This window comes from Octopus bimaculoides, chromosome 11 (genome assembly GCF_046866305.1).
Source record: "Octopus bimaculoides isolate indiv1 chromosome 11, ASM4686630v1, whole genome shotgun sequence".
NCBI classification, from domain to species: domain Eukaryota; kingdom Metazoa; phylum Mollusca; class Cephalopoda; order Octopoda; family Octopodidae; genus Octopus; species Octopus bimaculoides.
Genome location: NC_142938.1, coordinates 67,757,698 through 67,829,786, shown reverse-complemented (window position 1 = coordinate 67,829,786; position 72,089 = coordinate 67,757,698). Strand labels below are relative to the sequence as shown.

General features: G+C 36.5%; 1 protein-coding gene across 4 annotated transcripts; it reads left to right on the top strand.

Annotated features, from left to right (window-relative positions):
• Positions 1-13,317: 13,317 nt before the first annotated feature.
• LOC106870965 (uncharacterized) lies at positions 13,318-68,866 on the top strand. Of its 4 annotated transcripts, XR_016243703.1 has the most exons (4): positions 13,318-15,130; positions 51,098-51,147; positions 62,846-62,962; positions 68,255-68,866. XR_016243703.1 is itself a non-coding variant. In XM_052971902.2 (3 exons), exons 1-2 carry the CDS (start codon positions 14,537-14,539, stop codon positions 62,954-62,956), a joined length of 705 nt encoding a protein of 234 aa, XP_052827862.1. In that variant the 5' UTR covers positions 13,318-14,536; the 3' UTR covers positions 62,957-62,962; positions 68,255-68,866. The 4 variants fall into 4 exon arrangements, 3 of the variants coding, with proteins under 3 accessions (XP_052827862.1, XP_052827861.1, XP_052827863.1); XM_052971902.2 differs by lacking the exon at positions 51,098-51,147; XM_052971903.2 differs by lacking the exon at positions 62,846-62,962 and having other exon boundaries at positions 13,486-15,130.
• The last annotated feature ends 3,223 nt before the right edge of the window (positions 68,867-72,089 follow it).

Genomic DNA, 72,089 nt, shown 5'->3' with positions numbered 1-72,089 from the left:
AGGCTCTGTTTACTCAATACAGGATATATTGCATGATATTGCACAGTATTTCTAGATAGCTGGAAGCTGAATAAGAGGTCCAGTACTGTATAGATTTGTCAGGTTTGTTCGCTTGTTTTAAATCAAATATAAAGTTGTGAATGCCAAACATTTTTGACCGAATTCAACTAAAAAACTTACTGGGGTTAAAGTTTAAAGATTTTGCAATGTAAGTGGTTTGCAGATGACTAATATTAGTCAAGTTCATTTTGAGATGAAGATTGGAAACCAGCAAGCCATACAGCTAAGGAATTTGGACAAAAGCCAAAATAATATGAACAAAGGAAATTCTGTAAAATTGAATTTTAGAAGAGAATAAGGAGAAAATAATTTTTTATTAATTCCTTGAAGAAATATGTTTTCATTCCTGTGGGATAATATATATATATATATATATATATACACACATATATATATATATGTATATATATATATAATGTGTATATATATATATATATATATATATATATATATATATATATATACACACATACATATACACTTACACACACAGTAGGGTCTCATTTTCGTTAATATAGAGAGATTATCTATGTAATTAATAGACAAAATCTTCCTTTCAGTGAGAGGGTGGAGTATTAAAATTTGAAAGTAAAAAAAAGACAAATAATAATAATAATAATAATAATAATAATAATAATAATGAAATTATTATAGTAATGATAACCACTATTGAAATTTTTAGGAAATATAGAAAGTATAGGTATTCATACATAACACATACACATACAAATAATTGCATACACACACACACACACATGCATTCATATACACACAGACACATAATTTTCATACTTTGGACTACCCCTTAGATTTTCTAATTCTCTATTAAAAAAACTTTCATTAGTCATAACAACAGTATACAGCAGTAGTGAAACAATGTAAACGACACTGTTTATTCTATGTAAAATATTTGTTGTAACAAAGCTCTAAGGTGAACCATGTCATACTGTGATAATATTGTATTTTATTGACAATTTTCAAATGAAGATTTTGTTTTGATATTAAAATTTTTTCCATTCTTTTTACTTTTCTTGTAGTTGTTTTTATTTTATTACTCATCATCATCATCATCATTGTCGTTTAACGTCCGCTTTCCATGCTAGCATGGGTTGGACGATTTGACTGAGGACTGGTGAAACCAGATGGCTACACCAGGCTCTAATCTGATTTGGCAGAGTTTCTACAGCTGGATGCCCTTCCTAACGCCAACCACTCCGAGAGTGTTGTGGGTGCTTTTATGTGCCACCGGCATGAAGGCCAGTCAGGCGGTACTGGCATTAAAAAAAATTTTTTTCCTGCTCTGAAATTTTGAAATTTCATCATCATCATCTTCGTCATCATCATAATCATCACCACCATCCTAACCATCATCAACACCATCATCAACACCATCCTCATCACCACCACCATCATCATCATCACCGTCATCACCATCATCATCATTTACCATCACATCATGCCCAGTTTTATATTCTTGTAAAATATGTAAATTAATTAAGCAGAATGACTGGTAGAATAAAGTGTGACAAAGCAAACTATTGGATGTTTGAGTAGTAGTTCAATAATGATTGATGACAAAGCAGTTGTTTGGTAAGAAATTTAGAAGACCTACTTTGAAAAACATGCCAGAATTATATTCCACATCACTCTTGGAGTATCCAGCAGTAAAACTCCCAGCAATTTCAATCAACTCTGGTTATACCATTCTACAGGGTGGCCCAAAAGTAAGTTTACAGTTATCACGTAGGCACTTTAAATTTCTTTTAAAACATTTTATTACATTTAAATTTCTATCTAACAATTAACTAAATCAGCATAGAATAATGGTTTCATATTTTTTAATAATTAAGATCTAAACTGTTAATATATGAATGCGAAAGAGATAATTGAATAACTGTAAACCTACTTTTGGGCCACCCTGTATATTTGTTTTAGATCAATCAACTCTAAAATACCACCAATTCGAAATTGCTGAACATCAGATATGCAATTCTTTTACTTTTTTCAGTCATCTGTGGCCATGCTGGGGCACTACTTTGAAGAATTTTTGAATGAATTGACCTCAGTATTTATTTCTTTTCTTTAAACCGGGTACTTATTCTATCAGTCTCTTGTGCTGAACTGCAGGGGTAGGGGACATCACCCCCTCCACACACACACACACACATACATATATATATATATATATATATATGACTGGCTTCTTTCAGAGACTATGATAGAAGGTACTTGTCCAAGGTGACACACAATGGGTCTGAACCCATAGCCATGTGGTTGGACAGCAAGATTCTTACCATACAGCCATATCTGCAATACTTGGAAAAAAAAAAAAAAAGGAAAAAAATACCAGGAGTAGCTGTGTGGTAAGTAGCTTGCTTACCAACCACATGCTTCTGGGTTCAGTCCCACTGCATGGCACCTTGGGCAAGTGTTTTCTACTTTAGCCTCAGGCCGACCAAAGCTTTGTGAGTGGATTTGGTAGACAGAAACTGAAAGAAGCCCATTGTACATATATGTATATATACGTGTGTGTGTGTATATGTTTGTGTGTCTGTGTTTGTCCCCCCCCCCCCACCACCACCACCACCACCACCACCACCTCCATCGCTTGACAACCAATGCTGGTGTGTTTACATCCCTGTAACTTAGCGGTCCGGCAAAAGAGACCCAACAGAATAAGTACTAGGCTTACAAAGAATAAGTCCTGGGGTCGATTTGTTCGACTAATGGCAGTGCTCCAGGATGGCCACAGTCAAATGACTGAAAGAAAAGAGTAAAAGAGTATATGTGTACAAGCATGGAATGACATAAAAAAGACTGATAAACAGCCAACAAAAAGGAATGTTCTCTAATTTTTTACAACTATTCTCCAACATGTTATAAAACATATATGGTCTAACTGATTCATAGTTTTACTTATAAAGCCAGGCTACTTCAAAATCTTTTATACTGAAATAAACCGCACAGCTGTTAAGATTTATAGCCAAGCTTCATAATTACACTAATTAGCAAAAGTTGTCTCCATTCCAAAACTATAACTGCATTTTAACTACATTTAAAATCATATTTTTGATGTCGATGTCATAAGAATTTATAAATTTCAAAAGAATCTGAGATAATTCTTGTTTGAAATGGTGAATCTTGAAGTAAATAAAGCTTTGAATAATTGTTTCTACAATAGGCACAAGTCCTGAAATATTATGTATTGATACAAATGTTAAAATATATGGTCTAACTGATCCATAATTTTACTTATAAAGCCAGGCTACTTCAAAATCTTTTATACTGAAATAAACCACTCAGCTGTTAAGATTTATAAGCTATTAATCCGCTCACTATCATTGTAGCCAAGCTTCATAATTACACTAATTAGCAAAAGTTGTCACCATTCCAAAACTATAACTGCATTTTAACTACATTTAAAATCATGTTTTTGATGTCGATGTCATAAGAATTTATAAATTTCGAAAGAATCTGCAATAATTCTTGTTGAAGTAAATAAAGTTATAAATAATCGTTTCTACAATTGGCACAAGGCCTTCAATTGATTACATGTATCTGTGCTCAACTGGTACTTATTTCGTTGACCCTGAAAAGACAAATATTAGGCTATCAATCTCCTTGAACAGGTAGCTTTTGACTTTTTCTATCAAAGGGGTTTTCTAACCCCAATATTTGTGCAATATTATCTATAGCTTTATTTCCTTCAAGATCCATCTTTCCAAAAACAGAATTATTTTTGTAGTGATTTTTTTTTTTTACTAATTATGCTGGTTGTTGTTGTTGTTGTTGGCACTCCATCGCTTACGACGTCGAGGGTTCCAGTTGATCCGATCAAAGGAACAGCCTGCTCGTGAAATTAACGTGCAAGTGGCTGAGCACTCCACAGACACGTGTACCCTTAACGTAGTTCTCGGAGATATTCAGCATGACACAGTGTGTGACAAGGCTGACCCTTTGAATTACAGGCACAACAGAAACAGGAAGAAAGAGTGAGAGAAAATTATGGTGAAAGAGTACAGCAGGGTTCGCCACCATCCCTTGCCGGATGGTAATCATGTATAGCACTATTTCATTCTTTTAAGAACCGTCAGCATGATATAACTTGTAACTTATTAATTAAACATTTTATGAAGAGAGGCATTTCATTAAAGATGGAGGAAATTCATGGAAAGTGTTTGTTTTGTTTTAGTTTTTTCTTTTCTTCATAGAACATTAGAAGATTAAGAACTAAGAGAACCAAGATTCCTTAGTGTTTACATACAAAACAATAACTGTTTGCAGAGAATTTCTACCTTGTGAAAATGTCTTAAAGAAACCAATAATTTCAATTGTAGTTACAAATAACTTCATAAGCTATTTTCCAATGTTTTCTTTGAGAAGTAGACACTTGTTTCAAGCTGTTATTTTATAGTGACATTCCTATAGCTATATTCAAAATACTGCCTAGCTTACAAGAATGTAATCTAACTTGCATATTGATATTTGACTAAAATTTCTCTTTTTATTAAATTAACACAAAGTCTACAAAAAACAGTTTACCATAAAATATTTATGCTTCTAAAACAAGGAAACCATTGTTTTTATTGGCAACAAAGGAATTCTCATTCTGAATGAAGGACAGACAGTATGATGTTTGTGTAATAATCACAATACTGCATGGTAGTGAAACATGGGTCTGAATGCAGACGGTATGCTAAGGTTAGAATAGAAATGAATCAAGCATGAATTACTGGATATGTAAAGCTGAACAATGTGTGTACAAATGAGCTGAGAAATAAATGGGCAAAAGAAATATCAGAGGTAGTGTGCAAGAGAAAAGACTGCATTGATATGGACATGTGATGCATATGAAGGCTGACAGTTGGATGAAGAAGTACCAAATAATCCAAATTCAACAAGTCTACAGAAAAGGAAAACTGAAGAAGATATGGGAAAATGTGGTGGAAACTAATCTCAGTTCATGAAGGAGATGACAAAGATCTGAACAAGTGGTGAAGTGCTGTGCTAAATAAGCCCATCCGATCCATGCAAGCATGGAAAAACAGATGCAAAATGATGATTAATAATCATGGTGAGGAGAGAATCTTGGAGGTTAGTAGCATTTTCTTTGCAGCTATAAGCCATTATTTCCTGGCAAAGCAGCAGGCTTCAACACAAACTGATGAAAGCTAATAAATCTAAAATTAGTCTTTCTACTCCCTACAATATTTTGCAGGGAACTTGGGGAAATACCAAGCATTTTTGAACAAGGTTATATATTTTAAAACTTATAAGTACGTGAAAATACCCAACCATCACCACCACCACCATACACACACACACACACATTTGAGTATATATGAATACATGCATATATATGAGTGCATTTTTATGTGAGCATTGTTCAGTTAATTAAGCTTGATAAGTGGACATTCAGCTATAAAACCACTTGCTCACATGGTCAGAAAAAAAAAATCAATGTAAAATAGTCAAAATGGAAAATCTATCTTTTCTGTAATCTTGATGATAAACAAAAATCGTCACTACCAAACCACCACCACCGCCAACAACAATAACAAGGAGATTACTCTGTGGTCACTCGACATGCTAAAAATAGCAGCTAAGTCTTCTGTTGTTTTGAGAAAGGGAAAGACACATTAGGTAACGAATTCCCAGATATTGAGCAAAGTCAAGAAGGTCCTGGTTGGAACACTCTTGATCATAGGTTTGCTTGACATTAAATTTTTTGTTATGATCTTCCTTGGAGAAATCGCATATAGGCATGGCTATGTGGTAAGAAACTTGCTTCCCAACCACATGGTTCCAGGTTCAGTCTCACTACATGGCACTTTGAGCAAGTGTCTTCTTCTATAGTCCCGAGCCAACCTGGTGAGTGTATTTGGTAGACGGAAACTAAGAGAAACTCGTCGTATGTATGTGTGAGTGTGTGTTCGTGTTTGTTTCCCACCACCACTTGCCAACCAGTTTGGGAATTTTTATATTCCCCATTACTTAGTGGTTCAGTAAAACAAGACCGATAGACTTTAAAGAAAATTGAGTGTTGGTGTCGATTTGTTCGACTGACTCCTTCGAGGCGATGTCCCCAGCATGGCTGCAGTCTAACGTCTGAAACAAGTAAAAGATTCATTTAAATACGTGTGTGTAGATTCAAGATTATATTGTGAGGTACTTTGGTTCATGATTCGGTGAAAATATTCCACACCACTCGTAAGACCAAATGGTAGTCTTGAATCCAAAGGACGCCCTTTAATTGATAATGGTAGTTTTATGACAGTCATGTTTCATTTCGACCGCGTTAAAACATAAATGTTGCGGTGTAGTATATATGAACTCATTGATGATAGGTACTGGAAAAGCATCAAGAATGAATATTTATGTTGAAAGTGGTTGAGAAGTACTATATCTATTATATTTTGATAGGTAACTCACATTACGGGAATTGAAATCTCGCCTGTAACGCCATCATTTCCACAATCTCATAAAATAAATGGCTAACCAACAGCACACTTTTATTTAATACAGAATTGTGCCAATTTATGATAGACACATCTAATAAAGAATAGAAATGAAGGTTACTTGAGCGGTTGAATATATGGAATAATTTTAAATGTTTTGTAGTAATGTTCATTAGGTTCCTAAACGTTATGATTGCTAATTTCACCAGAGCTGAATTTACTGTATGCCCTTCAAGTTTAATAGAACAAATATCGATATATACTAATGACGATTCACTACTTAACTATATTCCCACCGTCCGCCTGTCGCACATAATAAATATGTGGTCTCATAACAATACGGGAAATTCATATTTATATTGCTATCTAAGCACGCTGTCATGTAACCCCGGCTCAGATCTAATTGGCCAGTCCTATAGAGAACACACAGCTGAAAGACCTAGTTGCGTCACACAGATCCGCTTTTTCATGACAACAGACAAAATGGAAAGCTGTTATGAGACAACGGTGGGTCCCATATTAAGTCGCTTGATATGCTAGCAACCAAATGCCCCCAAATCATTTATCACCGTCTTAAAATATTAGTAACACATTGGACAATATAGTCGGGGATAATCAAGAATGAAATAGGTTTATTTCAACGTGATTGACTAGGGACTAACAAGTTGACTTTCTGCAAGATGTTTTGCAAGCCGATTTTGAGCACATCCATTTCCACTACTACACTGATGTTGCTTATTAGAGGAAATGAATGAATGTTACAATATCTCATTAACTTTCCCTTTATAAAGGTGAAATTTATTTGCGTTCTAAAAGGAACAGCTATTTATTTATCTGACAAAATAAAAACCTATAGTAAAGCACTAAACGTCACAGCTGAGTGTTTCATTTATCGATTAAATCTGACTTTGTGGTATCAAGCGAAGTATCGAATTTGGAAAATTGCAGTTTTACATTTCAAATTTATATGCAAAATTAACTGTTGGTATTGCATTTAAGATACTGCCTCAGTTACAACTTCGAACAGAGTTGTTCAAAGGAGGGCATGCGAGACCCAGAGGAAGTGCATAAGGTATTGTTTTCAAGGAAAGTAATAGCATTCAAATGGTTCTAACTTTTGAGTTGATGATTTTTCTGAAACATATTTAGAATTATTTTCTTTCAAATGAAGATCTGCAAGTATATAATTAATGATTTACATTTACTTATTCTCCATCCAGATATTATGTTTATGATACTAATGTGTGATACTGATCCCAGACAATGTCTACTCTTGGATCCTTGGGTAAAGAACTTGAATGAAATATTTATGAGACTTCTCTGAATAGTTGTTCCACGTAAAGTGTGAATCAGTGCTCCACGATCAATAAGAATGAACTCATAAGTACCTAGTGTCGATAAAACCTCATCTCCACTTAAATCATTAACTGGACTAGTTTCCAATGCATGTCAACAAATGTGATTTGGTGCAGAAGTTGACTCGTCAAAAGAGAGTGTAGGTAGGTGTAGGTATGAAGAAGATTCATAGCGAAATTTTCACCACAGCTCCCCAGTGCAACAAATGCTTATCTATACAAGATTGCATTATGTTTGTCTGCAATATTTTTGTTTTTACTTAGTTATGTCTTCAATTGAGATTTCTGATAAGTGGACAAAGCAGCAGCTTATTTTTCTTGAATGGTCCTTAAAAAGCATTTAATTTTTGTCAATTTCCTTTTTCTGGAAGTTATATTGTTCTTGCCCCTTGATTCTAAAATATGAATAGAATAAACCAGATACATCACCACACAATACGGTCGAGAAATGGATTGGTCTGGTTACAGAGAAGAAGCGACCAGCAAATTTCATTTCTGCGCATTTTCTGATTTTCATTCATATCGTTTGGTACCCATTTGTCGAGCTTTTTTGATTTTCCGATCGCATGCAAATGACTGCAGGCAGTTTTCTGGCTAACTTGAAGTTCTTTTGCCAGTTCTCGAGTGGTTTTACGTGGATCTTTCTCAATGACAGTCTTTAATTAACTGTCATCGATGACGGATGGGTGTCCACTATGTTCACGATCTTCAAGGCTCAGATCTACACTGCGAAATCGTTTAAACCATTTTTGAATTGACCACTCACTGGTCATTTCCTCACCAAATGTTTCGTTGATATCGTGAGCAGTTTTTGAAGTTCAATAGCAAAATTGCTTGAATATCGAGCTTTGATATTTCCATTTCAGATTATTATAACAACTTATTTTTAAATAACCACAAGGGTCTTTCACAGAGAGGACAGCACAAGGACGAACAAAACACAAAAGTGGCGGAGGGAAACAAACTGATGAAAAAGAAATGAAAAAAATTGATGAAAGACGGAAATGGGGCGACTCGAACCCCACACTCCGAGCGACCTCATTGAACTCTTTTATAGTTTATTTTGGATGAGATAGTTCTCATTTGAACCGTTTAAACAAATCATGTGACTTTACCATATCTTTTACTCCAGTTGTGTCCACTTCTTCTTCCAAATCATAGTCTACCTTTCCAAACACCTCTCTGAGTTCTTGAATGTGCTCACTGTCAACGAGCACCCCCGCCATATGAGAGGGGTAATCCTCAGAAATGTCAATCTTTATCAGTTTGTTTATATTTTAAAGCTTTTTCACTAAGTTCTTGTTCTCTTTACTATATATCACAAAGTTTTTTTCTCTCCCACACGGATTGGGAGGTTTGTTGTTTATGTGTGCTGCTTGTTTTTTCTTTTCTTTTCTGTGTAGGGGCAGGGTCAGTGTTTATTGGGCATGTCGAAGGCTGGTGTCTGCGAGGGAAGGGCGGGTTGGGATAAAACAGGTTGGGGATCCTCATCACTAGTGTGCATTCTCTTCTGTCGCTTTCTGTTTTTCTTCCTGTTAACCGCTGTCTACTTTTCCATTATTTCCTCTTGTTCCCTCGGTTTGTGTATTCCTTCCGACTTCAACACTTCAACGGGTGGAAGTGTGGTCTCCATCGGTATAGTCATTGTAACTTTTTCAAGGGGAGGAGGGCACTCAGCTCTAATGTGGCCTTTCTAGTTACACTTGAAGCACCTAAGCTTCCTGCCCTCCACCATTTCCCTCAGTTTCTTATCACCCACCACTATGGTGCCTGTGATAGCATTTAGGTCTCCTGGGGGTAGACTGGATGACCATTTCTAGTCCTTGCTCCAGCCAGTTTCTTTCAGGTATTCTCACGGCATGGAGGATTGTTACCTTCTCCTCCAATACAATTGCCATTGCTAACCAGGCAACATCCACCTCTGGTGGTATCTCCTCCACCCTCACCTTGGAGGTCCGTCTTCCAAAGTAGGGGGGTAAGAGGATGATATTATCCGAAAACAATGAGGCTACGGAGTGTCGCCTGGCCTTTTCCTCTGATGAGAACCTCACCTCTACTGTGGAATATTTGGCACCCCTGGTCAGGTAAGTTATTTCTGGCCAGATGGGTGCCAAATACTTCTCGATTTCTTTTCTCTTCGCAATCTCTACCTATTTCTCTCTCTTTAAAAATGATTTGAAAACCACTGTTTTTCTCTCTGTTTCTTTCGTGACTTCACTGGAAGGGATCAGTACCACCTCATACCCCTCCCTTTTCATTAGGTCTTTGTACATCTTAAACTCCTACATATTAAAATTTATTCCTTCCTTCTTAACTCCGGTCACATCTGCAAAACTTTTACCACTTTTCAAATTGGTTTCCCCTCTTCTCGCCAGCTCCTTCTCTATATTAATTAAGCATCTTTCCAATTCTTCCTCCGACAAGTTCATGTCGGACGTACTGATATTATCTTATTGCCATTTTAAAGGTTAAACGTTTTCCCCTTCAAACAATGTGGACGACTACAACAGTCCCGCTCGCGCGGGAAAAACTGTGTTTTTTTAAAAAATACAACAACAGTTCAACAATATAACGCACGTGAAACAACAAACAGCTTAATAACTTTTCTGAAACACCGCGTCCAACTCAAAAGTGAGGAGAACGAGTCTCAAGTAGTTCACAATCAACACATTTCGTGCAACGTTCCCGATGATTGTAATAACCTTTTCTACTCTAGGCATAAGGCCCGAGATTTTTGGAGAGGGGTCCAGCCGATTAGATCGATCTCAGTATGCAACTGGTACTTAATTTATCGACCCCGAGAGGATGAAAGGCAAAGTCGACCTCAGCGGAACATGAACTCAGAACATAAAGACAGACGAAATACCGCTAAGCATTTCGCCCGGTGTGCTAACGTTTCTTATTTCTTTATTGCCCACAAGGGGCTACACACAGAGGGGACAAAAAGGACAGACAAACGGATTAAGTCGATTACATCGACCCCAGTGCGTAACTGGTACTTAATTTATCGACCCCGAAAGGATGAAAGGCAAAGTCGACCTCAGCGGAATTTGAACTCAGAACGTATCAGCAGACGAAATACCGCTAAGCCCGGCGTGCTAACGTTTCTGCCAGCTCGCCGCCTTAGATGAGTGTAATGACGGTGAAAAAAATATCAATGTTAATTTATTGAAGCATTTGAGCCAGTCTCTGTCTGTATTATCAGACTATTGCAAAAAATTGTTTTAAAATATTCAAAACTCTGCAAAAATCCGGTACAAATTCTTCATGGTTCAAAACGTTGCTTACTTTTTACTCAACTTTTTACCCCAAATCAAATTTAACAAGTAAATTAAACACTTAGCAGTGATGTTTCAAATCCTGTACTTTGCTATAAGTTTCTACTTGTAGTTTGTTTTTGACCTCACAAATGTACTTTACTTTTAGAGAAGCAGAGGTTCCTTTTACTGCGGAAATCAGATGTTCGTTTAACGTCCGCTTTCCATGCTAGCATAAAATTTTATTACCCTCAGCTGCGGAAAGCAGTTTTATATAACAATCTATATTTTGTTGAGGAATGTCATGTTTGAAACAATTTTTTGTTGAGATTTGTCAAGTTTATTGAGACAACATGACTTGCAGAAAATACCAATTTTAATATTTTCTTTTTTGGTAAATATTTAATATCGTTACTTGCACAGCCACGAAATTTAATTTCACAGTTAAAGGGCTGTGACATGCATTCATTTCTCAAATTAGCTGCGTAAGTGCAATAAAGGAAAGAAACGGCCTTAAGCAAGGACTGAGACCGGTTTGCAAAGGGTCATGCAGAAAACCAACTCGCTATTGTTGTTAACCCCCAGGTCAGCTATGATGAAGTAGACGTACAGGCCTTGATTATACCTGACTATATTGATCAGTGTATCCTTCTTATTTCAAGACGATAGGAGATGATTCGAGGGAATTTGGTTGCTGTTTCTGGAGTATCAAGCGACTGAACATAGGATGCCCTGTTGGCTCACAAAAGCTTGCCTTACCGTCTACGCTGTGATGAAAATGCGGATCTGTGGGGCGCAGCTAGGTCGTTCGGCTATCTGCCCGTATACTGTAAGACTGTTGGGGGTTACATAACAACGGCCACCACAACAAAACTATCAATATAAATATTTCTCATATTGTCACAAGACCACTCATATATTACGGTCGAGGGCGATGCAGTGGAGTGAATCGTCCTTAGTACATAGCGATATTTCATCGAACTTGGAGTGGTTTATAAGGCAAATACAACCGCAGTGAAATTTGAAGTCACAACATATAGTAACCTAACATTGTCATGAAGCATTTAAAACTATCCCATGTATTCGACCACTCGATTAACCTACCTCCCCTTTATTTCTGTTCATTATTAGATATGTTATATATAAAAAAAAAATATGTGTCTGTCATCAATTGCGATTTTTCGATTTGAAGACTGAGTTGGTTGTTGTTCATTTATTTTATGATGATATTAGGGAGATTTGAATCCTTGTAATGCAAAATTATCGAACACAATATAATAGGTATTGCCTATTCTTCCTATACCATCGGTGAGTGAACGAACTATTACCAGGTACCGTGGTACGTTAACGGTAACGCGGAAATAGTGGCTGGTTCCAATTCTTTGGAATCGCTTCGTTATTTACGATGTTAAAACATAAATATCACATCATCTCATTTTTCCATCTCTTCTTGATTCTTGAAGACAGCGAGCATGGCCTAGTGCAGACAGAAGATGAAAATAACACTAAAAAACAGCGTGATTATAAATAAGAAAAATAAATAAATAAAAACACAGTCTTGATATAAACAATACACGTCTGATGGTTAATATAATGCACGCTTTGCTATTCTTACATGAAAAAAAAATTGTGCTAAAAAAGGTATAGCATGTGTGTGCGTGTGCGCGCCTTAAGGCTAAATGATGAACAATTTCACGTAAACACAGACCTCTTCTCATTTATATATATCATTGCTGAAAATTATTAGCAATTTTTTAGATTCTGTCAGTAAATATACATTGTGTTCACACGCATTATAGATAGACAGACAGACAGATAGATAGATAGATAGATAGATAGATGGATGGATAGACAGACAGATAGATAGATGGACAGACAGACAGATAGATAGATAGATAGATAGACAGACATATAGATAGATAAATAGACAGACAGATAGATAAATAGATAGATAGATAGATAGATAGATAGATAGATAGATGGATAGACAGACAGATAGATAGATAGATGGACAGACAGACAGACAGATAGATAGATAGATAGATAGATAGATAGATAGATAGATAGACAGACAGATAGATAGATAGATAGAATGTGTTCACGAGTTGAGAGAATTGTATGAAAGTAAGAAGAAAGCAAAATGAATAAAAGCAGCAGAATATATAATATTTCAGTGTTCCCTTTCTTGCAGTTTCTAATAATACATAACTAACAACAGTGGTAATAATGATAAATAACAGGTCTTATTGGTGGTAGAGGTGGGGGTTGCAAATACTCACGAGTGATGTTAACAGTACACTCGGATTTATTTATCTATTTATTTATTCAGTTTTTGTCTGAACCTTGAATCTATTTAGCCGACTTTCGCGATGTGTACCTGTTGATAAACATCGGCTATGCTATAGCTCAGTATTATTATTATTATTATCATCATCATCATCATCATTATTATTATTATTATCATCATCATCATCAGTAGTAGTAGTAGTAGCAGTTGTAGTAGTATTAGTAGTAGTAGTAGTAGTAGTGGTGGTATGTGAGAGGTGGGTGTGGCTTACATGTCTAGTTAACATATGTAGCAGTGGTGTGCTGGCGGCGGCGATAGAGCTGGTACTAGCAGGACATTGCATTCTTTTCGACTACTGCCACCACACATTACATTTACTTCACTGCTTCTCATCACACATTTGTATATCTATATTTATTTGTGTTCCTATAGCAGAAAGAGATAGATATCTTACATATATGTATAATTTCTGTACATGTTTTAAGTAGAAGACATTACCAATCTACTATATTTTGATCGCTGTAAATAAGCGAAGCCTCGCCACAGACGAAAATCACGCACACAAATACACCACAAAAATATCAGTGGAAGCATTTTTACATGAAAGAAGAAAAAATAGTCAACAAAGATAGCAGTCGACTTCTTCCCCTCCCCCAACATTTAAAAAAAAAATCTTCCTTTTTCTTAAAGCACGTGGATTGTCATACTTAATGGTTTGTGTGTATTCATTGATTTTACCCTCTACGTCACACCTGTTATGTTTTGCTTATTTATTTATTTACATTAATTCATTCTTGCATTTTACCTGAAGTATATCTCTAAATGGTGTGAAGAGAAAATTGTTAATTAGACGATAAAGAGAGAACGTTATTATATTTATGGTTGTATTAATTGGTTTTTCGCTGTTGAGTCAACTGTCGGAGTTACAGGTGGATTACATGTACAGGATTTGATCTTTCACCTGTTTGTATTTACTCGGAAGACGACAGCAAAGCACGTATTTTAACAAAAAATATTTTCACTCTTTTTTGCCATTTCGAGTTCGCTGCTGACTTTTTTTTATGCTCACATCCAATAACCATTCAATGCATTGCTTAACTTGACCCTTCATATTTTATAATGTGGCATAAAATCTGGGATACAGCTGTAGGTTTCCACAAAAGATACATTAGGCCTGTTTGGAACCGTGCACCGTATAGTAAACTGAAAGAAATCTGTGATGAAAGTGAAGTAGAGATGTCAACAACAGGCGTTTACTGTGCTAGTGTTACTGATACCTCTGTCTCCAATGAACCCCCAAATGTTAACAGGTTTGAAAACAAAACACCTAATTCCTCTGTTTCCGCCATGTCCATGAGACAAGGATTTGATGAACCTGATGCTGGCTTTCATCGTTCGGACTTTCCGATGGCATATGCACCTTCCATCACACCAACAAAGAATTCTACAATTACGGACATTAAAAATGCACTTCCTTTCCCTGCAAAGAGACCGTCTTACCATCATGTCCAAGAAGAAGCGGATAAAATCGAAGTGCTAGGTCAAGACGGTTACCAAAGTGTAAACTTAGAATGTACAGCAACTTCCGAACATAAAGGAAGCTCCGACCATATCAAGCAATGCCAGACATCTCCAGATGTCGAAGTCACAGTCGAAGAAATTACTCCGTCTTCCGCCAAAATCGAAAAGAAATCGAAGTCGCGTCGAAAAAGGGTATTTTTCTTTTATTTGTTTTATACATTCGCATCAATTATTATTGCTAGCGTTTTACTTTTCTTCCTGAAGTTATTTAATTAAATAGCCCTGCATTTTTTTATAGATATTTATACCTATGAATTCCTATACACACCATCTCTCGCGCGCGCGTATGTTTGTATGTGTGTGTATGCTATGAGCACCAACCTGAGATAAAAAGCAACAAATAACGGACCCAATGAGATACCTATTGCTTGCTTGGGTTTCGAATTCCGTCAGTCAGCTTTTCATCCGTTTTCTGTCTCAAATTGGCGCTTATTATGACTAATATCTTAAATATAATAAAATCGATGTCAAAGATTTTAGCACACGCATATACATATATATATATGTTTATTTCTGTGTTCCTTTCTGTCGAAGAGCGTAGGCTCGAAACGTAAAAGCCTTCCCGAGCGTTAAACTAATACATCTGTTTGTTGTTTACACATCCGTCTTCGTCTTTTGTTTTTTTTGTAAATTCTCACTATATATGTATATATATATAATTTTGTTACTGGCTGCAGTCTAATGAAATCATTTGATAAACTGTATAAATATTAATTCTCGATGGCAGATCCTTGAGTCCTTACTTTGATATTAGTTTGTAAGCTAACACACGCGGTTTCATGAGGTATTTGACAAGTGCTTTTCCAAGAAACTCTAGGCTATTGAGGCCTTTATGTAATTCCACAGCTTATTAATTACACGCACACACACACCTACCTACCTATCTATCTATCTAGAGAGAAAGTTTTCTTAGCAAACCGCGTGGGAGTGTACTCTATGACGCTCCCTTTTAATATTTGGTACACCTGGATAGTCGATTTGTGATCGTGTGCTATTATTATATGAAATCACTATTACGAACGAATTCATTCCTCTGTTTACTTCCACTTTTATCCTGTTTTCATTGCTTGCTCGGTTGTGTGGTTCTACGAGAGAGAAACCTATGTTGAATAGGGTTTTTTTTTACACATTAAAAGCAACAGGGCAGCGTATTTGCCATTTAAGAAGCCTGTAGGTGTTAAAAATCAAAGAGATCTCAAAACCCCAGTCAAAAAACGCAAATGAAACTATCGTAACGACAGGCGTTTAGAAGAATGACCCTCTTAAATAAGATCTCGAGTCAGACAACGCATCTGAGCGAGTAAATAAAACTAGCGGCATGGAGCTAACAGAAAACTGAAATAGGAAAGGACAGAATTACAAATTTATGCGAGAAAATCAACTCCACAAGTGTGTCTGATATTGAAACTAGAGTGAGCGGTGAAGTACATAATTTCTATCCCCGGAAAGGAAGACCTTTCTCCCTCTCATATATATATATATATAATGTGAAAGTGTCAATGTTGTCTTCCATCATCACAAACAAAGTTGTATTTTACTCTAAACAATCATGTCTATGAAGTTTGTAGTTCATATTTGACAATTCCACCTTCTCTGTCACTTTTCGCTGCATCTATTCGACGTTTAAGGATTATTGTGGGACCTTGAGTAATCTATGGTTGTCGGACTACGGTTGCTTTCTTTTTTTTTGTCTGTGTCAATGGGGTCTTATTCCTTACAGGCAGGAGAGGACGTGCAGTGGTCATAGACATTTTGTAGCCAGTCTCTACTGGGATTTACACGACCATCCCAAGAGAGGGGGCCATGTACTTAGGTAGTAATTTCTGTCTAGACTACGAGTTTTTTTTGTTTAAGTTAAAATATTCAAGATGAACGTGTAGTAAAGCCGTAAACGCATTTAGCTGTGACATCCGACTGTCGACAGTTTTAATTCCCCACCCACCCTGTTCATATTCATAAATTACATACATATATACAGTGCAAGAATAAAATTTGCTGAAGCCCTAAACCATATCAGGTTTAAGGTCCTCTAGCTATAAAATTTACACCAGAAGATTTAAAAAATTAAAACCTATTCCTTTTAAATTTTAAGGCCCTTCAAACTAGGGAGCCCTAAAGTGAGGCTAGCATAGTATTCTACTGCTCCATAGATGTAAGTACAAACCAGCAAGACACCTATGCAGTGAATTTCACCAGCATAAATCTTGAAGTTATATACCAGTCGTCATTTTTACTATATATTTTACGGTACATTTAATAATGAGTTTCACAAAGTATAAGAGTACTCAATGCATTAAATAGGGCACGTATATTTATAATATAATCCTTTCAACTCTAAGCACAAGGCCTATAATTAGGGGAGGGGACTAAATGTTTACATCCACCCTAGTGCTTGTCTGGTACTTATATTGTCGACAATGAAAGGATGGAAACCAAAGTTGACCTCGGCTGCATTTGAACTCGGAGCATAAAGCAGAAGAAATGCCACTAGGCATTTTGTTTGGCATGCTAACAATTCTTCCAGGTCACCACCTTCATGTGTTTATAATATAATGACAAAAAATTACTACTGGACCATAACTTTAAGTGTTATGCTGACAAGACCCATTTTGCTTTTGGTCATTGTAATAAACTTTAAAAATATATATATATAACTGGAGTCATTTTTAACTAGATTGTAATGCCTTTCAGTTAGATGCTGTTATGGTCGACTTTGTTTTTCATTATTCTGGATTCAATAAAGTACCAAGTGAATACTGGTGTCTGTATAATGTTCACTACAAAGCATTCTAGATGTGAATGAATAATGACAAGATCTCCTTAGCAACAGATGAGAAATATATTTCATCATCATATGTCCATTTTCCATGCAAAGTGCCAAACATCTCAATCCTTAGTCAACTCCTTTGTAAGGTTCAGTGTCTTGAGATTCGCCCTCAATACTTAGTCCCATGTCTTCTTGGGTCTCCCTCTTCCACAAGTTCCATCCACTTTAAGTTATCAGCACTTCTGTGTGCAATTGTTTGCAGATGATGATGATTCTAGCCAATGAAGGAGCCTTTACATAGTTGTCCAGTCAGCTAGAAGTAGCAACCAAGTTTCCCCAAATCACAAACTCTTTATCTAAAGACCATCGCTTCCTATGGAGCATAGGCCATCAGCAACTATTTTCCGCTGTTCTCAACTGTTACTCAGAGTTTCACGTTCCTGTTCATCATATATATATAAGTGAATTTGTGTTTCAATCTATAGGTTGTGGTTTTTCACCCAGGTAGATGACATTTTGCATACAGGTGTGTCTTTTCAAGGAAAAGGTCATGCACTGTGTGACTTTTATGATATTTCCTAAAAAATTAATATTTTTAAAGCAATTTATCCAACAGATAGTAAATTCATGTGATTGTATTCATTTGGTATTAATAAACACGAACAAGGCTGTATATTGCTGCTAATTAATATAAGTTGCATAGCTATAAATTTATAACGTTAAAACTTCATTATTTTTCTGAGTACAGATATTCTCCATCAACAGGTTCCTCTACTCTTAATTTGCCCAAAGGGATAAAAATAAAGTTATTCATTATTGCTTTATATTTTCATTTGACCTGCTGCAAATAGCCTCTAAATTTCTCTCAAATCATTCCCTACTGTCTTAAGAAAGAAAGATGTACAGTCTGAAATATATATATATATGTGTGTATGTGTGAGCAAGCACGTATATGCATACACACACACACACACACACACACACACACACACAGAGGTTATGTTTGTGATGATTTTGGTCATAGATTTGTTTATTTATAGTTGACATAGCAACAGCTTTGTCGTTAATCACTGCTGGGTTGATACAATAAGTACCAGTTGTGTATTGAGGGTGAATCAATTAACTACACTCTTTTCTTACAAATATCTGACTCTGTGTACTAATGAAACACTAATTTTGTAGGGGTGCTTGCAGCAGTAGTTTTTTTCTACCTTGTGTCACTTATTTACAGTTAGAAAAACTGAGCCCTTATTGCCTGTGAGTGCCTGCAAAAAGGTAAATTCTAATGGAGTCAATACTGACAGTAAAATTGAGATTTTGGGACTCACCAATCCTATTCATCTTGAAGAGAATGTGAAGGTACAAAGAATGGATAGTAGTGATTGTGTCTGAGACATCCCCTAACTCCCAACAAGAAGGCTAAACATATTCTTTTATTCTGACCGAGCCATTGGAACTCTAGTGTCCTGGTCATGAATTGTATACTGCCTCTGACCAGAAATGAACCACTCATCCCTCGGTTGTCCAGCATTCTCTCAACTTGGTCCTTTATGGAACCCAATCATACACACAAAAAAATAACTCAACAGCTGGAAAATGTCTGAAGTTCATATCCTTTCGATGGCATTACATTGTGTCCTGTCCTTCCCCCCCCCCCCACACACTCACACACAAGCACACCTGATACCTGAATGATAAAGATCAAAGTGCTGTGTACAGAACTAAGAAACTGTGGAGGGTTAAGTGTGGGAGATATAGATGTTGCTTTTGTTTATTCCCAGCTCCACGGGTTGAATGATCACACAGAGCTGGAGCGGGTTAACCTTTTTAGCATCAGGGGCAAATTACAGGTATGTAGGGACCTGCTTGAATGTATCTGTGCTGAGAAAAATAATGAAACATTAATTTTGCAAATTCATAGATGTACAGCTTATATTAAATTATTGCAGTACCCAACCATGCATGAGTTGATTAATATCTAAAGGAAATAGTCAAAAGAATTTACTGTATTTTGGATAAATTACTTTTAAAGTTCTGTTCTTTAGAAAATATAAAAAGTCATTATATAGAGCAGATCCACAGGAGAGGTATTCCAGCAATAACCATCCCATTTTTTATTGTTATTCAAGCATAGTGTAATATAATGATTGTTAGCAAATATACATTTTATTAAAGTGTGACTGACTGTTTTTCTTGTAGTGAGGCTCTGTTGTTGGCTTATATACCTACTATGGGTTGGGATCTTAATCATATCGACTGGAGATTAAATAAAGAAAATTACTGGTGCACTTAGCAAAGGAAGTTAATCCTTTTGATGCCAACTCATCTGAGATTCTCTCTGCTTCCAGTTCTCTGAGACAAACTTCTTGTTTATAAAATGATGTAAATTAAAACCTTCCATCAGAATTTTATATTGATTTAAGTTCCAAACATCGACTTAATCATGACAGAATTTTATTAAATTCTTCATTATTTTCAAAATTGATTGAAATAAAGACTGTAGTTTAATAGAAATATGGTAACAAAAGGCTTAAAAATTATAGAAAAATATAGAAAATTACTTGCTTACTATAATTGTGTATGACAAAATTATGAGGAACATGTTATTTAAGATACCCAAGCATTAATATAGATTTTCCAAAGCCTTAAATCATATTTTCAAAAAGTCTATGTTGCACCAGGATACAGAATGAGATGAGTGGACACAGCTATTTGGATGTTGATGATTTGGCCCAGCTGACTGGTCATTCAGACTGTTTTTGACAACAGTACTTTTTGGTGCTGCAAGCAAACACACACACACACACACACACAACCAGATATATATAGAGAAACACAGATATATGTATATACAAACATAGGCGCAGGAGTGGCTGTGTGGTAAGTAGCTTGCTTACCAACCACATGGTTCCGGGTTCAGTCCCACTGCGTGGCACCTTGGACAAGTGTCTTCTACTATAGCCTCGGGCCAACAAAAGCCCTGTGAGTAGATTTGGTAGACGGAAACTGAAAGAAGCCCGTCGTATATATATGTGTGTGTGTGTGTGTGTATATATATATATATATGTATGTGTGTGTGTGTATATGTTTGTGTGTCTGTGTTTGTCCCCCCACCATTGCTTGACAACCAATGCTGGTGTGTTTACGTCCCCATAACTTAATGGTTCGGCAAAAAGAGACTGATAGAGTAAGTACTAGGCTTACAAAGAATAAGTCCCAGGGTCGATTTTCTCGACTAAAGGCGGTGCTCCAGCAAGGCCGCAGTCAAATGACTGAAACAAGTAAAAGAGTAAAAGAGTATACTTACACACACACACACACACACACACACACACACACACACAAATAGAGAAAGACATTATACATACAAACATACTAGATCAGTGGGTCTCAACCATTTTTTTACCTATGGGCCTCCTTTAATTACTGTTTTACTCTGGTGGATCCCCACAGCCATTTGATGTTTAAGAACTAGTTTCATAGAAGCTTCCTTCAAAATTCTGAATCGGTGATTGGAAACACACTCTATGTAAAACATTAGAGAAAGAAAGCTACCTGTTTTTTTAACAATAAATACATATCGTTACCAGCGTCGCTTTCCTGGCACTTGTGCCGCTGCGTCGCGTTCCTGGCACATGAAAAGTCATTCGAGCGAGATCGTTGCCAATGCCGCTGGACTGGCTCCTGTGCAGGTGGCACGTAAAATACACCATTTGAGTGTGGCTGATTGGCCTTCTTGCCGGTGGCACGTAAATTGCACCCACTACACTCTCGGAGTGGTTGGCGTTAGGAAGGGCATCCAGCTGTAGAAACTCTGCCAAATCAGATTGGAGCCTGGTGTAGCCATCTGGTTTGCCAGTCCTCGGTCAAATCGTCCAACCCATGCTAGCATGGAAGGCAGACGTTAGACGCTGATGATGATGACATCTGAAGTGAAATGTTTTCATGGACCCTTAAAATACTGTTGTAGATCCCTAATTTACTATTTTGCTTGCATGGACCCCCAAAAATCTTGTATGAACTCTTAGTGGTCATATGGACTCCGGTTGAGGACCACTGTACAGAGACAGAGAGAGATTCCAGTTTATTAATTGAATGCAATTGACATAAGCACTTACCCTCTCCTCATACAAAGAGAAATATGTTCACACACATAAACACAGAGAACAAGGGAAAAAATGAAACATTAGAATGTCTGATGTCATGGAATCAGTGACACCAAATAAACAACACCAAAACAGCTGGGTTCAAAATGTGTTCTTTCTCACGTTGCACCATTCCACTCGGCTGTAAATGGACAGACTAATCTTCCAATCAGGGAGAATGTTGGCCTGCTTGCCTGACCAGCAAGGTGGCATTATTCGAAAACTAAAACAAGGCAAAGTGAACTGTGACCAGCGATGTATAACAACATCCAAAAGTCTGGTTGATACCGTAATACCGTGATTTATTCTATTAGATCTATATTACCGACCCTGTTAAGTTACAGGTTTGTAAACAAACCAACACCAGTTGTCAAGTGATGGTTGGGGACAAACAAAGATACACACGTACATATATTCATATGACAGCCTTCCTCACAGTTTCTGTCTACCATACTCATTCACAAAGCATTGGTCAACCCAAGTCTATCATAGAGGACACTTGACCAAGATGCTACACAGTGCCAGCTGTCTGTAGTGGCAACACCGAATCCTCTCATTACATGAATCGAATGGAGCAACATACGCCAATTTGATATTCTTGGCAAATGTCACATTATCGTTGTGGTTATGACGATTACAGTACCCTGGTTTGATATGTGTGCATGAACATTCATATAATCACATATTTATCACACTACATAATATGAACACATGCATGTTTCATGTTTATAAATATGCATATATGTGTGTGTGTGTGTACACATACATATATAAACCAGGTTATTAGTCTAACATGAACCTGAAACCACATGGTCGGGAGGCGAGTTTCTTAACCGCACCTATACGGTACAGCATGATCTGAGGGAGAGATTTGGTTACTATTTCTAGCATGTTGAGCAACCAAGTAGAGACACTCTTGTTGGCTTGTGGTTCTGAAGAAGTGTAGATGTTAGCAGTGGTGGTGGAGGTGGTAATGTTGTTCGTATTAGTTTAGTTGTGATGGCGGTGGCGGTCGTCTGTAGCGGCAACATCAAATCCTCTCATTACATGAATCAAATGAAGCAACATACGCCAATTTGATATTCTTGGCAAATGTCACATTACTGTTGTGGTTATGGCTGTTACAATGCCCTCGTTTGATGTGTGTGTGAATATTCATATAATCACACACTTATTACACTACGTAATATGGACACATGCATGTTTCATGTTTATAAATATGTATATGTGTGTGTACACATATATAAACATATACAACATACACATAGATAATATCTGATGTACACATCATCATCACACACATATACATTGTATGTGCATCAGATTTCATGTTTGTGTGTGTGTGTGTATATATATATATATATATTTATGTATGTATAACAGGTTATTAGTATTGCAATGCCATAACGAAATATATATACAAATATATGATGTAACCTCGTGGGCATCGGTGCCGATTTTTTCTTCCTCCGTTTTTCCATTCTTTGAACTTTCCGTCTTTCCGACGAAGGGCTCCGCCCGAAACGTCATACTCTCTCTCTTTCCTTTCCCGAGCGTCTAATAACACTATCCGTATCACGTCCTTACTTTGTTGTTTTTTTTTGTTATTGTTTTTTGTCATTTTTTGAACTTATATATATATATATATGACTCCAGCCCCATCAAGCAAGGAAGCGTGTGTGTATGTGTGTGTAAAATATATATATGTATACACATGCACAGACACATATACACACACTTACATAGATACATCTGGCATACACATCGTTCATCAGCATCGCTGCTACTACCATCACCATTTAAGGACACCTGACCTGCTGGAAGTAGCAGTCAAATTCATCTTGCATCCCACTTCCTACCCTCATAAAACGAGAAGGACACATTAGGCAATGAAGAAAGGCATACTAGCCAATGCTGCAGTGTCTGTTATCATGCGTAGGTCTGCTCAAACAAGGCCGATCCTGAGCTGAATAATAACAACAATGCATGTATATATAACACACACATATAGGCGTAGGAGTGGCTGTGTGGTAAGTAGCTTGTTTACCAACCACATGGTTCCGGGTTCAGTCCCACTGCGTGGCACCTTGGGCAAGTGTCTTCTACTATAGCCTCGGGCCGACCAAAGCCTTGTGAGTGGATTTGGTAGACGGAAACTGAAAGAAGCCCGTCATATATATATATATATATATGTATGTGTGTGTTTGTGTTTGTCCCCCAATGTCGCTTGACAACCGATGCTGGTGTACTTACGTCCCCGTTACTTAGCGGTTCGGCAAAAAGAGACCGATAGAATAAGTACTAGGCTTCCAAAGAATAAGTCCTGGGGTCGATTTACTCGGCTAAAAGGCGGTGCTCCAGCATGGCCACAGTCAAATGACTGAAACAAGTAAAAGAGTAAAGCGTATATACACATATATTCTTCTGTGCTCACATATAGAAGTATGGTGTGTCTTCCTTTGCTGTTTCACTAGTTGCAACCTGTTCAGGGCACTGCTTTCTATGTTTTTAGTCTGTCATGTTGACCTCAGTACTAATTCCAGTTTGATACTTATTGATCTCTGTTTATTGAAGAACTGTTATCAGTATCTATTAATCAACTGACTGTTATTGATTTTTGTTAATCAAATGGCTGTTAACATTTGACGTAAGGGAACATAGCTTGGTGTACTGTTTTACACCTGTTAACACAGACGTATTTTACACCTGTGTTTGCACACATACACACACACATAGATATATATAAATTTCTGTGTGAGTGGAGATGCAGGTAAAGTTGAGTCGTTAAGAAATTCAGTTCCGAACCATGAAATTCCAAGTTCAATCCCATTGTGTAGGTTCTTGGATACATATGTCTTTGGAATACTCAGCCACTTTGCATGTTAATTCAATTAGTAGATTGTCCAGTTGATTGAACAGTGATAGATCAAAACAGGCATGTGGGTGCATCATCATGTATACATACATATATGTATGTATGCAGTGCATGTATATAATGTACGTGGTGCTCCAGCATGACCGCAGCTGAAACATTTTAAAATAGTTATATGAATGAATGATGGGAGAAAAGGGCTTGGTATTACTTTGTTTCATGTAACGGTATTCAGTTACACATGATGTTACACAATAAAATACAATCCTTCATAAGTGGTGTGTATGTTTTAGCATGGCTGTGCAGTTGAGGATCTTCTTTCCCAAGCATGATTCTTGGATAAGTGCCTTCGATATAGTCCTAGGCTGATCAAAGTCTTGTGAGAGGGTCTGGTAGATGGAATCTGAAGAAGATGCAATAACAAGCTGGTCTTCTACTTAAGAAAAATTATGAATCGTCAGATGTCCATAATTGGTGACGTCTGTAGTGAGTTTTGTATTAGTTAGTATTATTGTAGATTAATCATTTGACTGGTATTATTCCTATTGATTAGGTCAGTTGCTTATTATCAATGAATGAATGTGTAGTAGGGAGGAGGAGAGGTTGCAGATCATCTTGAAATTAATAAAATAGGGCCAGTGTTGCTGGTGGAGAGGGTAGAGCAGAGACAAACAAAATACTTTCATCGTTCCTTAAGTCTATCCTTTTGATCTTCATCCAAGTCTGTTTTTTGATTAGCAAATGTTCCACTTTTCTTATATGTTTGTGTGTGTGTATATATATATATATATATATATATAATATACACATGCACACGGACAGAGAGAGAGAGAGAAGTTCAATATTGATTTTCCAGAACCTTTGGTTCAAAGCCATTCTGGACTACTGATTTTTTACAAACCAAGCTTGCTCATACTCTAAATTAAACAAATATCAAACGTGTATCTGTGTAGGTACCTGTACATTAGTATAAATGATACAAGCTTATTAATATTGTACTGCACAGGGTATCTATAAACTAGTTTGGCAGCCATGAGTATATGAAGTTCCTGCTGGTAAATTAGTGCACATTATAAGACCATCAGTGTTTGGAAAGTGTTATGCCTCTCTCTCTCTCTCTCTCTCTCTCTAAATACAAACACATGCACACACGTGAGGGTGTGCTGAAAAGTTCCTGGCTTACGGTAAAAGAAAATACGGGCAGATCAGTTAATTATGGTTTTATCCAATATATTCCCCTCTCAGATTCATACACTTATTGCAGCTGTCCTTCAGTTTTCTAAACTTCATAAAAGAACTCAGAAGGTTGGGTCCCCAACTAGGCCTTTTATTATCATAAATAAAAGGCCTGTTTCCTTAGAGCCAGGAACTTTTCAGCACTTTAAAAAGTTTGTTTTCTGTCTTCGTCTTTATGTTTTAGTTTCTCATTGTGTTTAACGTTTTTTGTGATGTCCTGTACCCATATTTGCATGTATGTATACATATAGATGTAGGTATGTACATATATGTATGGATATATGCATATATTTATACATTATTTATGTTATTATATATATATATATATATATATATATATATATATTATTTTATTTAAAAGAGTTCCAACTCTGTCTGTTTTTTATGTTTTTTATTTATATTCTTGTAAAATTTATGTGGGATATAGAATATGGAATATATAATATAAAAAAAGATGGATGAAATGAAGTATTGAATGTCTTATTGAATATATGGAATATGTCTTATTGAATATATGAAAATACGTATTTGCCTTTATATATTTATATATTTAATCCTTTATATTGAACACTCAATATTTCATATATTCAATAAGACATATTCCATATATTCAATAAGACATTCAATACTTCATTTCATTGTACCATCCATCTTTTTTTATATTATATATTATATATTCCATATTTTATATCCCACATAAATTTTACAAGAATATAAATAAAAAAACATAAAAAGCAGACAGAGTTGGAACTCTTTTAAATAAAATATATTCCTCTATACACGATCATACAAAACCCTTTTTTTTTGTATTTATTTTTACTCATATATATATATATATATATATATATATATATATATATATACATACAGGGTTGGCCATAAGTCACATGACAGTAAATCAAAATTCCATAAATACTATCTGTAATTCTGTATTGACTCGAATAGAGAAATGTGTCACTCGAGAAGCACTTTAGTTTGAGCAATTTTCATGATGTTTCATATTTAGATGCTTTTATTAAATTCATTCAGTTGTTAAACATAAATATATCTTGGAATTAAATGGTTTTGATTTACTGTCCCGTGACTTTTGGCCAACCCTGTATATATATATGTGTGTGTGTGTGTGTGTGTGAAAACAGAAGACTGGAAAAATTTGCTATATTTTTAATTAAAAATATACCATATTTTTCCAGTCTTCTGTTTTCTACAAATTGAATCCACCCAAAATTTCACTTATGTATATCACATTTAAAACTTTTGTATACATAAATTGAACTAATATGAACATACAAATGTGCTTCACAAGGACACAGCATATACATTTTGTGTGTATGTGTGTATATATATATGTATGTGTGTGTGTGTGTGTGTGTGTGTGTGTGAATATATATATAATACATATGTATACATACATGTATGTGTATAAATATATGTACTCTTATAAGCATCTCTGTACATATGTATATATGGAAGGATGCATGTATCAAATGTCTCATCAATAAAGCAGCTTCTAAAAGAGCTTCATCATCATCATCATCATCGTTTAACGTCCGCTTTCCATGCTAGCATGGGTTGGATGATTTGACTAAGGACTGGTGAACCAGGTGGCTATACCAAGCTCCAATCTGATTTGGCAGAGTTTCTACAGCTTGATGCCCTTCCTAATGCCAACCACTCCGAGAGTGTAGTGGGTGCTTTTACGTGCCACCGATAATGTTAAAATAATGGCTTGCTACTCAAAGATCACCAACATGTGTGTGTATGTGTATAAGTGTATTTCAATAGAAACTCTTCTTTAGATGTACACAGAATCTAAAATAGGACCATATGTGCCATTAGTATAGTGTTCAATTTTACCAGATTATCTATATACTCTTTACTCTTTTACTTGTTTCAGTCTTTTGACTGTGGCCATGCTGGAGCACCGCCTTTAGTCGAGCAAATCGACCCCAGGACTTATTCTTTGGAAGCCTAGTATTTATTCTATCGGTCTCTTTTTGCCGAACTGCTAAGTTACGGGGACATAAACACACCAGCATCGGTTGTCAAGCGATGTTTGGGGGACAAACACAGACACACAAACACATACACACATACATATATATATACATACATATATACAACGGGCTTCTTTCAGTTTCCGTCTACCAAATCCACTCACAAGGCATTGGTCAGCCTGAGGCTATAGTAGCAGACACTTGCCCAAGATGCCACGCAGTGGGACTGAACCTGGGACCATGCGGTTGGTAAGCAAGCTACTTACCACACAGCCACTCCTGCGCCTTGTTTTTTAATCATTCTACTGCCAATAGTTTTTGCCTTGCAAACTTCCTATCAACCACATGGTATTACATGTAATGAACCTAGTACGGTATCAATGTTCAACAATCTGAAGTCTACCCTTATTACAATGTCTCATTCATAACTTACAGGTTCACTTGTATATTTTAGACGGATGTAAAGAATGTGAACTGCACCCCCTTTGGCTTTTTTTTTTTTTTTACAGAATCCCCCATTTTCGAGTACGAAGATGCTGATTCTGCGAAAAAAAAACAGCATTTAAAAATTTTTATTTTATTATTTTTATTGAGCAAGAGAGCATTGCATGCCACCAAAGTGACACTGGGGTAAAATATACGAAGCCCAGTATATCCATCATGACTACCCGTCTGATAAGGGTACACCAGGCACATGCATCACAACCATATGTGCACGACATGGTGATCTCATATCAAGTTTAACAGCACATGACCTTGCAGATGGGGCCTGGTTAGAATTTTCTTCAGGTCGAGTAACCCATCCCACTGAAAAGGTCCCTGAATAAGGTTTGTTTAAGGATGTTGAATGAAACACCCATGTTTCCAAAGGTGAATTATTCAAACCCCAAAGAATTCCTCTCAACACATGGCTGTGATGCTCCCCCACTACTTCTGCTCATGATCAGAGATGCACATATCGTCAGCCACCAAGGGACATGCTCAACTGGTTAAGGTCAAACGACTGACAAGCAAATCTGTGGTATTGAGCAGAATATTTGCTGTAGCCCATCTTTTATACCAAGACAAAACATGTACATGATAACATTTCTAATCAGTTAAGATCAGAAGCCATGAGAGCCACTGCTTGGTGCTGCAGCTGGGCATGGTACTGCATAGCATTGTCATGTTTACAAAATTAATCTCTGGATTTACTTGAAAAAATTCCTAGTAAGCATTTTTTTTAATACCCCCTTTATTCCTTCCTTTAACAGCGGTTGTGCCTTGCAAGGGAAAAACAGTTTTTAGTTGGGGTTCTTTTGTGTTCAGATATGAAGTGAGTGCAGGTGAGAAGTATCAACTATTTCAACTGTGCTACATTTTGTCAGTGAACAGGTCGTGGTCTCAAAGCGACGAAAATATTTTGACAAATTAAATTTAAATGTTGAAGTGAATCTGACAGCTTTTGTGTGTTATTTTAAATGGCTTATAAACACCTTCCACGCTGCAATTGTTTTCGTTCCAGTACACTATCTCAGATCAGGTCACTTGCTATGCAAGTACATCTCTGTAATATATATATATATATATATATATATATATATATACACACACACTCACACACATATGTATATATTGGTGTGTCTTTGTGTTGTATTTGTATCTAACCTTTACGACTGATGCTGGTTTGCTTACACCCCCTTAACTTAGCAGTTTGGCAAAAGAGCCCAATAGAATAAGTACCGGATGGCGAGCGAGCTGGCAGAATCGTTAGCACGCTGGGCGAAATGCTTAGCGGTATTTTGTCTGCCGCTACGTTCTGAGTTCAAATTCCGCTGAGGTCGACTTTCATCCTTTCGGGGTTGATTAAATAAGTACCAATTATGCACTTGAGTCGATATAATCGACTTGATCCATTTTTCTGTCCTTGTTTGTCCCCTCTGTGTGTAGCCCCTTGTGGGCAGTAAAGAAATAAGAATAAGTACCGGACTTAAAATGAAAATGAGTACTGAGGCTGATTTGTTTGACTGAATTCCTTCAAAGCAATTCCCCAGCATGGCTGCCGTCCAATGACTAAAACAAGTAAAAGATACAAGATATATGCACACTGTGGCACACTGGTACAGTCATACATCGAGAAGTACATACACTTAACATCACCAGTGTTGTGTTAGGTATGCAATCAGTGGTCAGTATTGTTATGTACGAATGTAACTATATAATTTGGGTCACTGTGGTCAGTATTGTTATGTAGGTCACTGGTCATTTTATAGAAGCAAGCTGCATGTAGTGGGTGGGTGTATTACTTGAGCTGACCATTTGGTATGTAGATATTAGGCATAAAGTTAGTGTTTGGGTTTGGAAAAAAACTTACAGCGATAATGACATTGTGAAGAAGAAAAACTCAGAGAGAGATTGAAATGGTGAGAGAAAGAGAGAGAGAGAGAGAAAGAGATTGAAATGGTGAGAAGAAGAGAGGTAGAGAGAGAGATTGAAATGGTGAGAGAAAGAGAGATAGAGAGAGAGAGAGATTGAAATGGTGAGAGGTAGAGAGAGAGAGAGATTGAAACGGGGAGAGAAGGAGAGGTAGAGAGAGAGAGAGATTGAAATGGTGAGAGGTAGAGAGAGAGAGTTGAGGATAGGGTTATTAGGCTAAACTTTTAACAAAAATTAAGGGCTGACATGTTAACTATGCAAACTACACATCAACCATTATTATAGTTTTGTGATTCATATGGTTACAATATTGAATAAATGTATTAATTAGATATGAGCTTTATCTAATATTAAGCTAATATAACGAGAGAACAGTGTATTGTATGTGTGTAAATATTTGTAAATGCATACAAATATACATAGACACGTGTGTGTGTAATATATATATATATATATAGCAATTAGAAAATGGAGGAGAATATGCGGTACCCATCGACTTGCAGACAGTGTATTCCGTTGACTATCCCTTAGTGGGTTGAATCCTCAACCCCTAACTCTCTTGCATTATATATATATATATATATATATATATATATATCATATTGTTTGTACTTACATGTACACACACATACATGCATAGAAGTTTGTTCCCAACCATGTCGTTTCGGATTCAGTCTCACTGTGTGGTATCTTGAGCCCTGTTACTGGATTTGATTGGTAGAAACTGAAAGAAGCCCATGTGTGTGTGAGAAAGTGAGTGAGTTTGTATTTCCCTTATCTTAACATGTGTTTGCTGGTTGTAAGCTAAGAGTGTCACATGGTGTTTACTTGTAGTCCACTGTGGAAGAATCTGGACTTCTGGACAAAATGCACAATCTTTGTGAACAAAAAGCTCACTAATACCATGTTGTTTGTTTCCTGTTCTCCATATAAACATGTCCAGGTTGTTTGTTGTTCAATAGACTGATTACTACCTTACTTGAAACAGGGAGATGTTGGTATCAGGTATGGCATCCATTCATAGGGAACTCTGCCCCCATATACTGTCATCTGACGATATATAAAAGTAGAAAAAGTAGAATTAGAATTTTGGTTACACACACACACACGCACACGCACACAAGTCAAATTCCTTTGGAACAGAATTTGTGTGGCATAAAAAATTTATAATTAAAATTCCATTATGATAAAGTTATCAAAAGCAAATTGTAAGGAAACTTCGTTCTTTGTTCATGTGCTAAAATGTAAATTTTTATTAGCAAAGAACTGAGATTTATTTATTAATTTTGAAATAAGAATGGGAGCATTCCAGTCATGACCATTAGTATGAACAAAAAAGCATTCCACCTGTAATTATCCTATCTTTTTCATGGAGTCTGTTTTTCTCTTTTGAATTTTCCACCTGTGACTGTCCATATTCTTTTGTGGTCACAATCTGAGAGGAGCAGAGGCCATTGCGGTAGATAGAGGAGACAACACATCTTTGTAGCAGACATTGTATCAAGTTGATGAGCAAATAGTTACCAGTCAGTTCAAAGGCCTTCTCTTGGTTGTGATCTAGAATATTTGTACATGCAACAATAGTATCATATTCTGATGTGCGTCTTTCTTGAAGTTTCTCTTGTATCACCAAATTATCTGAATTGAAGTATTTTTCAATCAGAAAGATAAAGCCTGGCTCTTGGGTTGCAACTGTAGATCACTCTGAGAGATACCATCAGAGATTGCGAGGTTTATAATTTGTAGTGATTTTGAGGGGTTTATGTATTGTCTATATGTAGGGAGGGTGAATTACAAGATTCCTTGGTGTATGTATAATGGCTATATTTATATGAAGTTATCATTTGCTCCATTTCTTTGAAATTCTTCAGAGTGAGTGGCTGTTAATGAATGACGTAGGTAGGCAAATTTGAAGTAGACCTGGCTCTACAGAAACCATGCTTGTGGTTACTGAGAAAAGGAGTTGGTATTTTATAGCTATTTCCATCATCTTTCAGACGTTTGAAATAAGAGTGATAGTTGATAGGCACATGGAAATTGCTCTTCTTTTGGATCTAACATTATTGTAGCTAGTTTTTAATGAGTGCAATAAGTCCTATAAAATGAGGAATATTAAAGACATTTTAATTATGAGTTGTCAATCATCTTTATCCAGCCTTGTATTTTTATTCATATATTGATCTTCGATCTTCTGTTGATATTATAATTCCATTCACATTAAGGTTGCTTTATAGGAATATTAAATTGACCTCAGTCCTTGACTAGTATTTTATTTTATTGAGTCTGGAATGATGAAGTCTAAAGTTGACCTCAGAATGTAAAGGGCCATTACTAAATAGTTTCCGGTATTTTTGTCAAATGCTCTGAAGATTCTGCCAATCCACCGCCTCTGTTTATTGATTATTTCTCAATCGATTGGAATTATGTTAATACTGCTTTAAAACAATGTTAGCTGCAAATGGATTAGTGCACAGATGTTTTGGAATTCAACCCAATCAAATAAGCAAATGACAATTTTATTTTATGAATAATCAATGTCATTATTTAACCTATTTATTTATTCATGAGTTTTTGGTATGTTATCCGGTGTTGTTAGCACTGTATTGGAAAGGTGTTGCATTGTTAGAATAAAAGATGATAATTAGAACCTAGTATATCTATGATTTATATTGAATTGAACATCTGTTCTCATTTCACACAACATAATGAGATCTTTGCACTTTTATCAAAATAACCCATCAGGCTATTGCCCCATAGCTTTTTGCTAAGCCTCTGCTTTCTATGCTCTCATTACTCTCAGATCTTTGTCATCATCGTCATCATGATAGTTTTCCTATGCTTACAATTATTGGACTCCAGAATTGGCCTCAGTGGAATCTGAACTCAAAACAGAGAATAAATATGCAAAGCTTTCTATCTGACACTATTTTGCCAATTTTCCACCAATACAGAGCTATGTTTATAACACATGTATCATATATATATATATGTGGTGTTTGCATTTAGTTATTTACTTTTAATAATTGGAATGAGGTGGCTTGGAATTGTAGGATGGCAACCTTGTTGGTGGGACAGCAAATCAACTCATGGGACTGGGTCTGACTGGTCAGACAGTGACCCAAGTGGTAGAACAGCACCTTTATGGTAGCACTTAATCTACTTGCTAGCCAGAAATATGTGTTCATGTACTGAAGTTAAAATTTATCATTATAATTGATTATTTGGCTTAGGATTCAATTGAGGAAATCACTTGTCACCAACATCACTGGCTGTAACTAATATGTTACTACTGTCATAGATGAATGAACAGAAAATGTTGGTGGTAGAAAGTAGACATGATACTCCAAATATGTTACTTAGTAGTCCTTATCAAGCAGATCAGTGGCATTCCAGCCATGTTCATCCTGTCTATCCATATATCCAGATACTATTATTCATTGTCTTTCCTTTTTTTAAAAATGTATGATGTGATTTTAAGGAGATTTGATTACTATCTCTAGCAGGTCAAGTAGCCACATGGAGGTTCCTTTGTTGATGACATTAGATTGTTCAATCATAGTAATTCAACCTTAGGTTAGTTCTGGTTCAGTAGATCTAAGCTCAAATAGATTCTGTATTATATTTATAGTTCAACTAGAACTACATGGCTCAAAGTGTCCTGTTTTTAATACTGTAGGATATGTAATTTGTGGGAGACTGGACTGCTTTTCAAGCAGATTGGACGACCATGTAGAGCTACCCTCCTTGGGTTAAGAGATGTTCAGTTGAATCTAGGATGGTAGTGTAGCTAGTGGGGGTGGAGGTGATTGGAGCAATTCCATAAAAATCCCCCAGATGGCACTATTATGGGAGCAGCACTTTTGGGTTTGCTGTATAAGTCTGCATTAGGGGCAATGGGGCAACAAATTCACAGGATGCCCCAGACGACTTCGGAATTTCCTGCAACTCTTCTGGACAGTCTCTTTATTTCAGTTGGTGAATGCGGCCATAATCCTTGCTCACAGTTCTTCTTTGGTGTTACAAGGAGTTTTGTTGGTCTCTTGCTCAACTGTGCCCCACACATGATAATCAAGGGGGTTGCAGTCTGAGGAGTTAGGTGACCAGATGTTAGGGGTGATGTTGTCGCAGAAATTATCTGACAGCCATGACTGGGTTCTCCTGCTTGTGTGGCATGGTGCAGAGTCCTGTTGCCAGACATAAGGTCTTCCAGCAGCCACCCTCTTGACCCAGGGCAGCACTACCTCCTCCAGGCACTTGATGTAGGCCTCCATGTTGAGTCTGAGGCCATGAGAGAAGATGAATGGAGGCATAACATTGCCATCACTAGTGATCACTCCAAACACCATGATGTTGACTGGATGTTTGATTTTTATCACTATCAGTACATGTTTTGGGGACACAGCAAACCAACAGTTGTTCTGTGTGTTCACCAGCTGTTCATATTGTCATATTGGAACCTCCAGCATGAATGCCAAGCAGTACAGCATGTCGTTTCCAAATTTCTGGCAGAATGAATTGCGTTATGGTGCTGGTTTTCTCACAAACAGTGCCCAACTGACCCTACTATACTGTGTAGTCAACAAAATAAAAAAACAAACAATGCACAAGCGTGAAATTAAAAGTCTAAAATGGCGACAATTTACCTATCGTACCCTGTATGTGTTTATATCTGTTTGTCTATTAGTCTATCTCTTAGTTATTTTTATTTAAAAAAAAAATATTTTAGCTTCTCACCCTATAGTTTTGTTGTATCAGTTTCATGCCATATGGAAAGGTAACTTTCAAAGTTAATTATCCAATAGTATTAGTTGTCACTGTCATCTGTTCAAACTGTAGACTATCTCCAATTTGAATCGTTCAAATATACAGCTGCTTTGCAATACTCTATCTACTACTACTACTACTACTACTACTACTACTTACAGCTCTTCCATTTGTGAACTTTGTTATTGTTATGTTAACATTTTTTTCTTTGCATCGATGTTAACCTTTTCACAGGGTTACTTGCAAGTAATGGTTATTACATTTAATAACATTGCACATACATACATTTACATGTATATTATTCCATATAAGAAAAAAACATAATGGTTACTATATGTAAATATTGCAATTAAACCTTGTTATTAGTGAGTTAACTAACAATCCATAGTTTTGAACTACCACTTGTGTAAAAACTACGGCTGCACATATAATGGGTCTGCAAGTATTCAGGAAGAAAGTTCGACATTACAGGCTGATCTTGTGCTATAGCATCCAAATTTCATTCAACAAACAACCTGCTAGCTTTCAAAATAGGTACCAAAGCATAGATGTAAGTCATAAATCTTTGGTCGACATTCTTCACAATAAAACAATATCACAACAGCTAGAAATAATAAAAGCTGAAGGTGCATGGAGTAGTAAGGCCATGGTTTCAATTCCTGGACCAAGCAATGCATTGTTTCTTGAACAAGACACTTTATTTTATGTTGCTCCCATCCACTCAACTGTAAATGAGTTCCAGTAATATCTGGGAAATTAACCCTGCAATGGACTGGCATCCCATCCAGGGGGTGAATTTGTGATCTCAGTCACTTAAATGCCATGGAAACTGGATTAAGCTCCAGTACTGTAGCTTGTGAGAGACCTAAGAAATAAAAAAATAAAGCCTACTAAAGAACCTCTATGTGGTTATTTGCCTTACTGGAAATTGCAGCCAAATCTTCCTCAAATACACCATACCATCTTTAAAAAAATATACTGTCCGGAGTGGCTGTGTGGTAAGTAGCTTGCTTACCAACCACATGGCTCCGGGTTCAGTCCCACTGCGTGGCACCTTGGGCAAGTGTCTTCTATAGCGTCGGGTCGACCAAAGCCTTGTGAGTGGATTTGGTAGACAGAAACTGAAAGAAGCCCGTCATATATATGTATATATATATATATGTATATATATATATATATATGTGTGTGTGTGTGTATATGTTTGTGTGTCTGTGTTTGTCCCCCCAACATCGTTTGACAACCGATGCTGGTGTGTTTACATCCCCATAACTTAGTGGTTCGGCAAAAGGGATCGATAGAATAAGTCCTGGGGTCGATTTGCTCGACTAAAAAGGCGGTGCTCCAGCATGGCCGCAGTCAAATGACTGAAACAGGTAAAAGAGTAAAAGAGAGAGAGTCCTAAATAAATGTTTTCAACATCTGAAAATAAGAGTGGATTGTCACTGTTGGAATGCCTTACAACATAAAGTAGGCTTCATTAGAGATAGCCAGAGGCTTAACAGCTACATCAAAAAGCCTTGTTTGATTAGCTGTTGTTTATCCTTTAGTCACCTCTGGTCGAGTAGCGCTATGATTAAAGACATTCCGGCATTCCAACTATAACCATCACTTTTTAGGGATATCTACTTATACACCACCCCTTTTTTTTCTTTTAAGACGGTAGTGTAATTTCAGAGAGACATAGCTATTTCTAACAGGTTGAGCAACCAGGTAGAGAAACTCTGTCACTACCTTATCCTATAATTATGTTTATGAGCAGAATTCACCTTTCCTTTGCTACATAATTATTTCTAATGAGCTTAATGCTTCTTACATTAAATATGTCGGCACTTTTTTTGTTTCTGATCCCTGTGAAAGTGTTTACCCTGCTAAACGTGAGTGCTTTGCAGGTCAGAAAAATGAACGTGTTTTTCAAGAGTAAATGTTCAAATGTGATGAAGGACGCCATAATTTTGCAGAAAAATAATTGTGTCTCATGTATTCAGTGTTAATTGTTCTCTTTTGTAAACATTCAATACACTTTAGTTGTTGGTTAATAACCATGCTTTGCTCACGATAGTTAGGGATGTCATCAGTAGATTTTATGGTTTCAACTTCAATAAGGACAATATCACACCTGGATGCTTTCTTCAAAATAAAAATCAGTAACAGGTGGGCTTCAGGACCACTGGGAGAGGGGTATATTCTGGTGACCTCAGGCCCTTTCTTATGTATTTGTGGGCCTTGAGAAGTCAGAAGCTTTTAGATTGTTTTGTACTTTTTTTGTTACCTATTTTTTAAACAATTTATTAAAGTTTTGCTTACATTAGCATTGCCAACGTTTGTGAATAGGTAAGAAGCTTACCCCCAACTACATGGTTCCAGGTTTTGTCCCACAGTGTGGCACCTTGGAAATAGTGTCTTCCACTATAGCCTCAGGCAAACTAAAGCCTTGCGAATGGATTTGGTAGACAGAAACTGAAAGAAGCCCATTGTGTGTGTGTCTGTCTTTGTATCTGCCTGTCCCCACCAGTGCTTGATAACCGGTGTTGGTTTGTTTATGTTCCCATAACATTGCAGTTCCAGTAAAAAGGGACCGATGTAATAAGTACCAGGCTTAAAGAAAAATAAGGACTGGGATCAATTCATTCAACTAAAAGTTCTTGAAGGTGGTGCTATAGCATGGCCATAGTCTAATGACTAAAACAGATAAACAATGTCTCTCTCATATATGTAAGTATGCATGTTTGGTGGACTCTCTCGGCGAAGATAACAAATGAACATTGAACTTTTGCCAAACGACCTGCATGAATGACTTGTTTATAGTGGTCAAATGTTCATGCCACACATTAGGTCACTCTCTCCATCAAATCAACATTGTCTGAACAGGTGCACCGTGTACCATGCATCAAGTGTCAAAGTGATCACAGAGTAAAATGAGATGAAGTGTTTTGCTCAAGAGCACAATGCACTACCCACTCTAGGAATTGAAACCATGATCTCGTAATTATGAGTCCAACACCCTAACCTCTAGGCTATGTGCCCTCATTATATATATTTATATATATATATATGTGTGTGTGTGTGTGTGTGTGTGTGTGTATGTATAAATGTGTGTGTATATATATATATATATATATATATATATATATATATATATATAGTCTGTTGCAGTCTGTCATACCGGCCATGATGAAATACCACAAGGTATAGAAAATACGTATTCGCCTTTATATATTTATATATTTAATCCTTTATATTGAACACTCAATATTTCATATATTCAATAAGACATTCAATACTTCATTTCATTGTACCATCCATCTTTTTTTATATTATATATTCCATATTCTATATCCCACATAAATTTTACAAGAATATAAATAAAAAACATAAAAAACGGTTGGAACTCTTTTAAATAAAATAATATATTCCTCTATACACGATCATACAAAACCCTTTTTTTTGTATTTATTTTTACTCACACACACACACACACACACACACACACACACACACACACACACACACACACATATATATATATATATATATATATGTATATGTAGCCTCTGGCTCACTAGTCCTCAGTCAAACCGTCCAACCCATGCCAGCATGGAAAGCGGACGTTAAACGATGATGATATATATATATATATGTGTGTGTGTGTGTATATATATATATATATATATATGCACAGGCATGGCTTTGTGGTAAGAAACTTGCTTCCCCACTCCATGGTTCCAGGTTCAGTCTTACTGCATAGCACCTTGGGCAAGTGTCTTCTATAGCTTTGGGCCAATCAAAGCGTTGTGTGGATTTGGTAGACAGAAGCTGAAAGAAGCCCATTGTATATATGCATATATATATTTGTGTCTGTGTTTGTGCCCCCACCACCGTTTGGCAACCGGTGTTGGTGTGTTTATGTCCCCATAACTAGCGGTTCGGCAAATAAATCGATAGAATAAGTAAAAATATAAAAAAAGTATTGGAGTCGATACGTTCAGCTAAAAGTTCTTCAAGGCGGTGCCCCAGCATGGCCGCAGTCTAATGACTGAAACAAGTAAAAGATAAAAGGCATGAATAATATACAAAAGGTCCATGGGCAAAATACGAAAAAAACAAAAAACAGAATCAACAGCAAAGCATTGCAATCGCTGGTTTTTGCTACTTAGTATCTCGCCTTTCCTTGAGTTTATTCGTTTCTACTCTTTACCCAGAAAAATACCTTTTACACTCACTTTCATGTGACTCTGGAGACCAAGAAGCACTAATATGTTAGCGCCAGTTGTCTTATTTAACCCCAGGTTAACTACGATTGAGCAGGCCTGTGATTAGAAGTATTATAATGGCATAGTCATTACGTCTTTTTAGAATTACATTGTCCCGTGTGGAGGCGCAATGGCCCAGTGGTTAGGGCAGCGAACTCACGGTCATAGGATCGCGGTTTCGATTCCCAGACCGGGCGTTGTGAGTGTTTATTGAGCGAAAACACCTAAAACTCCACGAGGCTCCGGCAGGGGATGGTGGCGAACCCTGCTGTACTCTTCCACCACAACTTTCTCTCACTCTTACTTGTTTCTGTTATACCTGTAATTCAAAGGGCCAGACTTGTCACACTCTGTGTCACGCTGAATCTCCCCGAGAACTACGTTAAGGGTACACGTGTCTGTGGAGTGCTGAGCCACTTGCACGTTAATTTCACGAGCAGGCTGTTCCGTTGATCGGATCAACTGGAACCCTCGACGTCGTAAGCGAAGGAGTGCCAATAACATTACGTCTTTTTAATATTATTTTGAATTACATTGTCCCGTATTATTTTAAGATGACAGGATATAAATCTGGGAGAATTTAAATGCTATTTTTAGCAAGTCGTGTGACCACATAGTGGCACTCTTGTTGACTCATTGTTTTACATGAATGGCGCCTCTGAGATATTATTTTCTAAATTATTTCCTAACAGCCATTGTTGTCGATAACTTAATATTTTTACAATCCACAGGGTGCTGGCAACTCGGTCTGATGGCTTCTATTTATGTCTATTATCATCATTTCTAACGTAGAATAAGCACAAGGACAGATTTATGTTTATCATATTAAAATCTTCGAATTAAAAAGAAACAGTAGTGTATAGATTGTTAGAGTTCTTTAGACTCATTTTTACTTCGGCAATCTTTCGGTATTAGTAGACGACATTCACCCACACATTGATCCCTCGTGACATAGGTAAAGAGGCTAGGCTGAAAAGTGTGGGATTTTACGTCGTTGGCTTATACGGAAAGAGTGTTTTCCATTTATTTTATACCTAATTTATGAGCAAAATCATTTGCGGTTACAGTTGAGTCAGTCATTGGAGCATTTAATTTTGAACACACAACAATGTCAAAGGAGTGTTAGATAAGGTAGCGTATTATCTCGGGTAACTCAGTTCACTAAATACCGGCGTTTTGTATTTATGATTGGTGTTTCACTTCTACTTCGTCAAACTTCTTGCAACCGTAAAAGGATTTCCGGTCACATTGTGCTGCAGTCAGCTTTTTTGTCGTAGTGGTTATTTTAGTGCGATTATTCTCGTATCTGAACTCATAAAAAATAGGGCATACCTACACAAGTGTCCCCCCACGCCATCGAATTTGTTTCCTCATAACTTCCAGAAAAAAATGGGTATTTTTTTTTTCTTTTTTCCTTGTGTTGTTTTTAGGAAATTTTCTACAAACACCCTTTAGATGAAGTAGATGACGATTATGTCGGAATTTAATGCGGTAAAAATTTTGTGACACATATCGCATAATTCTGTGTGTCATTATGCGTGTGCCCATCACCCCCCCCTTCTTACATTCCGATATAATTATAATAATTTACACCCTGTGAAATTGATCAAAAACTACCTATTTTACTGAATATTATGAGAAAGCGAAGTCGAGGTGGTGGGCGGCACACTTGTGTAGGTATACCGAAAATAATAATTGAGCCAGTATACTCAAATGAACAGTATTAAATTCAAATAACCAACGAATATACATCGTTATCAGGCAAGATTCTGCAGTTTTCATCAGATAAAATGTCTTCTAGACACATGTTAAAAAACATATCAGAGGGAAACGTTAAATCAGCCAAGGAGCTACCAAATTCCTCTAGAATTCTCGACTTTTTGGCTTCCTCCAATATATAAGTGGACCAAACACTTCACTGGTTCAAATACAATTCTGGTGCATGAAGTGATAAATATCTGTAACTCAGAGTAGAACAAATATTTCAAGGTTTTCCAATATATATCAGTGAAACACACACACACATATACATACATATATACATAAGCTTCTGCAAAGTTTCTGTCTACCAAATTTCTACTCAAAAGGTGTTGCTCAACCTGTGACATTTGCCCAAGATGCCTTACAGTAGTACCAAAACCAGAACTACATGGTTCTACAACAAACCTCTTAACCGCAACCAGTCCTCTACCCACAAGAGTATGCATATCTTATAGGCATGGCTATGCAGTTGGGAAGCTTGATTCTCAATCACATGGTTTCAGGTTCAGTTCCACTGCATGGCACCTTGGGCAAGTGTCTTCTGCTATAACCTCAGGCCGACTGAAGCCTTGTGATAGAACTTGCTTGGCAGAAGTTCCAGCCATGTGTATACATGTGTGTGTCTATACTGCCTAACAGAGGGGAGCAGAATAAAATAGATTCTTTTTTTTTTTTTATTGTAACACCATAAATTTCATAATCTTTACATGTGTTTCACAAGTGAATATTAGTATGTTGTGTGTTAATTGTTAGGTGAATGATTGCATAATCTTCTTGAAATGCCAGATCTTTAGAAGAAAGTTGTAATTAAAACCAATATTTAATTGGAATCTGAATATATATGGAATATTAAGAATAAGTTAAAAAATTAGGCTTTCCTCATTTGAAATAGTAGTTTTTCAACACACACATATGCATTTGTATGAGAGAGGGAGGAAGTGTGTGTATGTGTATATAATACACACACACACACACACACACACACACACACACACACACACATGTATATATATAGCTTTGTCACGGGGAAGTGGAACTATGCTTATGACATAAGTAGGCCTTCCAGTACTGAATGTATGTATGTATGTGTGTGTAGAAAACATTCACAATAGAAATACTGTTGCATCGGACAGTATTTTCCCCCCAAAAAAGTATAAGCTTATACACCCTATCAATTAATTTCCATATAAAATTAAATATTCTTTCTCTGCATGTGTTGTGAATGTTCAACAAATTAATTCAATTAAATGTCTGATAAGAGACCAAAGAATGGAGTGTTAAATAGCAAGGTTATTCAAATCTGTGTTGTGGAATAAGTCCTGTTGTTTGCAGGAGATAATTTCAACCATGTTCAATCTCTTATTGTATCATATTTCACTAATGAAATCATTGTTGTGTCTGTATGTGGCACAAAGTTTTTATATAACATACATTTATCACCCCCATCATCATTATGGAGAAATGTCCTATGTTACCACTAAACATACTTGAAAAGAACTAAAAATCTTCTTCATGTTTAACCCTACTGTTAAAAAGAAATGGAAAGGAAAAGTACAATGGATATTTAGGATTTACTATTACAGGTGTGGTTAAGATACTTGCTTCCCCAACCACATGGTTTCAGGTTCAGTTCCACTGTGTGGAACCATGGGCTAGTGTTGTCTTGCTAACAAAAGTCTTTTGAGTTGATTTGGTAAATGGAACTGAAAAGAAGCCTTGTCATGTGTATGTATGTGTAGTGTGTGTGTGTGTGTGAGTTGATGTCTCCCTGTCTTGATGTCACATAACAGTTATAAACAAATGTCACTGTGCTTGGTGATTTCCTTCATTTCCAGTCTTCCATGAGAACATGCCTGGCCATGAAGAAATATTACTTTATTTGGAAACAAGTGAAAGTTGGTGGCAAAAGGGCATCGGGCAGTAGAAAATCTGCCGCAACAAATTCTCTCCAACTCATCATGCAAGCATGGAAAAGTTGGATGTTCAATGATGAGGAGGAGGAATGAATTTAAAACTTAGTTTTGTCATAGCTGAAATATCTGTAATCATAGATTGATTTGCTCAATCCGCACCGATCTGAGACCAAACAACAATAATTTTTATCCTCATCATATCTATCAACAGCTCTTCCACTATCATTAACATTTACTACTGTCATTACTCATTTTCATCTATGCTAGAAACAACTATTATTTAGACTAAGGAAGGGACAATAAGCATAACTTTTGTTGGTTCTCTCAGGTTTGTAAGTTTGATGGGGTTAATGTTCAGAAAAATAAAGGTCTTCTAAGTGGAAACACGCCTTGGGGTGAATGGACAGCAGAGAAATCTTGGTACTACTAAAGCAGCGCGGACCCGAACGCGCAGTTGCGCGTCTGCTCTAGCTAGTCTTGAGTGGTCGATCCTAACCCTATCCCTAACCCTAACCCGCGTGTGCAAATGAATACGTGTTTAGGGTTAGGGTTAGGATCGACCACTCACGACTAGATAGCGCGGACGCGCGACTGCGCATTCGGGTCCGCGCTGCTTTAGTAGTACCAGAAATCTTCTGGGGAAGAACTCTTGTCAAACAAGTGTTTCTGTCCATTGATTCCTGACAGTCTCAGAAAGCTGGGTCCACCTACGTAGTGACTCCTTAGTGTCCATCTGCTGTTATTTAAATGCTACCTTTTGTGGGGTTTGGCCATTCTTTCAATACTAATTCTCTGAGTGTCAACGACCCACGTGGCTTTGTTTACATCAATTCGGCAATTTCCGTAAGAGGGAAAGGACGTTAGTCAGCGACAGCTCTGATCTGTTAGGTAGCAGACAGCAGGGACCCCTAACCCTAACCCTAACGCTTTCTCTTTCTATCTCTTTCACACTCTCTTAAAAACACGTCACTTATCTCTCGCTTTCTCTTTCACACTCTCTTAAAAACACGTCACTTATCTCTCGCTTTCTCTCTCTCTCTCTCTCTTTCACACTCCCTGGGAGAGAAAACTGAAGCAAAAAGGAGGATTGGTATCGAAAGATCGCCGGGGTTTGAACTCAGAATCTTTGGGTGAGCCTGTGACTCAGCCACAAAGGCCACAGCATGAACTTGCAGTTTCAAACTAGGTTTCTTTCCTCCTATGTTTAGTGGCTTGCTGTAGTCCTTTTCAGTTCCATCTATCATTTCTTTTCACCCATTGTGATCTTTTCAGCTGTCTCTGACAGGCATTTCATCATCGTTATTCTTTTGCGCCTATTGATTCCGAGCTGACCTAGCATTGAAGAAGGCTAACCTTTGTAATATAGTTTTGTTAATGTTATAGACACGATCACTTAAATTGAGTAACACTACTTCTATCTTTCCAATCCCCCTCTGGAAGATAATCCACCATTTGTAAATACACAAGTCGTTATAATTAACCAAACAGTTGACTCTTATGTAAATAATTGCCTGTGATAAAATATTCCTGACGCTGTGTTGTTTTCTGTTTGTGTCGTTTTATAAATAGTATTATGTTGTGTTCATACATTTATTCATTTTCATTTGGAAGAATTTCATATTAAATCACTATACAAATGTAGCCTTCAATTTTTACATTGTTTAATTATTCCACCAACAAAACAGGTTTTCTGATGGTTTTTGTTTGGTTTTTCTTTCTGTTGTCCTAGATAATATTTAGTACTTACCTTGCCTAAGATACATCAAGGTGCCATTAGTGTTATAGGAACATTTACATTTCAGTAAACTTGTTGAACAGTATTTGAGAATTTGTGATCTGCTTGAATCAAAAGAACAATGATATTAATATGGTCAAGGTCTCAGATCATCCTGTGCTCACTCATACAGTTTCTGCAGCATTCAGCAACGACTAACATGCAACCCCTACTTGAAAATCTCAGTATCATGCTGATTATAGTCCTGTCAGCATGATATGAGAATCGTGTCTAATGGCTCACTAGACATGAAGTCAGTATTGCATCTCTGGCCTAAAGACAGATTCTTCCCTTCTACCCACTGTCTCAAAGGCCCAGAAAAGAGTCATAAGCACTGTTTCCTTATTTTTAATCAACCCAACTATATTTCTCCCCCCTCTCTCACACATTATCCACCTTTCTCCTTATCTCCTTGCCTTCTCTCAAAAGCTGTGCTTCACCCCAGCTGCCTTCCTTATCACCTTTGCGTCACATTCATGTCCACAATTGAAATCCCTCTTGTTTGTGTTTTCCCTACAGCAATTCGAATTGACCCTCATTTCTATTGTCCTCATCACTGAGTGTAGTGAGGGCAAACTTAAAAGGTTTAAGTGTCTACTACCTTCCCTTCTTGGATGAAATAAAAAAGCATAAATTGCACCTTAATATCTTGTTTCTCCTCTACAACACTATTACCCAACCTCTCTCTGACTATCAGTTACATCACTATATAACTGCTTTGGAACTGAACACGGGAGACTGCATGAAGAAAGGAGGAGACATCGTCCTCAATTCCCTATGGCTGTTGTGTAGGATCCCTTTCAGTGCCCTCATTGCCACTGCATTTACTTATATCAGTCTGTCAGTCACTCCCATGAGAAACAATGTACTGGAGGCAAAGGAGGATGAGTGACCTGGAACAATGCTGCCATCACCTTTGATGGGCCATCACAAACAAGAAGCACAATGATATAATCATATTTAAACAGTGATAGAAGTATCTGGCTACTTTTGCCTTCACTGAATCCTCATTATTTTGTGTCAAATTCCAAAATTCATCTTTGCTGCTGGATGGATTTCCTCCAACAACTGCTCAAAAGTTACCATTGTTGTCTTAGCCTTGCACTCCATCGCCCGTGCAGCAAACACATCTGTGATGCATTGTGTTAAAGCCCCTCCCAGAATGGCATAAATAGTTGGGCAGACAGTTGAAAAATGTGAATTACTACAATCAGGTTGGATCTTGAACTGATATCTAGTCCTCACATGCATACATCTACCATTTGAAATCACGGTCAGTTGATGATCCCTGTGTTGGACGACTGTGATTACTGAGTGTAGTTAGTTTCTGTAGATTTACTGGTTGAAGCCAGCTCAGCCCTTCATGTATAAACGCTGACATATGGTAGTGCTTTTGTGGGAGTGCTCCTGTTGTTTCTAGCAACTATAGATGCTCCCTTGTTAGCTCTTTGGTGTCTTATAATACAAATAGTGGTATTGACAAGAAATTGAACCCCAGTTTAAGGGTCAGAATTTTATACTCTGTCACCAATATTGCATTGAGTGTATGGCCTACATAGTGTATTCCTACATAATCCAGTTCACTCAGCTGTAAATAGGCACCACTGAGTAAGAATAACTGACTGTTATAAGGAGTAGTAACATTGTAAAATTAATGAACATTTTGTTAGCTTGTGATTTTAATTCTGCCTGTGAGTATATAATTTGAAGAGGGACTGAGTGACTTGCTCAAGATATCAAAATACATTACATCAACACAAAATATCCAACCACTCTGGGGTAAAGAGATCCACTTGATCAACCAGCCAAGTGCTCTTCCTGTGTCTAAGGGCCAGCATGCCAAGACTCCAGATCCCTCTGTATTGTGCTGCATGCATACAAACAGCCAAGCTCTTGTTTCCAGTCCATTCTTCGTGTCATCATTCCACAAATGTTTTTGACACCATTTTGCTCTCTTCCCCTCCACACTTCCTGTCAGGAAGGTCTTGAGGGATGACTAGTGGTGCATCACATGTCCAAAATATGACAGCTTTGTGGACTTGATTCTCAGCAATAGATGTCTTTGAATTTTCCCCTTTTATAGTACTGCAGTGTTTGTTACCCTTTCTTTCCAACTTATTCTACCCAATCTATGAAAGATTCACATCTCAAAGACTTCTATCTTCTTTTCCATTACTGTGTACATTATCCCAGTTTCTGCACCACAGAAGACAATTGGAATAACAGTTTACTAGCCTCAATATTAGGTCCAGTCTTTTGATGTAAATATAGATTTCTTTCTTAAAAACAAAGTTAATTGCTTAACCCTTTCGTTACTGTATTTATTTTGAGATGCTCTGTGTTTCTTTCATTTACTTTAAATATATCAAAGAATTTAGTAAAATAACTTAGTTATCATTCAGCTAGTGTTAGGAACATAAATTGTGACTGAGGTTTGATGGAAGATTTTAATTCAAAACTTATGAAAACAAGACATTTGTACTCAGAGCCAGAACCGGTTTCAGCCGGGTTGGTAACGGAAGGGTTAAGGATACTTATTATAGTTTATTGAACCCACTCTGATATTTTTATGAGGAGATATTCTGTCAGTTATGATGATAGATGCTCCAGTTGATCCAATCAATGGAATAACCTGCTTGTGAGCTTAACCTCTACTAAGTGGCTGAGCACTCCATAGATATGCATGTCCTTAATGTAGCTCTCACGGAGATTCAGTGTGACACAGAATGTGACAAGGCTGTCCCTTCAATATACAGGTACTACTCACTTTTGTCACCTGAGAGGACTGGAGTAATGTGGAAGTGCCTTGCTCAAGGACACAACATGCTGCCAGTAATTGAACTCACAACCTTACTTTACCCACTTATAATATCAAGTAGAAAGAAAGAAAGACAAAATCAACCTTCATAGTATTTGAACTCAAATCTTAGTGAAACAAAACTAAATACAAAATATTTAAAATCATTATTTTCCAGTGCCTTATAAATATTTATTCACAGCTTTCTCGTAATGGATTCTAAATCATATTTCTCCAACGCAATTTTTTGATAGCCAATTTGATAGCAACAAAACTAAATGTTATTTGTCATTTTATCATGATTCTTTTATCAGTCAATTACTTTTTAACCTAATTCTTCAAGGACCTCTTATATCTTGCAATTAACTAATTCTAAAGACTCAAAAGCTGACAAGATAGCACTTTCAATTTCTGATTTCTCTTGCATAGTTTCATATCCTATCAAATTCACTACATATTAACACATTTAGTTTACATGCTACTTGAGGAGTCAGTATTATTATTATTATCTCTCAAAGTAGTGAGCTGGCAGAATCATTACCATGGTGGATAAAAATGCTGAGCAGTATTTCTTTTAGCTCTTTACATCCCAAGTTCAAAATATCATCAAGGTCAACTTTAGATTTCACCCTTTCAGAGTTGATAAATTGAATACCAGTTAAGTATTGGGTTGATATAATTAACTAATTCCTCCTCCTAAAGTTGCTTCCTCTATTCCAACATTCGAGCGAGGTCATTGCCAGTGCCACTGGACTGGCTCCTGTGCAGGTGGCATGTAAAGTACACCATTTTGAGCGTGGCTGTTGCCAGTACCACCTGACTGGCCTTCGTGCCGGTGGCACATAAAAGCGCCCACTACACTCTCTGAGTGGTTGGCATTAGGAAGGGCTTCCAGCTGTAGAAACTCTACCAAATCAGATTGGAGCTTGGTGTAGCCATCTGGTTCGCCAATCCTCAGTCAAATTGTCCAACCTATGCTAGCATGGAAGGCAGATGTTAAACGATGATGATGATGATGATGATGATGATTATCATCATCATCATGTGAAAGAAAGCCTTCAGAATACAAGGTCTGTGATTTCATGTGCCTTAGAATCAAACCAAGGAGGGGAACTCTATGTGGTCACATACCTGCTAGAAATAGCAACCAAATCATTGCCCTCAAATTACGGCCCACCTTAAATAAAGAAAAAACATAAACAATATAATGTAGCCCTACATACTCCAAATAAGAAGGATGGTTATGGCTGAAATATGTCTGCTTGTCCAAGGTTTGCACTGGAACTAAACACTAACCCAAAAATCATTACATACAAACCAGTTCTTCAACAATGCCTTAATAACCAGCTCAGCCTTCCTATCACCCACCCTAAAATATCACAATATATGTTGTACAGACTATCTATCTGGTTGAGCAACTTACCCAGACCAGTGCAACTCTTCTATGCCAGATATCCTAAGCTTCCATAGCAGTCTTCATATCCTCAACTTGCTACCGTCTTCCACAAGTTATTCTTTTCTTGGTCTGCCAATAGATGCATGTCCATGTGTGGGTTTCCAGAGCAGGTGATCACTGGACATTTCATTCTTGCTTCTCCAGCAGTGTCCTGCTTAATGTGTTCTTCCTCTGATTATCAAGGTGATAGTAAGCAGATTGTTATTCAGTTGCTGCTTTGCAGGGTGGGGTTGCCAGGAAAAAGTGAGAACAGCACAAAGCATTCTCATGTATTTACCGTCAAGCTTCTTTTCAAGTCTCTTGTCCAGTGTCCATGCTAAAGAGCCCTGGAGAGGTACTGATTCAACAACTGCTTTGTAGTAAAGACAGAACTACTTAAATGACTCTTTTCAAGTCACTGATCAGGATTCTCGATATCAAGATAGTCCTAATCACCACTAATTAGCTTTAATTTTAGCATTAAATGAACAAGACAAGATACTTGTCTATCACATAACATTCACAGTTGATCTGGTACTTTATACCTGATGCTAGGTGAACACAGACATGTATGACTGAACTTTCCATATATGCAATACTCCTGCCTTCAGTTGATTTGAACTCAAAACCTTTGAGCTGAAAGTCCAATACTTTAGCCAAACAGTTACTTTGCATCTATAAACATCACTCTCACATAATTGTCATATCTCTAGAGTTTTGTTTTCTTGATTTAATGAAGTATGATTTAAGGAGTGTTTATACTATAATACTATCAACAAATTCTTAAATGGACTGTAAAGAGGATTGTAAAATACATCTTTTATTTATGGCTACTTAAAACTGAAAAGGTAGAGTCATAATGTCTTCCTCCTGTTATCAACACACACACAAACTAGCTCGCTCGCACACACACACACAAACCTCACTCACATACACACATATAATCTATATGAACCAACAAGTGAGATTGTATATAATCATTTACTGTTAGAAATAATAGTCAAATCTCTTTCAAATTACACTTTCCTATCAATAAAAAAAAGAGATTTCCAAGGCTGAGAATAAGGCATGATGGTCATGACTAGAATATTTTAATTTTATATTGCATTATGTGTCATTAGTTACAGGTTTTCAACAAATCAATCATTGTTTCACTACATTTCCAATGAGTCCGATAGCATGGTACCTCCTCTCAGGTACTCCCAATGCCCTCATCTCTCCTCCTCTTTCTATTCCTGTTGTGTCCACACCCACACTCTCTCCCAGGTTCCACACTGACTACTGTCCCCAGCCCTTTTCTTTCCAAAATGTAGTCCCTCTGGGTATTCTCTCCTTGCATGTTTTTGCTGCAGCCATCAACTGTTCGAGAAGAATGTTAATCTCATCAATTTCAGTCTTGAAGGATTGTCAAAGATTATAACTACAGCCAGTTTCTCCCAGTCAATATAATAAAAAAAAAATTATCACCAAATTTTGCCAGGAGAATTGATCAAACCAATTGATCAAACCAATCCTCAGTATTTTACTAGATACCCTTTCTAATGTATTCTACAATCTCATCAACTTATCTGAAACCTGTAATTGTTAATAGTTATCTCCATTGTTTGAATTATGTTGTTATAAACCAATTGTAAATCTTATTTTACTATCCATTTATAATCTCTCTCTCTCAGCCAAATCTTATTCAATATTCATCTACGTAATATATATATATATATATATATATATATATATATATATATATATATGTATTTATTTAAAATTAAACTGATTTCAATGTTTTATCTCAAGTTTTATTTCTTGTCTTTTTTTATTTACTTATTTATATATATATATATATATATATATATATATATACATATTCTAAAAAGCTTTTCTATAGAGAAGACATGAAAAAAATATATATCCTCCTCTATTCAGCAATTTCTATATTTGTCAATAATTTAACTTCTATTGTATTTGGTCATTTTTAGTGTATTATTAGCTGACATCAGAGAAATGTTTCTGAACATCACCAGTACAGGTAAAAGAAGACAAAAAAATCTTTTCTGTATGCATAAGCGTTTGCCTAATACATTGCACTGCAAGGAAGTTGGTATTGCTGTACATCCAGCTTAGATGGAACTACATTGTTAATGATTAGTGTCTCACTAACAGCATCTTACAAATCGTTACTAAAACTGTATTTTTTTATTTTTCATTAATTTTTTTAATTTTTTTTTTTTCTTTGTAATTTGTTGCCTGACAATTTGCGATTTAGTGCTTAGCTTTCAATGAAATGTTTAGATTTCTGTTGCTGTTATTGTTTGAAGAGAGAGTTCAGACAAAGTTATAACTAAACAATTTCATTGAATTCATTGCTTGTGAGGTTATTCTATTCAATTCTTTTCTTTATCTTCTTTCTTTTTAACAAGGATTCAAATAATCAAAACCATATCTTTCATTTTGCTATTCAGGCATACTTGCATTTTTAACTTCAACTATTCTAATTCTCAACTTTCTTATTAATTTTTTAAAATTCTTTTCTGAAAACTATCTTTTTAATAAGCTATGCTATTAGTCTTTTTCTTCAGCCCTCATGTAAACTTTCAACAAACTGTTATTATCTTCTTTGAATCCTTAACCTCTTCAAAGTAATATCCCCGTATGTCATCCAACTTATTCCCAAATAACAGACATTCAACAAACGATAATATTTGTAGATTTACTTCTTCCAAAAAATATTCTGTATTAGGTAAACATTACAGTATTATTTTAGATATACTGACTAACTACAATAAACTGTAATAAAAGATTTCATGGAACAACAGTACGTATATGTTCGTGTGTGTGTGTGTTTCAAGAAAGATTTGTTTATATGAAAAAAGTCTTTAAAGAAAACTAGAATGACATGAATAATTTGGAAGGACGTTTCCATTCTCTTCCAAAAGGTTCATATCCTTGTTTTTTTGGGGATTTTTTTTTGTTATATAATAAATAATTTTTTTTATTTAAGGACTTTCCTCAAATGTTTTGACTACATCAAGAATTCTATTCCCAAGTGGATTGCTTAAAAACTGTGGAGATCTTTTCCATCTGAAACCATCGGTTGCCTTGTTAATCCACAAATAAAGTATATTTATCCATCAATGCAATGTTGAGCACTCATCTTCACTTGTTGATACTAGCTTGCATGTACATGTGTGTGTGTCTTTGTAAAGAGAAAGTATGAAAAGTAAACTAACTGATAGTATTCTAAGTGAAACTCAAAACTCACCATTAGCATTCATACATCTAACTGCACACAAGAAATACTGTGTGGCAATGATTAGCGTAAAATGTAATAAACACCAGCTAGAGATTTCAGTAAATAGCTGATGATATCAATGTTACTGTGCGCTGGCAGAATCATTACCATATCAGAAAAAAAATACTTAGCAGCATTTCTTCCAACTTTACATTATGAGTTCAAATGCAGTTGACTTTGCTTTTCATCATTTCAGGGTCAACAAAATAAGTACCAGTTGAACAAGGGTTGATATGATTGACTTATCCCCTCCCCAAAAATTACTGGCCTTGTGACAAAATTTGAAACTAATGTCACAGTACAGTGAGTAACAGTATGCATAGTGAAATATTTCCAGGTAGGGAGGCTCCGAAAGGGGTCTCAGGGAGTAGCGTACCTGCCTTCCTGAGCTAGTTTTCTACCACATTTCTTAAAATTTGTGGTAGAGGCCATGGTCTCGGGACCACTCGTGTCTAGAAACTGAAGTTGGGGGTAAGCTCCCTGTAGAAAATCCAGCTCCAAAACAGTCTCATGATAGCAAAGGTGGATGGACACCAGCCAGCCAGCCCAAAGGTTGGGGTGGGCTGCACCTGCCTACCTCGGTTGCTATGGTATTGAGGTAGATCCAGCCACCCCCGTTAACGGGGACAAAACCCAGATTTAAAACACTGGATGATGGTGATGATGACAGAAGTTGACATAATTTTGTAATGAACACTTACTACTTCACACAAGATATAAAGAAATGTAGAAACCTGAAATAGCTACAAGATATTCCAGTGAATTTTAGTTTTGGAGTGAACACTGAGTGTGGGGATATGCTGAAAAAATCCAAAATAAATTTAGAGATTAACTTAATTCATGTCATTAGACTGGTTGGATACTGCATGAATTAACCTTCTATTTTATCAATGACTTGTATTGTTTACAGATGATTGTAGACTTAGTTAACGAGATGTAGTTGCTATACTAATGAATTAACAAAAGGTTATACATTAATTGGTGTGAAATTGATAGTGATACTTTAGGATAAGTAATTGATGAAATCCTATTTATTTGTAATTACTCTAATGGCACAATTAGTGTCATTTAGTTGAGAAGGTATATATTTTTTTTTTTTATAAATCATTACAAGGCCTAGCAGACATTAAACTGATTTTATTACCAAGAATAAGACATAAGCTCCAGTGTTTCTCAACCATTTCTTTTATCTATGAGCCCCTTTGATTTCTGTTTTAGTCAGGTGTACCCTCGTAGCCATTCAATGTTTGAAAAATCCTATTATAGTTTTATTGTTAAATATTATTCGGGACTTTTTAAGAAATTTAAATATTTTGAGTATTATAGAAGTATAATCAATTTATTGCACGTAAATATAAACAAAAAAAAAACTCTTACAATGATCCCCCAAAGGTCATATGGGCCCTGGTTGAGAACCACTGAGCTAAGCCAAAAATGTAATACTTCCAATTTTTTTCAGTTCTTTTCAAAACTTTTCATGGTTTATTCCCCCCCCCCCGCCCACACCAAATTTCATTCTTTTCTATCTGTTAGTCCCATTCAGTTTCTTACTGCTTCCCCCCCCCCAGACCTCCATTTCAGATTTTTTGGCATTTTAATTTTCTTCAAATTCTTTTCTGTATTTACAGGGGATTTTTTTTGTTTTTTTGCCATTTCTTTTCTTTTGCTGTTTTTGGCTTTTACTTTCTGTCATTGGATTGTGGCTATGTTGGGGCACCGCCTTAAAGGGTTTTGTCAAACAAATTGACTCCAGTACTTATTTCTAAGTATGGTACTTATTCTGTCAGTCTCTTTTGCTGAACGGCTAAGTTATGGGGGACATAAACAAACCAAGCAGTGGTGGAGCACAAAGACACACACATACATGACGGGCTTCCACAGAGTTTCTATCTCCCAAATTCCCTCACAGAGTATTGGTCAGCCTGGTGCTATAGTAGATCTGCCCAAGGTGTCACACAGTGGGATTGAACCTGAAAGCCAAGTTCTCGACCACACAGTCTTGCCTATGTAGCGAGATCGTTGCCAGTGCCCCTGGATTGGCTCTTGTGCGGGTGGCACATAAAAGACACCGTTTCGAGCGTGGCCGTTTTCGTGCGGGTGACATGTAAAAGCACCCACTACACTCTCTGAGTGGCTGGCGTTAGGAAGGGCATCCAGCTGTAGAAACTCTGCCAAATTAGATTGGAGCCTGGTGTTGCCATCTGGTTTCACCAGTCCTCAGTCAAATCGTCCAACCCATGCTAGCATGGAAGGCGGACGTTAAACGACGATGATGATGATGATGATAATATATATATATATATATATATATATATATATGTGCAATCCAAATAAGAAAACAAAGAGTTACAATTGTTTCTGCACCAATTCTGTTTTTAATGCCAATTCCTGCTAAAGTTCTTTGTGAAACAGGAGTGGCTGTGTGGTAAGTAGCTTGCTTACCAACCACATGGTTCCGGGTTCAGTCCCACTGCGTGGCACCTTGGGCAAGTGTCTTCTACTATAGCCTCGGGCCGACCAAAGCCTTGTGAGTGGATTTGGTAGACGGAAACTGAAAGAAGCCCGTCGTATATATGTATATATATATATATATATATATATATATATATACAGAGCGAGAGAGAGAGAGAGAGATGTGTGTGTGTGTCTGTGCTGGTGTGTTTACGTCCCCATAACTTAGTGGTTTGCCAAAAAGAGACCGATAGAATAAGTACTAGGCTTACAAAGAATAAGTCTTGGGGTCGATTTGCTCGACTAAAGGCAGTGCTCCAGCATGGCCGCAGTCAAATGACTGAAACAAGTAAAAGAGTAAAAGAGAGTAAAGAGTAATATTTGTGGTTTTAAACATTAGAGTGGCACTTTGTCAAACTCGTATCAAAGGTGCGTGCTTACATTGCATCACTTTTCACAAGGATCTTTTGTGTGAATTAGCATTAAAAACAGAATCAGTAGAGAAACAGTTGTAATTGTAGGAGAGTATTGTAGTTTGCTTGAAGCATTGTGTAGTGTTTGTAAAGAATAAAATGTTTTGAATGACACAACAATGCACTATAATACAAACAATGGACTATAATAACTTGTAATTTAATCATCCAGAGTCTGATGTGATATTTCAGAATAAAAATTCCTTCCTCAGATATCCCTAGGAATTAATGTCTCACATATCCAATCTTATAATAGTCCTTTCTACTATAGGCACAAGGCCTGAAATTTGGGGAAAGTCAATTACATCATCCCCAGAGTGTAACTGGTACTTATTTCATTGACTCCTAAACGATGAAAAGCAGAGTCAATCTTGACAGAATTTGAACTCAGAACATAAAGACAGATGAAATGCCACTAAGCATTTTGCCTGTCATGCTAACGATTCTGCCAGCTCACCACTTTATCCACTCTTATAATTTTGATTTCGAATTTTGGCACAAGGCCATTGAATTTAGGGGAAGGGGTAAGCTATGTGTAAAAATGACAGTGAGAAGAAGATCGAGTCTAGCAAGAGAAAGTGAGAGAGAGAAAGAAAGGAAAACAGATGGAGAATGTGGATTAAGTGGAGTGAGATTAAATTAAATTAAATGTGTGAGAATGAGGAGAGTAGAAAGTTAGGAGATTGAAAGTTAGGAGAGTAGAAAGTTAGAGTAGAAAGTGAGGAGCAGATTTAAATAATGGGGGGAAGAGGAAGAGGAAGAAGAGTATGACTATTCTCTGTCTCTTTTCGAAGTGTACATGAGTAAATAAAATGATGACATGATCAATTGAAAATAATTCTGTTCCAGTATCCTTTGGATAGTTCTTCAAAGTGGATTAGTTCATGCAACCAACTAATTCTTTTTGAAGTGTGAGTGTTTAAAAAAGACATTTTAAAAATAATATAATAATGAAGACTACTTAACAAAATATCAGTTTTATAGGCTATCATTTTTCTTGCACGTGTGTGCGTGCGTGCATGTGTGTGCGTGTGTGTGTGTATTATGTATAAATATATATGTGAGTGAAAGAGAGGTTGCAGAGTTGAATTAAAAAAAATATAGCAGTATTGTGCAAGATTGTGTGTGTGTCTTAGTTCCTCTTGATCTTCATGGAACATCGGAAAAAGACCTTCCACCTAGCACAGTCACCTGCCTTGTCATGAGCCTGCCTTTCAGGTAGGCCAAGCCCATATCTCTTAGGTTCTCCCCCTCCTCAGGTCTCAATAACTCTTCCTCACTTTGCAACAATATTCTCTCTAATGAACTGTGTCAAAACAAGAAACACTAATTTAAAAGCTGACATTGTAAAAGATCACTTATAAAGCAATCTATTACTAGAAATGCTATGGAATACACTATGGACATTACATTAAGCCCCTTTACTCCTTATGAAACATAGGCCATTGATAACTTTTCTCCAATGTTCTCTACTGTGAGCTGTCTCCTCTCCCAGATCTTGCTGGTTTTGAATTGTCATCGATGCTTCTGTAACTTTCCTTTTTCTAGGTAGGGATATTGGCTCTATGCAAACCCATTTTTACTTCTGGGAAAAACTGGTCCATATTAGTCTGACTCTCCTTTGACCTGTCCAACGTGGAAGGCTCTACTAGGACTGAAGCACAAGCTCTAAGGGTCATTGAGGTGCATACACAACCCTCTACTGCAGCAAGGACTGGGCCTTGAGGTGGAATGCACTATGTGTCAACTTGGAAAAGAATTAATCAAGGACTTGGAAGAAGTTGATGTGAACAAAAGATATTTGGAAAGAATTAAACAAAAAAAAAAAGACGAAATAACAGATCCTTTACTCTTTCAAGAGGAATTGAAGATGACCAAAAAAAAAATGCATTCCACATATAAAACTAAGTGAAATACTACTATACTTATATATAAACATGTTTTTATAATCTGACTTTTTTGGATTGCATTTTTGATTTTTCTGAGAGACTTCATTGGCAGCTGTTTATTCTACATGTATCTTTCCAACCACACTGCATACTGTATATGTCTTATATGCGTGACATGTTATATCATGTGATGATATGCTACATGTGTGATATGCTGTGTGTGACATGACATACCACATAATGATATGCTACATATGTAATGTGCCACATATGCTGCATAATGATATGCCACATAAAGATATGTTACTTGTATGATGTATTATGACATGTGCTACATGTGTGCTATGCTGCATCATAATATGCTACATGTGTGATACACCAAATATTTCCAACTGCATACACCACCACACTCCTCTTATAGCTGCACTACACCCTATACAACATCCTTTCAGCTATATTTCATGCCACCATCTTAAAGATACACTACACAGCATACACTATCCTTACAGCTCTGCTACATCCCATACAACATGTCCTTACAGCTATGCTACTTTCCACACACTCTGTCCTTGCAGGTCACACTACACACTGCACACAATCTTCACAGCTATACCACACCCCACACACTGTCTTTATCACTACTTACTATACAATGTACCTGTACAGCTATACTATATCTCAAACACTGTGATAATGGCTCTACTCTACATTAAACTATACCCCATACACTGTCCTTGTGGTTGGTTGGCACTCCGTCGGTTACGACGATGAGGGTTCCAGTTGATCCGATCAACGGAACAGCCTGCTCGTGAAACTAACGTGCAAGTAGCTGAGCACTCTACAGACACGTGTACCCTTAACGTAGTTCTCGGGGGGAGATTCAGCGTGACACAGAGTGTGACAAAGCTGGCCCTTTGAAATACAGGTACAACAGAAACAGTAAGAATGAGAGAAAGTTGTGGTGAAAGAGTACAGCGGGGTTCGCCACCACACCCTGCTGGAGCCTCGTGGAGCTTTAGGTGTTTTCGCTCAATAAACACTCACAACGCCCTGTCTGGGAATCAAAACCGCGATCCTACGACGACGATTCCACTGCCCTAACCACTGGGCCATTGTGCCTCCACTACACTGTCCTTACAGCTACACTAAAACCCACATACCATGTCTTTAGAGCCCCACACTACACTCTACATTAGTGGTTCTCAACTGGGGCCCATATGGTCCTTGGCAGCCCATATAACCTTGGTGGTGGTGGTGGTAGTGGCAGTGGTCAACACAAGCAGACTAGTAAAGGGGGAGCCACAGTAGTATATTAAGGGTCCATGAAAAAATTTTGCCTTAAGCATATTTATTGCAAGAAACGGCTGGATTTCTTTCTCTAATGTTTTTACATAGTTCAAACTACACAAGTGAATGTGTGAAAAACAAAATACAAATTCTGAGAGAAATATCTATAAAACTAGTTTTAAACATCGAATGGCTACGGGAGTCCACTAAAATGAAATAGTAATCAAAGGGGTCCATAGATGAAAAAGTGGTTGAGAAGCCCTACTCTACATGGTAAACCAGTAAACCATTGTGTGTAGAATGTACAACATAACATTAGAGACCCGAGCTACAGAATCCCCTAACCAAGGTTTTTAACCTCTGTCTCTTCTTAGATATTCACTTAATTACATTTATGTCATAAATCAACTCAAGTACAGCTTACTGAGGCTACACTGCTACTACTACTATTACCACCATTATCACTACTACTACTACTACTACTACTACTACTACTACTACCACTACTACCATCATTGAAGTCCTTCATTGTATTATGCTTACATTTCGATCACCCCATATGTTTACATGCATCAATATTGATTTTTAATTTTTAATTTTTGTTTAGTATACATTATATTTTACTTGGCACAGTGACCAATTTCAATAAGAGGTGGAAGGAAGGGTTGTATAGTATGATTGACTGAGACTCTGTATAATTAACAAGTAATTTTTAGTTTATCAAGCTATTACTACAATGAACGAGAAAGAAGGAAAGACAGAGAAATTCATGGAAATAATAATCTAACCTTTAATGGCTTTTGAACCCAGAAGTGTTAAACACCAAAGCATAAATTGTTGATATTATTACACGAATATTCATATATTAATAATGGTTTTCTCAAATTGGCATAAAGCCAAGAATTTAATGGAGAAAAGTATAAGCTGATTGAATATGGCCTAGTATATATGTTAGATACTAAATTTATTGACCCTTGAAAGATAAAAGACAAGTCCATCTTCCATGGGATTTGAACTGAGAATAGAAAGAGATAAATTTGAATGCTGTAAGATATTTAGGAGAGGGTTGTGTTACTTCTGTCATTCCACTAACTTTTGTATGTAATTACATCAGTATTTCTACACAGTGTAAGCATAGCTGTGTGGTAAGAAGTTTGCTTCAGAACCACATGGTTCCAGGTTCAGTCCCACTACCTGGCACCCTGAGCAAGTGTCTTCTACTGTAGCCTCAGGCCTACCAAGTGGATTCGATGGACAGAAACTGAAAGAAGCCCATCATGTATGTATGTATATATGTGAGTGTTTGTGTTTCCGCCACCATCACCACCTCTACCACTTGACAACTGGTGTTGGTGTGTTTACATCCCTGTAAGTTAGCAGTTCAGCAAAAGAAACTAATAAAATAAGTACCAGGGTTTTAAAGAAATAAGTTCTAGGACCAATTCGTTTAACTAAAATTCTTCATAGTGGTGCCCCAGCATGACCACAGTCTAATGACTGAAACAAGTAAATGATAAAAGCATGACTGTGTGGTTAAGAAACTTACTTCTCAAGCATGTGGTCTTAGGTTCAACCCTACTGCATAGGTGCAAGTGTCTTATACTATAGCCCTGGGTAGAAAAAGATATGGTAGAAAAAAGCCCATTATATATACATGAGTTTGTGTGTGTATGTTTGTATTCTTCTCTTGATATCATGTGATGATTGTAAACAAGCATCATCGTCACTCTTCCATGAAAAACATGTCTGGCCATGGGGAAATATTACTCTGTCTAGAAACAGGCAAAGGTTGGTGACAGGAAGGGCACCCAGCTGCAGAAAATCTGCCTTAACAAATTCATCTGATCCATGCAAACATGGAAAAGTGGACATTCAATGCAATGGTGATGGAAGTAGTTAGTGGTTGTTTAACTCCAGTTCAACACTGGTTGAGATAGTGATATGTAACCCACAGAAGCATTACTCAAGTTATTCTGCTCCTCCCCTCGGTTGAGAATCATGTGATGTACTCAAATTATGGTTTATTGTATAAATATACAGTGGCAGTCTGAACATTTTTTTGTTTTCTTTTCACCACTGTCCACACTGAAATAGGAGTAACAAAATTTCCTCCTTTCATGCCCATGTGGTCTTTCATTTTCTTTTAAGTTCCAGGGTGTGGGACCACGCTCATTGATTTGCTGTTACTCTTCTATTGATAAATTTTTCTTCACACACACACATGTAATGTGTGTAATGACCTGTTGAACAAGAAAATAGTACCAACTGAAAAATGTAGAATTATTATACACGCACACTCATTCATTCACCTTGCTGTTCAAGATGATTTTGTAGCAAATCTTTATAGCTGCTTGACTTACCAATGATTAACTATTTAGCCATGAAGTTGAGGAGAAATTTACAGTTTCAACTATAATCAGTGATTCTAAAAATTGTGTGACTTCCATGAGTGAATGGAGAATGGTTAAAGAAGGTATAGATGGCGTTCACTGTCCTTTGAATTTCTCTATATTAGTATTATCCCTATAGTGTAAAACTATATTATTGTTATACCATAGCAATGTAGGGATTAGAGATGAGGTGTGCAACCAAGGTAACTCTGGAGTGTAAAATATTTAGAATTACTGATTGACCTCAACAAACAGAGACCAGAGTATTAAGGTCTTCGTTAAGACACAGCACAGCTGTAGTAAATGATAGTGAGTATAATAGACACCAGTTTGGAATGAAAAGGAGACAGGCTCACCTATGATATCTGAGCTATATATCATTTGAGACAACCATGTTGCTGAAATTGTGTGCTATAAGATGTCTCTGTTATTTCATCTGTGCTACTTTATCTCAACAAGATAATTCAGGAATCATTTAGTGCTAACAAGATAGGTTATTTTACTAATGTCCAAAACCATGTGGCTGCTTAGTGAGTTTTTTAAATATGCAGTCATGTTGTAAGATTGCAGCCTTGACCCTTTGAGCCCATAACACTGGTTTACCGGTGGATAGCTTATTTTTCTCTATACCGTAGCACCAGTGGAGTGCCAGGTATATGGTAAAATAAGGTTCAGGAGGTCACTACTAGATACAGGTTTTAGTTTAATTTTTTACAGTAAAGTCAAAAGAGAGGAGACAGGGCCCATAGTCTTTTGCAGTCCCTGGCAGACTGGTAAGATTGATATGGTTGATGTTCAGCTTAAATATTTGTATGTCAATATTTAGAAAGTAGACTTATTCCATCACCTAACTTGATACCATTATTTGGCAGCTCCTAGGGTATCTTTAGGCGTTTGTACTTTGTTGAAAGCATTTGAGGGCATGACTTTTTCCTGAAGATAATGTCCCACCCCTCTTCTTTTCGCCAGTCTTTGAGACACTGAAAATTCTCGTTAGCATTGCTCTTTCTACAACGATGTTGATTAAAAAAAAAAAAATGAGCAGAGAAGTAATTTGAGTCGGTTCTAGTCTGGAGAAGAAGGGCTGGAAGAGGTGTTTAATGCTAAATTAATGCTAATGATGAATGTGTTGGAGGAAGTATGTAGCGAGCTAGTTCAGAGGAACAGAGGTTATTGAGTGTACAGATAAGGAAACCATACATATATGAAACAGGGACTGAAATTGGTTCTACACATGATGGCAGCTCTGGGATCACCCACTTGGAATGACCCCCCACCCAGTCCCATCAAGCAAGAGCACGAAGCCAAACCATATATGTATGTATGTATGTATATGTAAACCTGTAGACATGTCACATTTACCTATTTCTCTGTGGATTGAGAGAAAAACACAAACAGCCTTAAGTTGATTTTTGACCTTTATTGTGGTCTTATCTCTTGACCAGTCCCAAAGAAACAAGTAGCTAATCTGTTTATATTCACACCTAATCCAGTAGCTCCAAGGAGCTGGGGGCTACTAATTTTCATATTATAAATGTTTAACACTTTAATATGAGAGGCCTTTCAGTTGGGAATCCAGTCCACACAAGTGTGAGATATTGTATGTAAATCTACATTGGAGACATAGAAACATGTCAATTTTAACTATTTCTCTGTAGATTGAAAAACTCTATATCATCTGTGTGTGAAGGAATAGCATTGTCCCAGATACCTGAGTCTTATTTGAGCTATTGATTCTCCAGCTTACAATCTAACACCAATTCTTTATCACAGTCCAATGAATGTGCAAAAGGTGAAAAGGAAAGAAACTATACCACCACCACCACCACCACCACTACTACTACTGCAACAACAAACACACATCACATATATTTTTTTATTCATATTTCTTATTTGTCTCATCTCTTATATCTACATATATTTCTTTGTTTTGTTGAATTTTCAGATTAAGAAGAAACTTGGGCATGGTGCTCGTGTTTCTATGCAAATTCTAAAAGAAGCTTTCATAATTGGCTTTACACCTCCGGCTCCTTGTCTCTATTTAACAGGACCCTAGACAAAGGTTTCAATTCTATATTCTCTTCCTATTACCTGCTGCCTGTCTCTTAATTCAACCACCCTGCAAATTTTCTGTCTTGCATCTTGAATGCATGTCAAAAAATATTTAAAGATGGCAAATATATGTTGCTTGTCATTGTTTTACCTTTGTATTTGAAATTCAGTAGTATTAATTAATCTTCTGTGTTAATTAAAACTAATTAATATTATTACAAATTTACATTTTAACATTAATACCCCCATCATATACTAATATACATTCATTAATGACCTATATATATTTTGTGATATTAGTTAGAAATGTATTAATATAGTATGCATTTACATCTAAACACAGATTAATAACTTACAGACATAGATTGTTAAACAGTAGATGAGGTGTTGTTAGATATGTAAAACCTACAACACTATAAATAGCTATGTGATATACACACACACACACACATACGTTTTAGGATTTCGCTTACCTACAATGGTGCCAATAACTAGGTGTTAGAACTCAATATGTGTATGGACTGGCAGTGAGAAAGGGAATTGTTAGATTTTCCCTGCTCTGGACTCTTATAGAAAGCGGCGAGTAAGCACAGAGTGCAATATTGATAAGTAAATGATGAAAGAACAGAAGTTATGTAAGCACTTTTATAAGCTTAACCCTTTTGATACCAACCCGGCTGAAACCACCTCTGGCTCTGTAGCACAATTGTCTTGTTTTCGTAAATTTTGAATTAAAATCTTCCACCAAAACTTAGTCGCAATTTATGTTCTTAACACTCGCTTAATGGTAACTAAGTTATTTTACTAAATTCTTTGTTATATTTAAGATTAATTAAAAGAATCACAGAGCATCTAAAAAAAAAAAAATATGGTAATGAAAGGGTTAAACATGTTTCTGCTATAAGGAATTATGTGCACAAAGATGAGTACCTGTGCAATATCGTGTAGCTTCCTCAGAGCTATTTGAATGAAGTCATTCAAATGGTTCTGAGGAAGTCATAATGTCACACTGGGTGCACAGTTCCTTACAGCAGAAACATCTGTAAGATATGATTGTGATGTTAATGATTCTGCCAGCTTGCCACATTAATAATAGTAATAATAATAATATCTGCTGCTAGTAAGGTGGGGGATAGAATTGTTTGCTCATCGGACAAAATGATTAATAGTAGTTCACCTGTACTTACATTCTCGGTTCAAATTCTGTCTAGGTCACCTTTGCCTTTCATCCTGAAAGGATGAAAGGCAAAAGGATAAAATAAGTACCAGTTAAGTACTAGGGTCAATGTAATCAACTAGACTCCTCCCCTCAAAATTGCTGGCCTTGTATCAAAATAAGAAAGGATTATATTTGCTACAAGGGTAATACTTTACCATATTCCAAAAATGGACTCAGCAATCCAATCTCTTTATAGTTTTGTTGAGTAATTTCCTGACAAATCTTTAATCTATTTTGCAATTGTAGCTTAAGAACAGATAAGAATACTGATTCCTAAGTTCAATGTTGTTATAAACTTCCCTTTTTTTAACTCGTGTTAGCCAAAGGAGAAGAGCTGGGCTGGAACTATGACCATTCTGTGCTGTTTCTCAGTCATTTGACTGCGGCCATGCTGGAGCACTGCCTTTAGTCAAGCAAATCGACCCCAGGACTTATTCTTTGTAAGCCTAGTACTTATTCTATCGGTCTCTTTTGCCGAACCGCTAAATTACGGGAACGTAAACACACCACCATCGGTTGTCAAGCGATGTTGGGGGGGACAAACACAGACACACAAACATATACACACACATACATATATATACGTATATACGACAGGCTTCTTCAGTTTCCGTCTACCACATCCACTCACAAGGCTTTGGTCGGCTCGGGGCTATAGTAGAAGACACTTGCCCAAGGTGCCACACAGTGGGACTGAACCCGGAACCATGTGGTTGGTAAGCAAGCTACTTACCACACAGCCACTCCTGTGCCTATACCAGTTAAGATTATTCAGCCTTTCTTATAAATATGTGAAATGCTACATTATCTAGTGTGTCCTTTTTTATTTAAAACATTAGGATGTAATTTTAAGGATATTTGACTGCCAATTCTAGCAGGTTGAACAACTACATAGAGGCTCACTCATTGTCTTTTTTATGGTTCGTATTAAAAGTAGATGAAGAGTTAAGACTATCAGACCAAAGTAAAAATGTAAAGAAAAGGGCATGATGAGATATGGATATGAAGAAACTGAAAAGAAATGGTGAAACTGTAAATTAGATAGAAACATAAACGATAAAGTTAATGTGATTTCACTCAATAAATAACGATAAACGTCGCCCTATCAAAGCCTAGCCAGGCTCATGGGCCCGGTTTACTGGTTTCTTTGGCGTATGTGTCCCGCCCAGCTGGACGGGACGCCAGTCCATCGCAGCGTTACTCAAGAAACAGGAAGAAAGAGTGAGAGAAAGTTGGGGCGAAAGAGTACAACAGGGGTTGCCACCACCCCCTGCCGGAGCCTCGTGGAGCTTAAGTGTTTCGCTCAATAAACACACACAGCGCCCGGTCTGGGGATCGAAACCGCAAGTCCGCTGCCCTAACCACTGGGCCATTGCGTCTCCACACTAAATTAATAACTAATCTCAAATTTAGGGACTTGTAGCTTGATTCTTCTCACTGATAAACAAACATCTAAAGAAATGATGACACTAAAATTCTCACTAGAATGGTCTTATTAATCTAATTAATTAAACTGGTTATATTAATACAACTTGCATAGAAACTTAACTAATTATACTTATGAGATCTCTGACTTATTTAAATAGTAATTTCACTAATAAGACATGGCTTGATTGATTTCACTGACTAATAGTTTAACTGCTAAACATGTGGCATTAATTAACATCTCCTAATAAAACTGTACTAAATCCTTTAAACTTGTATAATTTCATTAATTTTTATTATTACTATTAATATTTTTCTTATTATTATCAATATTTGCTTTTTGTATCATTGCTTTGTTCAATATCACTATTTGCATGTTTGATATTATCACCTGCTTGATACTATAATTTACCAGTTAGCCAGATATCATTTATCTGCTTTGTGTGATCAAATATCTGCTTGATATTGATATGCTGCCTGTCTGATATTATTGCTTGGTGCATGTGATATAATCATGTGTCAGCTTGATATTGTTTTCTGCCTCTTTGATGTTAACATTTATCATGTTTACTTTGTCATTTTTCAGCTTGTAAACTAGTCTTTCTTAAAGACTAGTATCCCTTATATATATATATGTTGATTATTTGATGACAATATCTTTTGCTTAAAAGTTATATATTAATTCTTGTATTATTGATATCTATCATTTCATTTGTGTGTGTAAGATATAACACACACTCACACTCACACACACACACACACATTGGTACTAATCTGGTAAGTCTTCATGGTCCAATTTTGATTTCTTACTTCAATAGTTTTTACTCACTAGCCTAATATTTTGGGAAAAGGTACAAATGCTGTGTGGGTGGACAGGTGGGTTTGAATGATTGAAGAAATCCAGGTGAATACGTCACTCAGTACTCACTGTGAAAAAAAAAAAAAAAGCACCTGTGTAACAAAGTGTCAAGTAAAGAATATAGGAATCTGAATTGGTCAAATCTACCAAGCAATCCATATGAACTGTAAATCCAAGGTTATTCATCAATTGATTGGTTAGTGAATTAATCACAGAGTATAGTAGCAATCAAACAAAAATGTATAATCCTAATTTACATATTTTTTGTCTGATATTTTTGGTGTGTGTGTGTGTGTACGTGTGTATGAGAGAATGTGTGTCCCTTTGTTTTTTTCAAGCTGATTTGGGTTGGTTAGGTGTCACAGCATGTTACGACTCGTCTGGGTTCTTCATTGACATATCTCAAATATTTTTCATAATTTATTTATGATATGTTTGTTTTATGCCAGGATGACAAATTGTGAGTCACTGATAAGTAAGTACCATCTTGAGTCCTAGAATTCATAGGGCTAGTCATCCACTTTCATGGCGATATAGGTGACTGAGATCACAATATTCTCCCTGATCAGGATGCCAGTCTGTTACAGGGTTACTACTGAGTGAACTGGAGCAATATGATATGAAGTGTTTTGCTCAAGAATACAATGCAGTGCCCAGTACAGGAATCAAATCCACAATTGCAATCTCATGAGTGTAACACACTAACTACTAGGTCATATGCTTTCATGAGTCATTGATGATAATGATTATTTTATTAGTAAATTTTTGGCATTTAAAGTCAAACATTTAAAGCCAGACATGAAAAAATCTATTGATATCGTGACATTTAGAGAGAGAATTCTTTGAGCTACTTCTGTTTTCTGGGGTATCATGCTATACAGGAAGATATCTTGACATTGTAATCAAAATAAGAAAAGCAAATAAGAAAGCAAAATGAAAAGCAAATCTTTAATCTATTTTGCAATTGTAGAACAGATGAGAATACTGATTCCTAAGTTCAATGCTATTATAAACTTCTGTTTTTTAACTTATGTTTGCCAAAGGAGAAGAGCTGGGCTGGAACTATGACCATTCTGTGCTGTTTCTCTTTGACTGGTGATTTTAGTTTATTCAATAGAAGGCATAAAAACATATAGTAAAGATGTGTAGCTAAGATAATGACAACAAATCTGGTTCTGTACTTCAGTATAAACCTTGATTGGTACTTTGGTACAAACCTGGCATGGCGTTTTTGTACAAATCTGCTTCTGTGGTTAGGTACAAATTTGACTGTGTTTTCATACAAATCTGGCTCCTATAACTCCATATGGAACACAGGGCACTAACGAGATTGCAATTGTCTTCTGCCAATGCTTCAGTTTCGGTGGATCTTCTCCATGTTGTTTTTGGTCTATCATGTTTGTGTCTTCCTTGGGAGTGTTGTCCATTGGTGAGCTTTCCTTGTTCTATTGGAAACAAGTTTTCATAGGGTGTGTTCCAGCCTCTTCTTGATCTGGGTTTCAATCGGTTACTAGTTTGCTTGTTTCCACAAAACTTTCTTTGTGAGGTTATTTGTTGTAAAGCTATAAAACAGCTGACATATACAACCTGTGTGAAACCATAATGATGAAGGTAGATATAGTTCTCTCAAGCAATCATTGATATAAGGACTGAACAGGTAGCTAAGACATCAGATGTGTTTCTTATTGTAAAACAATCATCATTCAATGTTTGCTAAATTTATGTAAAAGAACATTTTTTTTTTTAGTAACAATATCTTTGATAACAGCTTGCTTATATTTCAATATTTTGTATTACAGATCCTACGGAAGATAAAGCGATGTTTCATAATGCTTTGGAGACACTTTAAAGCAACAAAGTTCATGTGTCCTTATACATACCCTCCTGCAGTAGCAGTCTTCTCTGTGTATCCACAAGAACTAGAGCCGAGATATGTTCTTGGTTAATGGTAATGACACTGGAAAAAAAAAAAAAATGTTAAATTATATATTTAACTTGAAAACATTAGGAGTTGAATATATTTTAAACTTTACTTTCTTTTATACACCCTTTGTCTTCCCTATATTCTTTCTCTCTCTCTCTCTCACCCCCATTTCACATGTGTATGAAAGTATGTAACACAACAGCTTAGCTCCTTGCCAAATTGCTCCCCCAGTTTAAAAAAAATTTTTTTTTTTTACACATTTGTGAGTTCCCTGCGTCTAGTCTTGCCCAATAAAGTCTTATGATGACAACAATAAATAAATATATCCAGTCCATTCCAAAACTAAAATCCCAAGATACTCCTGAACAATTCTATTTAAAAAATAAACACATTCCAAATGTTTCATTTTTTTTTTTGTTTTGGCCAAAGAAACAGAAAGAAAATAAACTTAACTTCATATCTTTTTATTAAAGCAAACTATACAATAGTGGTAATGTTTGTCATTCTTTAAAATATCTATCTATAACAGTATCAAGCTTCTAATATCTATTATTCATCTTGTGTTCATTTTTTATGTTTTAATCCCAACCATATTCTTCTTTTGTCTGGTGCAACAGAAAAACAAAAAAAAACAAAAAATACTGGAATTGAAATCGGAAAATAAAGGAGCTTGATCAGAGATTTAACACGTTCTTTTGCAAGAGAGTTTTGGGCACAAATTGTTAAATTTAAAATGTACTTTTATTCCCCCTTTTCATTTTTGGACCACTGGTTCAGTGAGTGGTTACTCCAGTCTATGATTCCCAGTTTAATAACTCCTTGAAGTTCCGTATCCTGCAGATGCTTCACATGGTTCTTTTTAATACTCACACAGTTCTTTTGAGCAGCTGAAATCAGGTATTAAGGGAAGACAAACCTTTCTTACAAAGTCAACCCTACTGCACTGTTTAATTAATTAGTGCTTCATTATTTTGTGTTCACATTTTACCAAAGCTTATTCAGTTCTGCTGGTTATTTGCTATTAAAGTTGCAGCAGTTAAGAATTTCCAAGCATTGTGTAAACCAATTTATCATGTTGTGCTATTTTAACCAAGAATGTGAGCTGTTGCATTCCAGTGAAGAAAATGTTATGTTCTCCTTCAACCCTTACAGTGTAACAGCTAAATCTTTATCAATGACTATTTTACCAGTTTTCAAAATGTGATCACATTTTAGACCAAAATGCCATGATTATAATCCTTAACCAAATAATCATCTTGGTTAGTGAAATAGGGTGGGTGTTGTAACAAAGATCTGTTCAGCTTAACATCTTTGGTTATCTACTTCTGTTCTGTGTGTAATATAGCAAAACTGACCCATGGCTATCCTCATAAACAGCAACAGCTATTGTTTCACTGTCAATAAATAGTTTTTAAATGTTTGATTTTTCAAAATTATCAATGACAGTTGATATCAATCATAGTGTTATGTTTGGTCAGCAGGGGCCGTTTTTTTTTTAGTCTTGGTATGAGGTGAAATATAAGTACTTCTTCCAAAAGTTTGTGGCTTGTGCCTATGTAATAAATAATCATCAGTCTGAATAAGAAATGTTGGCCTGACCCTTATGGTTGTTTGGTAGACTTGAGAGTGAGGCAGAAAGGTTCAGCAAAAGTTTGATAAGGCTGACACAGCTGATTACTCGGCTTTCAGATGTTTGTTTTCAAAGAATCAAAATTCTTCATGGTATTTAGTTTGAGGTCTTAGGGCTGTTGGCTCAAATTTTACTTGTTACTGGTTGATTTCGATGAAAATCATTATACAAAATATCAGTAAAGTATTTCACTGAGACCTAGTTTTGAACTCCCTCTTAGATTCAGGTTCAATGTACTTGGCTTTATTTATTTGCTAATACAACTAAACCAATAAGGGAGCTTCTATGCTAAGGATTGGTTGCAGGTGGACCACTGGAATATTCTCTTTGAGTCTCAAGCATTTATCTTTTATTTTCTTTTATTTGTTTCAGTCACTGGATTGTGGCCATGCTGAGGCACCATCTTGAATCAACTTCTACTTTTTTTTTTTTTTTTTTTTTTCTTTTGAAGGCTAACACTTATTCTGTTGGCCTTTTTTGCTGAACTGTTAAGTTACAAGAACATAAACAAACCAACACCAATTGTCATGTGGCAGAGGGGGCCAGTACCAACACACACACACACACACACACACACACACACACACACACACACACACACACACACATATATGTACATATGATGGGCTTCCATACAGTTTCCATCTACCAAATTCACTCTCAAGGCATTGGTTGGCTTGGGGTTTTTGTAAAAGACACTTACCCAAGGTGCTGTGCAAAGGGACTGAACCCAAAACCATTTGGTTTAGAAGTGAGCTTCTAACTCAGGCCATGAACAGTTGATGGCTTTTAAACAGTCTTTTGTAATAATTTGATTTTTGCTTACATAAACATTGTCAGGGACGGGAAAAAAAGATAGGTGGTGGGTATGCAAGGATATTATTATCTGTAAGATATGATTAACATATAAGCCATAAACACATCTGAAGTAGGCCATTATAAAAAGTTGTTAATCAAAACCCTCAAACTGCTAGTCATAGCAGCAAAACACCCTCAAATTACACCTTTTTTTTTCTAAAAAAAAAGGAAGAATGTTGAATGTGTAGTCCTAAAATACACTATGTAGGGGAAAAAAAGCAACAGTAGCATTTCTTTTCCATTCTTTTACTAGCTTTCAAAGGGTGTACTCCAGTCATGCTGAGGTACACCCTTTGAAGGTCTTAATCAATTGTATTGACCCTAGGGTTTTGTCTGGTAATTATTCCATTGTTCTTGTAAGTTTCATGCATGGTGGACAAAGGAGTCAAGGGAGATAACTCGATAAGTTGACCATTAATACTTCATAACTTTCTTTATTGGCCACACTGGGCTGAACACAGGCTTCTTTCGGTTTCTGTCTGCCCACAGTGCCACACAATGGAACTGAACCCAGAACTATGTGGTTGAGAAGCAACTTTTTTTTCCCCACTTACTAGTTAATTAGTTTATATCGGTAAAAATCCATATATATATATAAAATGATGGGTTCTGGTCTATTGAATTTCACCCTTATGTTGACTCAAGGTAATAGCAGAAGACACATGCTCAAAGTACCACACAACAAGATCAAGCTTGAAGCGATATAGCTACAAACCAAATTTCTTAATCACAGCCTTGTCTGCACATCAGACAGCTGTTAGCGTTTTGATATGAAGGGGTACAATTTGAAATCCCAACATATAAACACATACACACACACACACACATACATGCATATATCATCATCATCATTTAACATCTGTTTTCCATGCTGGCACATATATATATACACACACACACAACAGATTTAATATAATTTCCAACTATAAAATCTCATTCTTAAGTCTACCAAAGAAGACACTTACCTAAGGTGCTACATAGTGGAACTGAACCTAAAAGAATATAGCTATGTTTATACCTAGCATAGTTTTTTTTCACTTTCTAATTTTTCATTTTCTTCCCATTTAGACACCTTTACAAGAGGTTATATAATACTCATCCTTGCTCATGAAAGAAAATGGAATGTTTGTTTTCTGTTGGTGTTTTTATACTAAAGCTAAAGAAAGAGTGTAAGTATCGTTATTATGGTGATAACAGATGGTATGGCCTGGAATAAATACTT

Coding starts and splice junctions, on each gene's coding strand:
- LOC106870965 (XM_052971901.2), top strand. CDS start 14,537: ATGTGGCATAAAATCTGGGATACAGCTGTAGGTTTCCACAAAAGATAC. Junction 15,131..68,254: donor CGAAGTCGCGTCGAAAAAGG/GTATTTTTCTTT, acceptor TTTGTATTACAG/ATCCTACGGAAGATAAAGCG.